At 43.9% G+C, this 71,796-nt stretch overlaps 1 protein-coding gene across 8 annotated transcripts; it reads right to left on the bottom strand.

Annotated features, from left to right (window-relative positions):
• Window positions 1-21,168: 21,168 nt before the first annotated feature.
• On the bottom strand, window positions 21,169-58,745 carry TTC12 (tetratricopeptide repeat domain 12). 8 transcript variants are annotated; one of them, XM_053366873.1, is made up of 22 exons: window positions 58,645-58,745; window positions 57,047-57,131; window positions 51,861-52,012; window positions 50,526-50,559; window positions 49,543-49,620; window positions 48,096-48,217; window positions 44,308-44,367; window positions 40,964-41,035; window positions 40,336-40,396; window positions 39,907-40,095; window positions 39,595-39,664; window positions 38,260-38,348; window positions 37,079-37,247; window positions 33,923-34,015; window positions 33,150-33,213; window positions 32,101-32,235; window positions 30,338-30,442; window positions 29,389-29,457; window positions 28,488-28,589; window positions 26,264-26,363; window positions 23,781-24,006; window positions 21,169-21,343 (listed from the first exon to the last, which is right to left on the bottom strand). In XM_053366873.1, the coding sequence occupies exons 2-22, from the start codon at window positions 57,105-57,107 to the stop codon at window positions 21,268-21,270; spliced, it is 2,127 nt and encodes a 708-aa protein (XP_053222848.1). In that variant the 5' UTR covers window positions 57,108-57,131; window positions 58,645-58,745; the 3' UTR covers window positions 21,169-21,267. The 8 variants fall into 8 exon arrangements, 7 of the variants coding, with proteins under 7 accessions (XP_053222848.1, XP_053222847.1, XP_053222853.1 ...); XM_053366872.1 differs by having other exon boundaries at window positions 58,634-58,740; XM_053366878.1 differs by having other exon boundaries at window positions 57,051-57,131; window positions 58,634-58,651.
• Window positions 58,746-71,796: the final 13,051 nt, after the last annotated feature.

Raw genomic sequence — 71,796 nt, 5'->3', positions numbered from 1 at the left:
CACAGTGTGGCTCACCATCTGAAAAAGTTGGATGGTGAAGTTGGCTGTTTGGGATTTGCTGTTCTGGAGCACTTGAATATGTGCGCATTCCCTCAGTGTTCTAGTAGAGAGAGAGAGAGAGAGAGAGAGAGAGAGAGAGAGAGAGAGAGAGAGAGAGAGAGTGTCACCTGCATAGTGGCTCAATATGTACCAAATCAGCAGATTGGTAATTCACAAAATGTTGAGAATCCTTAACTGAATAAGGAATTCAAACTCTGGACATGCTGTGATGGGCACAGATGCTCCTGAATTTAAAGGTGGTGGTGGGAGAATGAGATATATTTTCAGATGACAAACCTCTCAATATCTGTTATTAGCTGAGGAATGAAAACCCCATATTTGCGGGTGGCACTGTGGGTTAAACCACAGAGCCTAGGACTTGCCGATCAGAAGGCCAGCGGTTTGAATCCCCACAACGGAGTGAGCTCCCGTTGCTCGGTCCCAGCTCCTGCCAACCTAGCAGTTCGAAAGCACGTCAAAGTGCAAGTAGATAAATAGGTACCGCTCCGGCGGAAAGGTAAACGGCGTTTCCGTGCGCTGCTCTGGTTCGCCAGAAGCGGCTTAGTCATGCTGGCCACATGACCCGGAAGCTGTACGCCGGCTCCCTCGGCCAATAAAGCGAGCAACCCCAGAGTCAGCCACGACTGGACCTAATGGTCAGGGGTCCCTTTACCTTTACCATACCTTTGACAGCTGTCTGGATTACATAGATGGTTGGTTCTGAGTTCGTAACTTGTGATATTCCTACGATTTGCTGATGTGGCACCTGGCTGGATCTGAACAGCCATGCTCTTTCAGCAGTCAATGGGGTCACTGCCAATGGGGTCTTATTGCATTATGGAATACAGTGTTTGCCCAGGGCTGGAGAAATCCCTCCTTTAAAAAAAAAAGTCAAGGTGATTTTGCTAAGCAGACTCAGCCAGATGTTGTGTGGGTTGTCTATGATTCCCTTGATCCTCTTTCGGCTGACAACATGGCAGAAGTGATCCTTCCTGCTGGCGAGCCACCCCTAAGCCTTCACGTACGGATAATGACAGTGAAGGAAAGTCACCATGAATTAATGAATTTGTCCTCATGTAGTCGAGGCCAAGGGCAAATGGATTTGCATCTGGCACAAAGATACAGGCGAACAGCCAAAATGACCATTTGCCACCTATGGATTGTGGAGGGGGGGGAGGTTCTTGCTAACAGTTGGCACAGGTTCTGAATAAGCTGTTAGGGTTGCAGCAGACAAATCAGCTGTTGGAAGAGGCTGGGAATTTCATGGCTGTTGCAACGAAGGATGTAGATAACAGCCTAATGTTGCAAGCCCAACACCTCTTACCTGGGAGTAAGACCCACTAAATTCAATAGGACTTACTTCTAGGTTGCACGGTCGATCCATTCTGCAACTTTTGACCCTGCCCCCAATTTTCCCACTCTTGCTGTTCACCATAATATCCCCGGACCAGATTCAACTACAGTAACAAGTCATCCTGGCGGAAACCTATGCAAGGACTTCCATTAGCGTAATAGGGCGTCCCCAGCGTGTCCTGTGTGTCCCCTGAATTGGCTAGGGATATGTGTGCCAGGGGAACCTTCAGAACAGCGCAGGGAGACAGGGGAGTCCTTTTGTTTTTTGTTTTAGAAAAGCAACTAATAAGTGCAACCAATAATCATGATGATGTTTCATTCATTTATTTAATCTTGTACAACTCTCACGGGATTTACAGAGGTATCTCGGGTTAAGTATTTAATTCATTCCGGAGGTCCGTACTTAACCTGAAACTGTTCTTAACCTGAAGCACCACTTTAGCTAGTGGGGCCTCCTGCTGCTGCCGCACCGCCAGAGCACAATTTCTGTTCTCATCCTGAAGCAAAGTTCTTAACCTGAAGCACTATTTCTGGGTTAGCGGAGTCTGTAACCTGAAGCGTATGTAACCTGAAGCGTATGTAACCCGAGGTACCACTGTAATTTTATACAGCGTCTCATAAACGTAATAAATAAATAAATGAAAGTCCATCTTGTTCCCTTTTCCCAGAAGCATCTGTCTGGCCACTGTCAGAAACATGAAACTGGGTTTAAGGAGTCTTTTTATTTTCTTTCTGATCCTGCAGAGCTTTTCTAATGTGTTTGTGGTGGTGTTGGTGCAACAATCAGGCCAGGCCAAGCATAAATGAGGAAAAGCGAAAACTCCTCTCCCCGCCAGGCCTCTAACCAATTTGACATGGAAGCAATACCTTCCTGAACTCAGATATGGCTGTCCAGGTAAAAGTAAAAGGCCCCTGGATGGTTAAGTCCAGTCAAAGGCAACTATGGGGTTGCAGTGCTCATCTTACTTTCAGGCAAAGGGAGCCAGCGTTTGTCCACAGACAGCTTTCCGGGTCATGTGGCCAGCATGACTAAACCGCTTCTGGCACAACGGAACACCGTGACAGAAACCAGAGCACATGGAAACATTGTTTACCTTCCCACCACAGCAGTACACCTATTTATCTACTTGCACTGGCGTGCTTTCAAACTGCTAGGTTGGCAGAAGCTGGGACAGAGCTCACCCGTCACGGGGATTCGAACCTCTGACTTTCTGACCAGCAAGCCCAAGAGGCTCAGTGGTTTAGACCACAGCGCCACCCGCATCCCTATACGGCTGTCAATTACATCCTGAATATCTAAGGCCAAATCCATGCACTCCCCACCACCACCAAGACGACAGACAGCATCCCTTTCTATAGTCCCTGATGCCCCAGACAAAGGTAGGTTCTGGAGCATCCATTTCCCGCCTCACACCAAGCATCCTTCAGCCTCAAGTTGCTTCCCCACCTGACCTGGGGAAAAGACAGCAGGCAGCCTCTGGACCCACAGGCCTGGAGGTGGGCGTAACGCAGCACGACTTGACACTCAGAGTCGGGTGGCTTCTGTTGTCCTGCAGAACGATCTGGGCCAGGAAATTGTTAGGGAGAGATGGAGTCTTGCCCATGGCTACAGTCTGTAGGCTCATCTCCGCAGTGTAGTTGCCAGAGCCACAGGCATCGTCAGACACAACCGCATAGCTGAGTGAAGAGAAAGAGAGTGAGTGCGAGTGGGGAAGGAGGTGGGGATTATCCCCCCAAATGGAGGCTAAACTACAAATATCCCTTCCAAAGCCCAATTGTTTTCCTTTAACATCTCACTATATAATACATATATGCCTCCAAAGTAACAATAATCCTTCCTGTATCTGATAAAGGGGATGTTAGTCCATGAAAGTTGATGGAACAATAAATCTGCTTGTCTTTCCACGAAAGATGCCCTAATTTATTATGAGCAACCACAGATATTCAATCTCCCTGCTGAATTTCAAAAGGACAAAAAAAAAAAAACACCAAAAAGAATTGCAAAAGTGAATATGCCTCCACAGCCCAACTGCATCAACACTCTGCTTTTGTAAACTGAAAACGGCGGCAGAACATTGTTAGTTACCACTCTTTGGTTAGGCTGTTAATAATAATAAAAAATGGTTATTTGCATATGAAGGGGGAGGAGGAAATATCTGGGGAAAGAGTGTAGCTCAGTATTAGAACATCTGCTTGGCAAAATGAATGAATAAATAAATAAAAAGAGCAAAAACAATAATCTTAAACAAAAAATAATCTAAGGAAGCATGGCGGTTGGGTGGGGGCTAATGAGAAGCGAATGTGCTCAATAGCTGAGGAATGCTGGACATGGAAAAGAAAATAGAAAATCAAGTGAGCATGGAATGAAATAACCCTGAGGACATGGCTGTCTGGCACTGTGAACAGAGGCATTCTGTTAATGGATGAGGAGGACACACTGCCACATTTTGTTGCAGTTGCCACTTGTAAAATTCTGCTATTACGGCCATTTGGGGTGTAAGAAAGTCACAGGAATGAAACAGAAAAGCCATCAATATATTGTGAAAATGAAATAAACTGATGGCTCAGAAATGGAAGCAAGAGGAGCTGCCTGCACTACACGAATGGAGAATGAAGATGATGGACTATGCAGAACTTGATAGACTGACTGGAAGGATCCGAGATTGACGAGATCAGAGATTTATAGAAGATTGGGAAAACTTTACAGAATATATGCATAAATTAAGTGATAATCAAATAACGCTTGTAAGCTTTAATGAAGCTCTGTAAGAAGAAATGTTAGAATTGGAGTAAAATAAGACTTTAGTTACAAAAACAATTGAAGTAAGACTTTAGAAATGTGTATGAAATTAAGAGGGGAAGGAGTATCAGGCAGGATGAGGGAAGTCAAAAAGAGAGTGGATATAAAAAAAAGATGTATGATTTGTATACATTCTGTATTGGAAAAATTGAATAAAAATGATTTATTAAAAAAAGAAAAGAAAATGAAATAAACTGCAGTCCTGGCAGTTGAAGATCCACCATTTGAACAGTTATAAAAAGTAAGGTAAAAAAGGTAAACGACCCCTGGATGGTTACATCCAGTCAAAGGCGACTTTGGGGTGGTGACGCTCATCTCGCTTTCAGGCCGAGGGAGCCAGCATTTGTTCACAGACAGCTTTCTGGGACACGTGGCCAGCATGACTAAACCGCTTCTGGCTCAATGGAACACCGTGACGGAAACCAGAGCGCACGGAAATGCTGTTTACCTTCCCGCCACAGCGGTGCCTATTTATCTACTTGCACTGGTGTGCTTTTGAACTGCTAGGTTGGCAGGAGCTGGGACACAGCAACGGGAGCTCACTCTGTCGCAGGGATTCAAACAACTGATCTTCTGATTGGCAAGCCCAAGAGGCTCAGTTGTTTAGACCACAGCGCCACCCGTATCCCTGTGTAGAATGGTTTTAAACCCTGACTGGAGCAGCAGGGAGTTCTTTGCAGTTCATGATATCTGAAGGGAGCTTGTAGATGCCTCTCACCCTTGTCCAGAGGCAGTATTCGCTAAGCAAGGCTCCCTGCCCAGTCACCACTCGCCTTGCTTCCACAAGTGAGGCCACCCAAAGCATGGCCTCAGTTCCTGATCTTAAGCACCGAAAGCTCATTTAACAGAAAGCTATCCTGATTCATAAATAATCTTAATTTTGCATGTCCTACATTGATCTCAGCATTGAAATGACTGCCTCTCGCTTGAGGCTATCCTTACCCAACTTGGTGCCCTCTAAATGTTCTAGACTGCAAGTCCCACGGACTACTAAATGTTCTGGACTACAATGGCTGCAGTCCATAAATATTTAGAGGGCACCAGGTTGGGGAACGCTTCCAATAGCCCCAGCTTCAAATAGTTACCCATCCAGGAAAGCATCATCTGAGCGCATCACTCTCTGGTGGTGTGCTCTCCAATCTGACAGAGTCGAATTGGGGTCCCATGGTGGCAAATCAGCTACTGAGTCTTCTCTTCCTCCTCCTCCAGTAGAGTCACTTGTGATGGGAGCTTGCTCTTCAGAGGTGTATGAATTAAATCCTCTACTGGTGCTGGTAGCATCTGTAGAGAAGTCTCCACCAGCCTTCATACCAGGTGTATCTGAAAGGCTCCCCAGGGTCAGTTGGACTTGAGCTTCAGGACTTAGGAATATCTCAGAGATGCCCGGTGGAAGACTTTGCAAATGGGATGCCTGGTTTAGAAGACTACCAACAAGTCCATCAGCAGCAATGCTGGGAAATAACGTGGTCATTAGAAATGCTGGTGCATTAAGAGCTGTAGAAAACACTGAGGAGATTGGCAAGGAAGAAGCAGCCTCCTCCTCCTGTCCCTGTTCATCACCTGCCAACCTGGGCCTTTCAGGGTGGTCAGCTTCTAAACTTGCTGGCTGAGGTTGCAAGTGAGATGCAACCAGGAACTGATCTCCAGTCCCAGCATTCTTGTTTCTCCTGTGTTTAAGAAACCTGCCCTTGCTTGCTGATGGTGAGGAAGCTACCATTTCAGTTGTTCCACCTACACTAGGCTGTAGCCTGTAGGAGTCAGTCTGCAGTGTTTCCAAAATCAGTGCTTCTTCACCCACAAGTGACGGAGTCACATCTTTAAGAGTAGAATTTGGTGCAAATGAATGGACAGGGTGCAGAGGTGACTTATGAACCTCCTTTTGATGATCTGTAGATCCTGCAGCATAGTATGATGATGATGATGCTGGGGAGGAGGAGGTTAATCTGAAATCTGTGGCAACCAGTGAAGCAGATGAATGCCCAGAATCTGTGCCAGGCATGGTTGACATCAAGCTAGTTGCTTTGGTTTGCTTGTAAGTTTCAATATCTGTCAAAGTCTTGGTTTCTACAGCACTCAGCATTGGTTCCAGCTGTTCTGCTGCACTTGCAAGAGAGGCCCTTCCCCTGAGCGTTACAGTGGTTGGATTGTATTCCGTAACCAATTTGGCAGAATAGGAATGAGCTGTTACCTGGGAAGGAACATCGGCAGATGGTCTAGAATGTGTCTGATGATTCAGGATGTCCTCAGGATGTTTTCCAGGCAGAGTCATTTGCATCAGAGCATCTGCTGAGAACAGAGAAGACAAAGATGGTGTCTCCAGGCTCTCATCTGTCCTGGGGGCCTTGGATGGGATGTGATGGGAATCAGAAGGCTTGGGGAAGGTAGTGTTCGTATGATAGGAAGATGTTTCATTTGCCACGAGAAATGCTTCTGCATAGGGGTTATTTAAGGCTGCAGCTTCTTTGTGCTCTTTTCCAGTTGAGGACGTTGGAAAAGTTGACACCGCGTTGGGTACATAATGAACTTCAGAAGGAGCCTTTCCAAAGTGTTCATTGATTAAGGAGCCGCGTGATGCTGAGCTTGAAGGTGCAAGATGTTGTCCCACTTCTAATGGCAGTTTCGTGTTCCTAGCTGAAGATGCACTCAAGGACTCTTCAGAGTTCTTACTGATGTGGGTAATGGGGCTCACTGAACCATATGGATGCTCTTCAGCGTGAAGCATTACTGTTGAGCTCAGCAGTGGGGGGTTACTTGCAGCCTGAAGGGAGCTTGTTGGCATCTGAGAGGCAGAGGGTTCTGTCAAGGAGGACCGAGAGGAAGCCTTGTCAAGGGTGCTCAACAGTTCAGTTGTGAGTGATAATGCTTTGGGTTGTTGCTGGATTGGCACCATTACTGGTGGAGCAGCTGAGATATGGTTCTTCACAAGCACTCCAGCAGATAACGAAACTGGATTGTCCTCTTCCAGCCTTCCAGCAGACAACTGAAAGTCTTCATTGTGGTCTGTGGTCAGCCCATGCTTTGTCCTAGTGCTACGATCCCTCAACCCATAGAGGAATGGATTGGCTGTTGAAGTGTTGGATCTCTCCAGACTGACTCCTGTATGCTTTGGGGAAGCACTGGAGGCTGGCCCAGAAATGACTAGATGATCCAACAAATTAGGAGAACGAGTGTTTGCCCTTGAGGAGTGTCTAAGGGTGGACACAAGAGGACCAATTCCCACCAATCGCTCCTGGATACTACCAGGAGTAACCAAAGCTAGTGCAGCCTTGCTGGTGAATGAAAGACTAGCATCATGGCCCACTTCTTCCTCAGTAGGAAGTGACACATGACCTTTAGGTGCCTCTGGTGGTAAGAAGACAAACACAGGTTTAACCAGAATGACACTGGATGGACTCATTTGTATCAGACTCGAAACCCCTGGATGGGAGAAGCCAAGGGCAGAAGTCAGAACCAGCATTTCCTGCCCACTAGCAATTGGTTCTCCCAAAGTTGGGGTGGTGTTTCGCATAGGCTGTAGGCACACCATGTTTTCAGCATTCTGGACCAAGTGGGACAAATACTGAAGGGAGGGAGACATTCCCAGGATGCCACTAGAGGCAAAAGAGTCGAGACTTCCAATATCTGGCCGACTGAGGTGTTGAAAGAACCCCAAGGAGCTTTGCATGAGATCTTGAGCACCAGCCACCACCAGCATTGGTGTTGTCCTCAGGCTGGTGATGTTTTCCTCCACCTTGTGAGCCAGTGCAAGGGGAATGGTTATTTTGGTTTGGTGGCTGATAGGGGAGGCTGGACCATCTGAACTAGGAGGACTTCTTGAGGAGACAGGGATAGAAACATCCTGCACAGTTGTCCCTCGAGTGTCAGACTGAGGTGTTGGAAGGCTGGTTTGTGGAGAGTGTTTTCCTTCACTCACTTTCTCAGCAGTGTGAGGAGTCGTGGGAAGACCAGGTGCAGCTTGAAGTTGCAAATCAGGATGGACAAATGTGAGTCTACTTGGCATCTGGGTTTCAGCACCTGTAGAGGTTGGTGCTTCTGGTAACAGGGATGAAGCATGGACAAAGGCAGAGGCATTGGATAGTCTTGACTTGAGATAGCCAAGGAAGGGCATTTCAAGTGAAGGGTGCTGGGCTGGGGTAGAGGAATGTGTTTTTGGTGGGTAACTCTCATTTTGGGGTAGGCCCCGCAATTTCCCCAAGGCATCCAAGAACCCATGTTCTATGGGGGCACGGGCAGACACCACTAGCAATTGCGACTCGGTGGGAGAAGAGGCAGAAGACTCTGCTATCTGTGGTTTGGCATCAACAGAGATCGGCAATCCTTGTTCCAAGGATGCCTCATTTGTCACTAGCTCAACACGGGCAGATGTGACCGAAAGATGGGACTCATCAATAAAAGAGGCAGGCATTTGCGGCTTGGCATGTGATGGCACATTCGTGCCTGAGATACCCATTTGCAGCTCACCACTAGCATGAGGATGGATGCTCCGTGGTTGCAATGATTGGGCGGGCAGGGAGGGTGCCTTAGTGTAAAAAGAGACAGACATGTCTGGTGACAGTTTTTGAGAGCTATGGCCAAGGAAAGTGGTGTCTGGGACATTCGGGCCAGCAGCAGATGTACCTGACACATTTGGTTCAACACGAAAAGGAACAAGTGACCCTGAGGCTGTTGTTCTAGTATGAGTAGAAGCAAAGTTGCCTAGCAGTCGCTGCTGAGCTTGGAATGGCACAGATGTGCCTGACGCTGTTCTCTGTGATTCACTGGGTACAAGAGTTGGCAACACTGACTGCCTGGGCTCAGATTGGGAAGAATCTGCCACAGCTGATGTGCTAAATCCAGCATGTGGAAAGGCAGAAGCCGAAGCCACAGCTGATGGTTCTGACTCATGTTCAGCAGAAGAAGGAGAAACAAGTGAAACAGGTCTCTTTTGCCCATCATGGGTGCCATGAGTCTCTGGCTTGGTGAGCGCAGATGTATCCAATGATTCTGACTCACTAAGAGATGGAACAAGAGCACTGGGAGATGGTTGCTCTCCATGGACTGTCGAAAACGTGTTGGGCAGTTGACATTTGGATGTGCCTTGCATAATGTAACCAACAGGGGCAGACGCAGTGTCTGATGGCGATGCAACAGTGGAAGAGATACCCATGCTTGACATTGTAGGTCCAGAATGAGCTGATGTTGGGTGGGCTAGCTGAGGCATGCCATGCACGCTTACCTGTGGCTTGTCATCAACCAGGAAAGGAATGTCCGGTGGTTGTGCAGTGGAGTGGAGTGGGAGAGATAACTTTGGCCAGCTCTCAAGAGTGGTTTCTTGCAGACTAGGGGCAGCCTGTGTTCTTCTTGGCTCACCAACAGTTTGAGAAAGCCTGACATGGGAAGTCTGGGTGGCTGTCTGATTATCAGTCTCGTGGTGCAAAATTAAGCCGTCTTGAAGATGCTCCTCTGATTCATCAGATGTCCCTGATTTACTGAATAAGGAAAACTGGGGCACAAAGAGAAGTTTGGGCAGAACACTTTGGCTGGTGTCCCTTGGCCTGGCAGAGTGTGGTGGGGATTCTGAAGAGAGTGTGTTTGGAGTCAACAACAATGAGGAAGAGAAGGTGTTACTTTGAGAAGCAGTTAGACGTGCAGGATTTTCGGCCGTTCTAAACTCACTGGTTTCATCTTCCAACACCATCTCTCTATATGGAGAGGAAGCCGAGGAGGAAGGCTGCGTCAACTCTGCCCTGGGAATGATTGTCATTTTCTCTTCTGAAAAAGGCTGATGGAAGAGAACTGTGGAGCTCTCCTTAAGGGATTGACTCTGTGTCTGCTCCAGGAGACCCGGAGTGCTGCCAACAACTGAAGCTCTCATATCCAACTGGGTTTGTTGACGCTCAGCTTGGGTCCATTGGTGGCTAGCTTTGGGGATCAATGTTAACAATTTATCCATCCCTTTCTTGGCAGGGGTCTGCATGGTTTCTGCAGGGTATCCTTCAGTGTCTGTTCTGTTCTCAGTGAAAGCAAAGGTAGTGGCTGCCACTATAGAAGGGTTGATAGACAACTCTACCCTCTGCCCGGCACTTCCTGAGGGCTCTGAATCAGGCAGCACAGTTGCAATCACACCCATCACTACTACCTTGCTGGGGGTGGAGGCAGGCTGCTTCAGAGTCATGCTGAGCTCCTGAGATGTTGCCTCCACTTTTCCTTCTTCCCTAGAAAGGGGTGTTACCAGCCGTTCCAGCAGGGGACTGAAGGATGTTGCTTTTGACTTTGGCATGTCTGTGGTAAACAAGGACTGGCTGGTGACAGGAGCTTTGCTTTGGGGATCCAAAACGGCTCCATCCAAGAACTGTTTGGGGCTTGCAGGCTTTCTAGCAAGAACAGGAAGTGTCTGGCCTCCAGCTTCTGAGGTTGCTTCTACCTCCGTTCCACTGACTTCATGAAAATGAGAAACATCCTGAGTAGCCAGGTCTGATGTCAAACTGTTAAACTGAAGTGTCACCTTTTCTGTGTCATCTTCAGTCCTTGAAATCTTGGCTGTCACCAGGCCATCACCAAGAAAGCTTCTGTCTGCAGAGGGACTGGACCAAAGTTCACTCTTGGAGGCACCTAAAAATCATACCAAAAGAAGAAGAAAAAGGTAGTGTGTTAAAGCAGTTTGTTGCATTTGTTTATTATAATCAGTTGGGGGCAAAGAAAAAAACAGTTTTTAAACCTCTATCCTCTGTAGGGATGACTCTGCTGCACTTCTTCTTCAAAACAGATTAAACTGGTGGGATTGCAGCTTGACCTTCTCCTGGAGTTTCTTTGAAATGTAAAGGCAACTAGGGAGGGCTGAAATTTCAGGATGATTTAGTTGCCTTTAGCACAGTGCAGTTTTAGTATTGAATATTTATATTCTACTTTTTTTAGAAAAATAATTGCTGGTGTGTAGATCAGAGTATCCATACACATGGTGGATGCAAACGGACAGTGGATTTTAGCTGTGTTTTCCCCCCAATTCTGCTTGGATAACTTTTTGACCAAGCTGTTTATACATGTTCTAAACAAACCAACAAACAAACACAGTCTCTGACTTCCAGGCTGAATTTACACTTCTTGTAAGGCACCCAAAGGAGCATCAGGGCCAATGCCATCTGTGGTTGTGCTCCCGTGACACCACTGCTTTGTTCCTTCTCTGCAAACCAGGAAACACCAAACCCTGTGCTTGGAGAGTGCCATCTAGGCTGCAGCATCAGCCTGCCTGGGCATCCGATCACCCGACTCTTGAGGGCCAATCCCAGGCCACCAGGCTCAGACTTGCTCCTGAGTCCAAGCAACTTATCTCCAGCCCTCCCTAGTTGCCTTTACATTTCAAAGAAACTCCAGGAGAAGGTGCGAGCTGCAATCCCACCAACTAAATTTGTTTAAAAGAAGAAGCGCAGTGTGCTAAAGCAGTTTGTTGCATTTGTTTGCTATAATCAGTCGGGGGCAAAGAAAAAGCAGTTTTTAAACCTCTATCATCTGTAATAATGGCTCTGCTCCCCTGCCCTCTTTCGGATCACCCAACTGCTCCTGTCCCACTTGGACAGACCATCAGCACCCTCCACTCTTCCCTCCAGGACCCAGAACCTGATCAATTGGATAACAAATGGCAACCCACAATGACTTTAATGTTCATGCACATTCCTGTGCATGAGAGAAGATGCATCCATCATTGTCTTTGTCGTTATCCATTTTGTCTCATTTTCTTACGCACATAACATATGTATATCACAATAGGTGCATTATTTTTATTCTTCGCATGATTGGACCAATGGAATATACAACTGATATTTATATGAATCGAGTGACTTCATTGTATTGTATTGTATTGTATTGTATTGTATTGTATTGTATTGTATTGTATTGTATTGTATTGTTGGATTATGCAGTATTATAAATTAAAGCTGAAATACTTTAAATAAATAAAAATGATGTATCCAGTTGTCACTCCCTCTAAGGTTAAATGTTTAGAGATCCTGGTGTGTAAGTGTGTGTGGCAGGTTATGTTCCAACCTCTGAAGACTGCCAAACCTAGTAAATGTAGCTCACATTTTTAACAAGGCATCCCCTAAAGGAAAAACTGGGGCGAAAACTCAGGCTGTGGCTCACCAGAGGCAGGGACCAGAAAACATAGATTGCGGGTAAACAGAGGCAGCTGGAATGAATGGCTATGTTAAAACAGCCATTGATGAACCTACCCACACCCAATGAATCTAACATATTCTTATGTAAGCAACTGGTGCCAAACTGAGTCTTGTTAATAAAACTCTCCAATTGGCAGGGCCCTAAACGATCATCACAACAATCCCAGTAGTATTTTCCCAGTAGTAGCTCACAACTGAATGACAGGTTCCTTCACCCAAAATTGATCTTGATAAAAACTACCCCAGTAAATCCTCATAAATGTCAATGCTCCTGTTGAAGAGATTTCTCTGCACAATGTCAGAGGCCCAAAGTGGCTATAAGTCTGGTTTAAGTGGGAACATAAAGTTGGCTTACAGCTGCTTTGTTTCATCAGCCAAGTCCGAAACAAACCACACATAAAGTGATACCTATCCCCCTGAGATCTCCAAATCAAAATCAAGCATTATTTTAAATTTCTGGACCATCTTTTTAACCACCTCTCTTTTCCCCCCGTATCACACATCTGCTACTGTAGCAGCTGTTGACATCCCCAAGGTCTTCATTGAGCCTCATGATTAGGAGGTTAAACTCTGCCGCGCGAAAAAGCGCATCAGTGCATTTTGCCAAGGCTTCACATTTGTGCTCCCAGAAATCCAGGTGTGTGCCATTAGCAGGGACAAGTGGAATATGTGCACTTTGCAAAAAATGTAAACAGTGTTCAAGCGGTGACTTCTGAGATCAGCAAATCTGCTAGCTGTCTCACCCTGTGGGACACAGAGAACATGCTACAGTGAAGATCAAGATCAAGAGTCAAGAGGGCAGAAAACTGTTGGAGAAAATTAGCACTGCATCTGCTAATAGCAAACACATAAGGCAAATGAACGCTCCACAGATGGCTGAATGGATGAATATCATATTGTATATAATAATAGCAAATTCAAGCGCTGAGTTGTGACAGTTATGTAGCTGAAATAAGCCTACAGAGAAAGAAGAAGTGAGGCATGGACAAGTATGTTCATTTCAGTTTCTCTGTTTCTTTTTTCCAATGTTGAGTGCAGTTCTCCCCATTTCTGCACCAGTTTGTAACTTTTAACAAGAAAACTGCATTAAAATCTGCACGTGTTTTTCTGCAAGTCCACTAACATGCACATTTCAGTATGTATTTTTCCCTAGTATACGCATTTGCAAGCAATGTTTCCCCTAATGAGAAACATTTTTGTAATTTCTTCTAATGTATACCATTTCGCTAACCTACACATTTCCGTATGCATTCCTTGGTTGCAGAAGTGCATTGGCAAATTTGGAGATGTTGCAAATTTTGAAGGTTCATATTAAAACACATTTCTCCACCACTCTTACTCACCAGCCAGTCTCAGTAGCCCTGCCACCACCAGCAAGGAAGTGGGGAAGCTGGTGTCCATCTTTCTGCTTCAAACTGAACACAGGAGCCCTTGAAGCACTGGAAGGGACCTTTCTCACACCATGGGCAGAAGATGCTGCGGCACATTTGCAATGAAGCATTTGCAAACCCCGCTTTACAGGTGAGCAGTCTTGAATTACATACTTTATAAAAAAGTCTTTAGGCCAGACAGCAGCCAATTGCAAAAGGGCGAGGGAGAGAAGAGAAGTCCAGCCAATTGGAAGGTACTGATTAAGAAAAGAGGTGGAAGCGATGACACAAACCAAGGCTGTGTGTGCTCGATTTATTCCTCTCTGCTTTGAGATTTCGGTTGGCTTAGATGACAGAGAGAGAGTTGGCTAAGAAGACGGCTTTATGAAATGTAGTTCTCTTTGGCAAAGCCTGGTTTACAAACAGGGGCATTGTTAGGGGGTGGGTCAGCGTGCCTGAGTGCCAGGTCTCCTGCCCCTCCCTCCCTTAATAAACTTTTTTAAAAAAATGACCTTGCTTATAGGGTGGTTGGGTGCTCTCCAAAGCACAATGTCAGTGCGGCAACTCCCACCCACAATGTACAGTGGTACCTCGCAAGACGAATGCCTCGTAAGACGAAAAACTCGCAAGACGAAAGAGTTTTTCGTTTTTTGAGTTGCTTCGCAAGACGAATTTCCCTATGGGCTTGCTTCGCAAGATAAAAATGTCTTGCGAGTTTGTTTCCTTTTTCTTAAAACCGTTAATACCCAGGGAATCCGTGCTTCGCAAGACGAAAAATTCACAAGACAAAAAAACTCGCAGAACGAATTAATTTCGTCTTGCGAGGTACCACTGTAATTGACTTTCCAGTCTGAGCAAATATTATGTTGATCTGTGGTTGGTGGCTAGGCCTAATTCTTCTGTTACTACATGGAATGTAGTCAAGTGACATGAGTGGTCAAATCACACATTTTAATAATAATAATAATAATAATAATAATAATAATAATAATAATAATATTGCAGCATGTTTTTCAGTACTTGTGAATTCTGAAATTATTTTCCCCCCAGTTTTTTATTGGCAGATTTAGATCTCTTAGTTGGATGGATAGCTTGAAATGAAGTGATTACATTGCTATTTTGTTTTCATTGCTCTAACTGGTTTTTATTATATATTATTATTATATTTTGTGTGCTACTTTGGCAAGGACACATTTTGAAAGGGTTGTTGTTGTTGTTGTTTAGTCGTTTCGTCATGTCCGACTCTTCATGAACCCATCTGGTTCAGCTCTGGCTTGGGCGATCTGGGCTCCAAAAAAACCTTAATGACTTTTCGTGTCCGGATTTTTACCTCTTGAACTATGGCAACCCTACTTTGCAACATTTTGAAGCCAGGCTATCAGATTGTTTGTGCTGCATCAGAAAACTGGTTCTCCACACAGGGCAAAGAAAGTGTAACTTTTCGATCTTCATGAGAAGGCCTTGCCTTACACCAGGCAGGTGTAAAATTGATTAAGTTGAAATATTTTCTTTTTTTAACCTTTCTAGTAAAAAGCCATAAAGCAGCAACAAATACAAAATGCATACCATGCCCCACCCACTTCAGTGCAAACCAAAAAATCCCAGGGACAGTTCATGAAATATAGACCAGTGAAAAATGAGCTGAAACTTTCAGGTCTTTGAGACACAATTAAATATGGGCAGGAAGGACTCTGGAACTTAAAAGGCAGAGATTTGTAACCAACAGCAGTCTGGCCCTAAAACAGCACAGGTCTGTCAGTTTTCCTTGGTCTGGGCAAGATTCAGGTCCTTTGTTGTGAATTCATACCAGGATAGCATTTTTGGTGCCTGTCCTGGTCCCTACAAGCAATTTCTTGGAAGAAACATTTCTTCGATGTTTTGTTACTCATAAGCAGGCAGTGGCAAGGCTGTCTCCAGTTCCCTGAGCAGTTTAAGACTCGATTAGAAGCATTACAGTTAACCTTGGCTGTGAACCGCACACATAATTTTAAAAGATCTATGGCTAAGCCAGCTGTGCCTGCCTTTGTTATAAAGACATGAAACAGATCTTGTTGAATGAAGTCATCATAACCTCATTGCCACCAAAGACAAGGGTGGATGGAAACAAATGCATTTAGCCCTGCGACCTACAGCTTCTGTATTATGTAGAAAAGCCTATTCAAATCCCATACCGGGTGGAAAGGAAGAAGCATCATTTAAAAGGATGCGTCAGTATTTATTACCAAGCAGGACAGCCTACATGGAGTTGGTACATGGACGCGGGTGGCACTGTGGTCTAAACCACTGAGCCTCTTGGGCTTGCTGATCAGAAGGTCGGCGGTTCGAATCCCAGTGAAGGGGTGAGCTCCCGTTGCTCTGTCCCAGCTCCTGCCAACCTAGCAGTTCAAAAGCACACCAGTGCAAGTAGATAAATAGGTACCACTGCAATGGGAAAATAAACAGCATTTCCATGCACTCTGGCTTCCGTCATGGTGTTCTGTGGCTCCAAAAGCGGTTTAGTCTTGCTGGCCACATGACCCAGAAAAGCTGTCTGTGGACAAATGCTGGATTCCTCGGCCTGAAAGCGAGATGAGCACCGCAACCCCATAGTTGCCTTTGACTGGACTTAACCGTCCAGGGGCCCTTTACCTTTTACATGGAGTTGACACTTTAGGTTAGGACCCTTCCAAATTTGCTGGACTGCCACTCCCATCAGCATGGCGAATGGGCAGGGGGATTATGGGATTTGTAGTGCGGCAACATTTGGAGGGCCACAGGAATAGCTACCCCATGTAAGAGCTGCCATAGCATTTTCTTCACAAGCTGGTCTCTGTCACAAGGAGCTCAACTGTGGTTATATTTCTGTAAATATTAGACAGGTCATTTGGAGTGGAACCACTGCAGTTAAAAAATCCCAAGTGCCCATCCAGTTAAAACACTAAATTGTATGGACTGTCTGAGACAGGCTACATTCAACGAGTGTACAATCTGCGTACACTCATGGGTGATCTGTACACTTGTAGTTACACACATGTAATGTGCAACAGGTGTACACTCTGTGTAGATGAGCTTACAAATTAACACGTGTACACTCATACACACAAACACTTGTGCATGTGTAGACAGCTTGTACCTGCATTCACTGTAATGTGTGAACAAGTCAAAGAAGAGGTGTGCAGGGCAGAAAGAGAGTCAAGTGTAGGTTGTGTAGAAATTAAATGTTAGGACCTCAGAATTACCTTGATGGACCAGAACCAGCTCAGTCCAGGCAATATTCTGTTTCTAAAAACAGTCAACAAACAAGACTCTGGTTCAACGTGGAAAAAGTGGGGAATGGGATACTCTAGTAGGAACTGTAAATACAGTGTTAGGAGAGCATGCAACTGTAGTTGTTTTGTTATTTATTTTTATTCTTACAGGATGGACCCCCCTTTGATGGTTTTCAGAAAGGCAGTATGAAAATATTTGAGAAAAAATGTGCTTAAAATAACTTTTATAAAGAAACCAGAAGCTTTCTTATTAGGAATTGTAGGTACCAAGATCCCAAAGAAGCAGAAAAGACTTTTCATGTATGCTACAACTGCTGCACGGATGCTACTAGCCCAGAGATGTAAAGAAGATAAAGTCCTTACCAGAGAAGAATGGCAAATTAAGCTGTTGGAGTACGTCAAAATGGCAAAACTGACAGGAAGGCTCAGGAACCAAGAAGACAAAAACTTCAAGAAAGAATTGGAAAGATTTATAATTTATTTAGGAGACCTCTGTAAGCAAATGAAAACATTAGCAGGATTCTAATAATACTTGTAATGTAACAAATACTATGGACAATATGTAGAGATATAAAATATGGATGAAATAATATGCAGTTGAAAATGTCGACAATAGGATGTGAGGGGTGGGAAGTCTGGAGTCTCTAAATATGAATATGTATTCAGTATTTTACACTTGTAAAATCTAATAAAAATTATTTCAAAAATAAAATAAAGGCAACAAGATAACGAGGCGGGGGGGGGGTGTTTTAGAAAAAAACAAAGCTCTGCCACTGTGCGAGAGACAGAGCTTCTCTCTCTTTTCCTGTGTCTATATCATAACAGCAAAATCAGATATATTAACAGATGTTATTTGCCCTCACAATGAAAGAACTGTCCTTGCGAACAGCAAGGTGCTGCTGATGGTGCCAAACTAGGCTATCACGTAGCTCCTGGATCTGCTCTCCTGAAAGATGGTGCCCCCCCCCAGTTCAGCAGAAGTTTTTGTAGCTTTGGGAAGGTGCCATCAACAGCTCCCAGCGCCTGGAACTTTCAGACCCAGCAGCTGTTGAAAGTACTGGGGAGACTGCAGGCATTTATAAAAAGTCTTCTCCCCTGGGATCTTGTTATTGCTGGCGGGGCTGGTGGTGGTGGTGCTCTTCAGAATCCTTTTTCTAGTCCCACAGATCTCCCTGCTACCATTACTGTTGCTTTTGCTTTCTGGAGTAAATAGTATCTATGGGATGAACAATGAGCCCAAGGACTACTTCTTAACCTGTAAATTATTATTATTATTATTATTATTATTATTATTATTATTATTATTACTACTACTACTACTACTGTTATTATTTAGTAAGTTCTTATAGGCAGGTTGTGTGAGGCTACAAAGTAACAAGACTATTTTGGAAAGCGTTTTCTTCATACCAGCCATGGTTAACTCAGGCAACAGAAAAATAGTCTCTGTTCTTACTATTTATCACAAGCTTTAAGCCTGAATCCTAGCGCTGAAAAAATCAGCTTCTGCACTAAATTCAAAGGAGGCTGGCTCCAAACTTAGCCTCATTAAAGACTTTTGCATGATTCCAAAAGGAGGCTGTGAATGCTTAGCACCTTCTTGATTAAGCAGCTCCGCATTTAGAATCCGCAACTGCCCAGTAAAAAGTTGGAAAGCGATTTTACATCTTTTCCATTTAAGTCGTGCTGGATTTCTTTAATTCTAGGAAGCCAATCCCAGGGGGTTAGTGTCAAGCTTAGACCTCAGCACTCACAGTAACACCAATGCACACTTCTGATTTAGTACATCTAAACATAATCCTAACAGCACAATGGATGTCAGCCATCTGCTGTGATCAGCAACTGCAATGGATATTGTCCAAGCAACTCTTGAAATAGTTTGCATATGTGTCTTAGCGGAAGAATTTAATGAGTAACCAGTTTGCCATCTAGTGGTTACAGAAGAGCCTGTTCACAATCAAAGGGGCAGAAAAAAGAACAGGAGAACTCTGGAGCCATCACTTGACATGGGTGCAGAAGGATCCAGTATGGAGCTTTGCAAACATGAAATAATACCTGTATTGTATAAAGAATGTGTCAAAGCTCCAGAATCAATGTTGTAATCTTCTACAGGAGAAGGTAAAATGTGACTTTGAGGGGGAAAGGGCCAACTCTGCTGCCCAAGAGGGCCAAGGCATAGTCTGAAACAGCAGCTCTGCTGAAGCAAAGAAGACCTGGGGGTCTGGCCAATGCCTGGAAGGGGGAAAAGGGAATCAAAGAAGACCTCAAAGATGTACTGAAGATAACATGTTATGAGGCTCCTTCTTCAGAAGCTCCTGACACTCTTCAATGGATTAACTATAACAGTGGTGGCCAACTCCTTGGGGAGGGGGGGTTCAGCTCAAAGTCATTGAGCTTTTTTTAAGGAGGAGAAAAGCATCGTTTTTGGAGGGTTATGCTTTTTTGGGGGGTTAAAGGCAAGGGGCGAAGGCGTGCAGTCACTCACAAAAAGATCACTATGGATCAAAACAGCAGCACAGAGAAAGCTCCATCTTCCCTTCCAGAGATCATACAACAATGGAGGGCGGGGCGAGGGGGTGTGACAGGAGTCCGTTTTAGCCACACTAAGGAAAGGGAGCCAGAGATCTAACAAAACCTCGCGGGGATCTACCAGTGGATCGCGATCGACCTGTTGGACACCCCTGAACTAAAACAAAGCCATCCTGTGACACTATAAAAACATATAAGCATGTTTTAGCTATCCCTTGAAGAGACTGAGTCAATGGAGAGAAGAGTCTTCTGATTTGTATGTGGTTCGGGTTGCTATATTTCAAACAGTGAAAATTCAGACAGAAAAGTTGTTGCATTTTTTTTTAGCAGAAGTGTTTAACTTTGGGGTGGGGAGCAAATTTTTTTTTTAGTTTAGAATGGCACTGCCGGCATGGGCCACCTATATGGGGTGGGTTTGCCCACATCGGCAGGACCAGAGATGTTTGTGTGCATTTTTTAATCAAAATAATGACACTAATAATAACAATAATAATCATCCAGTCTTGTGATACATTAAAGATAAAAAACTTTGTTTTGGCTTATAGTTTCATGGACTAGAGTCTGCTCCATCAGATGCATGAAGGGTTATCTTCAAAAGAAAGGTTTCGATATACATGAGCATACAGGAAAATGTTGTAAAGAATAGCAACAGAATGCAAAAGTACAACCTGAGACCTATTCAATTAAAATGTGCAGAATAGAGTGACCACCCAGTGAAGGTGATTAAACCAGTATCCACCAGGGCCCACAACCCAAAGAGACCAACACCGTTGTGCTGGTGTTCAGTGTCAAATGAGCAGCAGCCCCTTCCAGCCAGCCATCATATCTGGCTTGGAAGAAAGCCCAACTCACTCCAAACAGCACCTTCCTCTGAAGTGGGGAAGATTAATACACTCATCAGCGGCTCCCAAGAGGACATAATGATATCTAATTTTACATCTGCTGCTTTTGGCATAATAGCCATCTAAAAGTGTCAAGGAGGGAGAAGAGAAGAGCCAATCTGAAATCAAATAAGATTGCCCTTTACTTTTCTGTTTCTTTTCTCCTCTTCATAGGCTGGCTGCCCATTTTGATTATATTACTGCAACCTGATTAAGCAGCAAAAAAGTACTGAAGCTAAATACACCAGTCTGGGGGCCAGGTCCACATCTGACCTTGCAATAGATTTTTGTGTGCATTCAGTGTGTTGCTTGGTCTTTCACAAACAGGAGGTATGTGCTAAGCTGCTGCTGCTGCAAAGGGTTCAATTTACCCTCCACACAGCTCCGCCTCAAATGTCCTCTTTGATTCTTTAAGACTGACAACTGCCCATTTTTGTTAATAACCACCTATTGTCAATGTCTGTCTAGGACATTTACATTACCCTCACCTTAAAAAGGAACACATTTACTCATTTTCTTTTTCATGCTCTCTACCTATCTGGGCATGAAAATCGACACCTAAGATAGCTGATTAACACTTGACAAGTGGCTTCTGCAAAAAGGAAACCAGTGGCTATTTCAGAGCCCTCTTGAAACGGTGCAACTTCTATCATACCAAGAAATTTGCTCATGGAAAGGTTACCTCTTTTTGGAAAGGAGGAAAAAGCCTCTTCCATCCAGGCATGGCCTCAGGCTTTGTATTAACTCAGTTATCCTTCCAATACTTTTATCTCCCCCTCCATGAATCACCAAACAGTAGCCTTGTTCCAATTAATCCTCTTTATTACAAAAACAAAGTGCAGCCCTGACCAGAGCTATGGCAGACTTTGTAAACATGCTCTGGAACATTTACAGAAGCCTTTAAAATCCCTGCATGTGCTTCAAAGAGGTGTTGAGGACCGCCATTCCGTTCAGCTCCCGTAGCCGACTAGTGTGCCTAGAAGTTGCAAAGCAAAAGAGGAAGATTAAGTCAAATGCAATTGTCAGGGCAAAAGATGAAGTTATGTGTCTCTCACTTATCAGAGTCGTAGACAGCAGCTCTCTCTCTCTCTAATTTTTATTAAATTTTCTGTTTTACAATTTAGAGTATTCATTTTAACAACCTTAAAATATCAATGACTTCCTCTCTTTCCTTTCCATGGTTCATTTTGTGTAACATAAATCCCTGCATATTTTACATAAACTAAACCATTCAGCATTCCATTATTAGATCCATCAAAACTTATTTACACTGTTGAATTTATCTCCATGCTGCCAATGTTTTCAAGTGGGTAGAAAGCAACTTGAAAGGGAACCTGCATGCCTTCTTCAATAGATTTCCCAGCATATAAAAAAGCTTATTACTTGTAAATTCCTGCTCCTCCTGACACAACAGAGTTTAGTTGTTGTTGGCATACTGGGGAGCAGGGGAGCTGGATTGGCTGGCACCAGATCTCTTTCACACAACGCCCTAATACCTTAAGAAGAGTCTGCTGGATCAGGCCAAAGAGGACCCATCTAATCCAGCATCCTGTTCTCACAGTAGCCACCCAGATGCCTATGGAAAACATGCAAGCGGGACCCAAGCACAAGAGCAATCTCCCCTCCTGTGGTATCCGGCAATTGCAATTCCCAAGGATTTTGCCTCTGACCATGGAGGCAGAGCACAGAAATTTGGGTAGGAACCATGAATTTGTCTAATCCTCTTTTAAAGTCACCCAAGTAATTAGCCATCACTGCCTCCTGTGGGAAGGAGCAAGTTCCATTCCACTGAGTGAAGAAGTACTTTAATGTGTTCTAAATCAAAGCACTCCACACTCTTGAGAACTATTGCACAAGGGTGTGTTCACATTGCAGCACATTCCCGCTTTCACCGCAGATCGTTGCTTTCCTCTTGCACAAACTGTATGCATGAGACACATACACACAAACATCCCATCTGCAAGTGGCAAAACCTGTCCTGCTTCAAAAAGGTGCAATTAGGCTCGAGGGCTGTATGCCAATACCTTGCCCATTCAGTCTCCGGCCTGGGGAAAGGGAGAGCCAATATCAGAACAAATTCAGGCTGACCTCACCACATCGAGAATGACCAGGCTTAAAGCACAGGCACTGAAAGAGCTTATGCAGCATATGGAGGCTTTTTGATTATTTTCATGGTCGGTTTTGAGAAATGCTCAAATTCTCTTTGGGTAGGGCAGGTTCTCTTGTGCAAAACCCTTCACTGGCAGGGGCAGGCTCCAGGGGCTCCGACAACTGGGAAAGAAGAAGCCCCTCTGGCTGTGAATGGGTTTCTCTTATAGGAATAGAAGGATAATCCAGCAGTTCCCTTCATTTCCAGTCCCACAAGCCAGTTTGATCACAGCCAAAGAGGCTTGCAGCCCCAATCAAATTAACCTTTATTTAGATGCAAGTCTCGCTGGGCTCAAGTATGTGTGCATAGGACTGCAGCCTTAGACATTCTGCCCAATGCTGTTGGCCTGGGGATAACCCTGGTGTCTTTCCAGCTGGGAATATCAAGTCTGATAAGATCCAGCCACTCAAGCTTCCCAAGACTGCTAAAATGTGTTATGTAGACAGAAATCTGTTTTGCAAGCCCATGGATGCTTTTTTTTTAACATGTTGATGTAATGTTGGTGAAGCTATTCTGAAGGCAACATCTCCTGCAAATGCTCCCTGCACAGTAAAGCCACATGATGTGCACTCAGAACTCAGCACTTCCTGGCCCACTCCACATGTCATAAGGGATTCCAGAAGGTAACAAAAGATGATATTATAATGGACACTGTTTAAAAAATGATAAAAACCTGACTGACTGGAAAACCCTGATCTCACTACTTGGCTGTGATGTGTCAGAACAGTCAAGCAATCATCTCTCTCACACAAAAATCACTCACCACTTGATGCCTTGACCACTACAGCTGTTTGTATAAAGCCCACCAAAGTGGCTGGATGTGTACTGATTTACAATATTTGTTCATAATCTGCCAAATAACATCAGTTCCAAGGGTAGCTGCCAATAAATATTAGCACAAACAAATGCAAAACAAGACCAGAAAGCCATAAAAAATGAGCTTCTCAGAGGTCTAGCCTTTATTCCTCCAGCATGCCTTGCATCTGTCTCCAGAGCCAGCGATTGTGGGAGGCAATGAGGGAGGGAAGGAGAGACTTACCTGTCAGGGGCTTGGCAGCTATTTCTGGGGCAAGGGAAACCTAATATTCACCTTTTGTGATTACAGGCATACATTTAGCATATTTCTGTATTTTAAATATATTGGAAGCTGCCTTGAGAACTTCACTTAGTAGTTCAGCAGGACATAAATATGCCAAATAAACAAATAAATAAAACCAACAGAACAAGGACAATCCTCAGTGAGCCCACATCTGTGGATACTTGCCTGGCATCAGCTGTGCAGAGCTTTCCTAAAGCAATGGCTGCGTTCTCTTGCGCAGACGTCCTCTGAGCATCCCTGCCAGCGACTTTCAATAAAATCCGCACAATATCCACGTCGAGCAAATTAGCGGCTGCTCCGGGCACCTCAAAGCATCTCCCAAGGCAGAAAGCAGCATTTCCTGCCAACACCTCATTCTCTGAGCGCAGAAACTTCAGCAGGATCTTACATTCTGCAAGGTTGTGTGGAGCCAAAGAGAAACGGTGTCAGACATCAGCAAAAGAGTAAGGGATGTAACCAAAGACTCTGTCCCCTCAATGCCAAACACCTTCATGGTTTTTTGGAAAGGAAGAACTAGCAGCAACACGGCTGCTCTGTGGACAAGGAGTGGGGAGAAGAAAATGCAGATTAAACTCATGTCAAATCTTTTAATAAATTGAAAAGAGTCAACCTGCTACTTGCTGCTCCACCCACATCCCAGGGGAGCCATTTTGCAAGCTGACCTACAGGGCCTGGACGGAAAGCAATTTAGTGTCAGGGTGCCAGAGAGGTGGGCTGAAAAGGTTTTGAAGCAGCAAAGGGCGGTTCTGTGCCGAGAGGGGTCTGGTGTGACTTTCCACAAGCTAGGAGGGTGGGAGAGCTTCCTTCAAGGTGCCTGCTTATGGGTGGGGAAAGAACCAGATAGATCCAAGGATTTCACACTTCTTTGAGAGACATCTTCATCCATATTCCACAGTTCCCATTGTAACAGAGACACTGCTCTCCTCTTTCAAGAAACACCACGCATGTGGAAGCTGGCTTGCAGGAGTTACATGCTAATGATCTAAAAGTCAACCTGTTCTAAGGCAGGGTCCCAATATTACCTTGCAATTAGGTGGAGATTATTACGCAGACTTCTAATGACTGTCTGAGCAGTCAGCTGTAGGCATCGGTGCTTTCCCAGAGCAGGCTTCCAAGGTATGCAACAACTTGATTTGGGGGTGGGGAAGAGAACTGAAATGAGCTCTAAGATCAAAAGCTCAAAGTTGTTGCTCAGGAATAATCTCAGAACTGTGCTTTCAGAAGTGGTCCTAAGAAAGGGTGTCCTGCACTAAGGTGTTGTTGTTGTTGTTTAGTTGTTTAGTTGTGTCTGACTCTTCATGACCCCATGGACCAGAGCACGCCACTCACTCCTGTCTTCCACTGCTTCCCGCAGTTTGGTCAAACTCATGCTGGTAGCTTCGAGAACACTATCCAACCATCTCGTCCTCTGGCGTCCCCTTCTCCTTGTGCCCTCCATCTTTCCCAACATCAGGGTCTTTTCCAGGCAGTCTTCTCTTCTCATGAGGTGGCCAAAGTATTGGAGCCTCAGCTTCAGGATCTGTCCTTCCAGTGAGCACTCAGGGCTGATTTCCTTCAGAATGCATAGGTTTTATCTTCTTGCAGTCCATGGGACTCTCAAGAGTCTCCTCCGGCACCAAAATTCAAAAGCATCAATTCTTCGGCGATCAGCCTTCTTTATGGATCAGCTCTCACTTCCATACATCACTACTGGGAAAACCATAGCTATACAGACCTTTGTTGGCAAGGTGATGTCTCTGTATCTGCATCAAACTGTCACTCGTCTATTGTTTAAAAAATCTCCAAAACTCAGCTTCTCATTAGAGGCCCAAATGCATTACAGGCCCTAGGCAGGCTACAACTGGGGAGGTGGGAGGGTTCCTCTCCTTGACCGTATCGGGGTCAATAAAATCCTCCTAAGGGCAGAACTAGTTACTTTATTTGCTATGTGTCCCCTCAGCAAAGTGTTTGCAGCAACTCACATTTGCCAAGGCGATGAAAAGGGAGCACCCAAAGAAGAGAAAGGAGGAGGTTGCATAACTCTTCCAAAGTCGCGCGTTTTCCAAAGCGATCTCCCCTGTTCTGAGCCATTTCTCTCCCCACCCTTCTTCCCCAGCTCAATTGCTTCCAGCTTTTGGTGGTGGTGGTGGGGAACTATGTCAAAATTGATGCGGGAGGAAGGGAGATTTTTTAAGGGAGAATCTGACGGGGAACAGTTAATCTCTACTCTACAAACGTGCCCCCCCCCCAGCTGGTCCCCACATTCGGATTAAGAGTGAGGCTCACAATGAAGCTTGAGCTTGCCTTGTAATATAGATTTCCCCTCCTCCCCCCAAAACCAACAACTCTGCTTACAGTATAGAGTCCCTCTTTTCTGCTCCTTAAACTGCTCCCTTTAAACGAGTGCAAGATACTGTTTCCTCTTCCGAGATGGTGGTTTACCGTTTTGCGCACAAACCTATTTTCTCTATAGAAAACAGGCACAACAGGCTGCACTTTAAGAATGACTGGAGGCCGTATAATGCAGCAGTGAAGGCTACCCTGTTTGTTAAATGTATTTGGATTCTGCAGGGCCTAAGATAGGATTAACGGTCCTGCTTCATCCTGTAGACAGCAGAGATCCGTCTGTGGTCCTTGCCCCAGATCAACTCTTAGCAGCCAGCACTTACTTTTATCAAGCTTCACAATCTCTTCCTGTGCCTCTTGGCTACTTTTGGCACAAACAGCCAGGATTTTCATTGCATAGCCATGTGTGATCTGCCCATCTGCCTGGATTGGAGTAAAAAAAGAGGCATCCATTAAACGTCTAGTTATGCACTCTGGGGCTCGGAAATATACGACAAGTCCCGCAGTTCCAGAAAGTTTATGAGTGCTTTATGACAAGGCAGCAAATCATGGGGTATTTAGGCATTCTGAGAGTAATAATTTTCTTCCATCTTTAAATATATTAGCTCCTAATTATGCCCAGACAATGCCTCATAATCAGATTCAAGCTCTAACACTACAACAGTCTGCGACCTCTAACAGGAATATGGGCACTCCCAAGAATATGCAGTTCTAATGATGCTTCTTATGGTTCATTTCCATACATGAATTGCTGATAAGGGAATAAATCCATCCAAGGCATGGCTTCACTGCACATTAAAGAGAACGTATAAAAGGTCTCTTCTTTCAGCTTTCATAGGTACCCGGACCATTTTCTCTGGGCCGAAACATTATTTAGAGGTGAAGAGCTAAGGCCACGGAGTCATCTAACACTCTGTAAATTATTTTCCTTCCTCTCTGCTCCTGCTAAATTTTGCTTTTCATCATCTTAAACTTATTCATTATATTCTATTCATTATATTATGCATGCAGTAGCCTGCATGGGTGAAGATGGAATGGTGGCAAAAGTGGGCACTGACCTCATTGCTGCCATGCTAAGATGCCAAAGGAATGCCTAGAATTCTTCAAATGGTTGCAGACTGGATATGCTGGGAGTGAGGCACAGCAATGCTATGAATCTCATGCAGTTTCCAAGCATCTGCTGTGACTCCATCCAGACATAATAGTTACATTAAGAGGTGAGGTATCTCAACCTCCTCACTAAACTACAACTTCTGGGATTACTGGGGGAGGAAGCGGAAAGCAGTGAGAGTACCATTGTAGGTGGGTGCACTGCTGCCTCTCCCCTGGTTTTAAAGGGCTAAGATGTATTCAGGGCACTTTCCTTCTATTAACTCCTTCTTTTAGATCGTAAGGCTGAGGACAGGAGCTATCTTATGTTCTTCTTTTTCAGCAGAAGAGGGTGGCAAAAATACTATAAAAATTACTGGAAAGAACACTGCAGTGCAGGTAGTTGGGCAATCCCATAAATTATTTCTAAGGTGTATATATACTAAGGAAAGGTTGGGCCTATAGCTCAGTGGTAGAGCACATGCTTTGCAGGCCACAGGTTCAGTCCCTGGCATCTCATGCAGCAGGTAGCAAGATAGAATTTGGGAAAACACTACCAATTCAGAACTGGCAAATGCTGGGCTAATCTGCTCCGTTACAGGAAAAACAACAATGAGTACCAGGCTAGATGCATCAATGTTCTGATTCCATATAGCTTAAAGTGTGAACATTTTCAGGAAAGAAAGAAGAGAAATGCCTATAATAAGCAACCCTAGTTTCTGTATAACCAGAGGGTCCATTTTGCACCCAGTGCTTTTTGCTTCGGATTCAGTACAGTGGTACCTCGGGTTAAGAACTTAATTCGTTTTGGAGGTCCGTTCTTAACCTGAAACTGTTCTTAACCTGAAGCACCACTTTAGCTAATGAGGCCTCCCGCTGCTGCTGCACCACTGCCGTGCGATTTCTGTTCTCATCCTGAAGCAAAGTTCTTAACCGGACGTATTATTTCTGGATTAGCAGAGTCTGTAACCTGAAGCGTCTAACCTAACGCGTCTGTAACCCGAGGTACCACTGTATAAGGCAGGGGAAGGGCTGCAACTCCTTTGCAAGCAGAAGGTCCCAGGCAGAGCCGTAACTGGGGGGGGGGGGAGCTAGCCAGGTTTTATGCCCTGGGTGAAGGCTCCAGGGGGTGCCATTGAGGCTCCCAGCCTCAATGTGTGTGTGTCTACAAATACACATGGGGGAGTGCCAAACTGGGTCTGACCCAGGTGAAATAAAGCCTAGTTTTACCCCTGCTCCTAGGTTCAATCCCCAGCATCTCTAGGCAGGGATGGGTGAGCGCTCTGGCTAAAATCCTGGGCAGCCACTGTCAGTCAGTGTAGATATCATATGACTCTGTATAAAGGCAGCCTCCTATCCTCCTATATCCCAGGATCACCTATACCTTCATTGTACAGGGCACTGTCATGAAAACATTGACTTTCTAGATGTTATAGAAACCTGAAACTGGCGAATTACCTTGAGAAATCTGATCATTTTCCTCACCACGCCATCTTTTATCGCCTCTTCCCGTGCCTCTGGACTTATTGGCAGGATGTGACTTAAAAGCCCAACTGCTCGCTTAAGGAGAAGAAATTTGAAGGTGGCGGTAAGAGAGAGAAGTTGATTTGTCTTCTTTCAAAAAAACAAGCTATCATATTTGTTCATGTCATGGTCCTTTGCTAGAGCTGACTGGACCTTTTACTTTTATATATTGCTGCATAGATACCGTCAAGGCAGAAAATAAAACAGCAAGCCAATACTAAACATTTCTTATCTGGAAAGGAAGCTCATCATGCCTGACAAACTGTGGCTCTTCGTTTTGGTATTAATCTGAGACAAAGCATAGCTCAGGCTATAGGAGGACAACTCCTATGTTTATTTGTGCTTCAGTTCCCAAGCTAAAATCCTTAGTTAAAGCCAGAGTGGAATGGCAAAGGCATTGGGAGCAAAGAGAAGTGGGAGCAAAGAGAAGTGACTTCCAAGAAGGAGGAGGATTCACCAGTTACATACTGCTACTTCATTTCTGAGCCATAATCCTTTGCAGGCAGCCTGTGGGCATTCCAAGCTAGCCCCTAGCTTCTTTCCTTCCCACTGCCTTTGCCCCCAAACCTTTTTCTACTTCTGGCAACATCCCAGTCCCAATCTGCATGCTTCCTCAAGAGACGATAAGAATAGACATAAGAGCATTATGTAGGCAATTTATAGCCCTCTCTTTGTTAAAACCAAAGCCAGTACAACATTATATAATACATAATATACATATATATAATTAAACCTCAATAAGAAAACAAATTTACATCACAGCACTGTGAGAGCAACAAAACACATTCATTTAATATTAATTCTACCACTTTCCTTCAACTCAAGTACCACTTACTGTCACAATTCTTCCCTCTTTACAGTCAAAGAGGGACATGCATTTCCCAGAAATCTCTATGGCAAGATCCTGAAAAGAACCAATAAGGTGAGAATGTCAGCTGAGAACAGAAGCTTAATTACTGCTCCTAATTACTGGATTAGCAGGAAGGCCCCTCTGAGGTATGACATATAACAGTGCTCTAAGTCACAGGGCAGTAAATTTATATGTGGACTGGACAGTTTTTGATTCAGATCCCTTCTCAGTGACAAAGCTTGTCACTACGGACTGCATCCAACATTCTCCGTCAGCTAAGTGCAAGGACTTACGTACTAGCAGACCAGTGAGTTTTAATGTAACACAACAGAAGAATGCAACAGCTGCACCGGAGGAAATTCATTGAACAGCATAATATGCCACCTATTGTGTAACCAAATTACCAGCAACCTGCTCATATATTCTCTTGGCAACAGCATTCCACTGGCCCAAAACATTGAACAGTGAAACAAGCAAACAGCTCAGTGACTTTTAACTCCGTACTATACTACTTTAGATACAACCCTATGTCTCATCCCAACTTATGCTGCCCTCTCCTTTTTTCTCAAGTGTCATGTACATGGATGATGTAGTTGTATAATTTTAAATAACAATTACAGTGGACTCACGTGCAATTGCAAGAGCCAAAAGCCTGATTTTGGCAAGTTATAGAGGTGCAGCCTCTCCAGAATTTAGATGAAGTTCCTGGGTGTATCCGTGACCAAAAAAAAAGAGGTCACTGGCTGGTGCACCTGTCCTTAGGAATTGGGGGTGGGTGAGTATAGGGGCACATTCTGGGAAAGTAAAAGACTACACACAGCTTCACAGCTACAGTAGTAGAGGTGGGAAGGCTCACAAAAGGTATTAAATTCAATTCCACTTTGGGAAACCAACAAATCAACTAAAGGATAGGTGAGAGAGCCCAACACTTTACCTGAAGGAGCAAATTGGGTTCCAAAGAGAGGTTCATCATCAGGCCAAGTAGTGCATAGAGACACTCTGGGTATCTGGTGGCCTTGCCTTTGTTCCAGCACTCATCCTTCACAGGGAGAAGACAAAATAAGCACACTAGGATTTCACAAAAACTGTTGAGGTATGTGGAAATCTCAGTGTCTGGTGCTCATAGCTTCCTCATATTTCCTGCTCCAGGGACTATGCACTCCCCTTTTGGTCACTCATTGAATCTGACCACTCCTTGGGGCAGGCAAAGCACATGTTTTTACTTAAGAGGTCCTGGGTTCAGTTCCTGGCATCTCCAGATGAAAGGATGAAAAGGAGAGCCCTTGCCAATTACTACACAAGCATTAATGGACTATTTGCATCAATGGTCTGGACTCAGTATGAGGCAACTTCAGGTAGTTAGTTACATGAGACCATAACACCGTCGTAGATCCAGATAAGACAGTATGATGCTATTAAAACAGTGACAGGTTGTTAAAGGAGGTCATCTTTCCATTGCAACAGGAAAGGAAGATTTCTGGTTGGGCTTCCTTTCTAAGTTGACTCTCTCCCCACCCCATTCCAAAGGTGAGATTCCAAACTTCTACTTGTGAGGAATGAAGTTTATTTTCTGAAATGGTTAATGCTTTGGGAGAGTATGGCTAAAGCAAAAGTGACTTAAGTTAATGCTCTATAGCAAGGGTCAGCAAACTAAGGCCTGGGGGCCAGATGCGGCCCCCCTGGCTCGTAAATCTGGCCTGCGGACCCTGCCACCCACTCGGTCAGTCCCCCGCGTGCTGCGGACGCCTTGCCATGTGGGGACTGAGTTCCGTGATGCTGGCACGGCTTCTGGGCAGGCAGCGATGCTGGCGCGGCTTCGGATTGGCCGCAGGAAGTTCCTACAGCCAATCCAAAGCCTCGTTGTCCGTGCACTGAAGTAAACCCAGCACGGCCATGGACGGAGAGGCCAGCAGGCTGGCAGCGGGACTGGGCTGTGCCATGGGCATCATGATGGGTGCATCACGGGGCTTCAGGCAGAGCTTGGCGCACCTGCTGGCCCCACGCCTGACACCCGGCTTGGCACTGCTGCTGGTGGCACGCTCGGCGGCCGTGTTGGAGCAGCTGGTGGGTGAGCTGCACACCCCCTGCCTGGTGCTCCGCATGCGCGGCCTGCCTGCTGACCTGGCCTCAGATGATGGGCCGCAGCGTGTGGTGTACACCGCCTGGGAGCTCCGCGGGGACGGGCCAATGGAGTGGCTGCTACTCATCAACAACGCCTGTGAGCGGGTGCCGCCTAGACGCGCTCCTGAGCGTGTGCAGAGTGCATTCCTCCTCCAGGTCCGGAGGCAGCTGCGGGACCGGCTTGCAGGGTATTTATATTTTTCAAAATATAGTCCGGCCCCCCACAAGGTCTGAGGGACAGTGGACTAGCCCCCTGATGAAAATTTTTGCTCTATAGGGTCATTTCAAAAAGCCACATTTAAAAAAATGACTCTGAAGCTTTGTAACTGTGATTGCATCAACATTTGGGTTTGATTATTATTGGGTGGGATATGTCTTAGCAGCTCAATTTTGTATTCAGTATTAACTTTTGTGTTTTATTTAAGAAGCAAGAATTAAATATTGAAAATAGGGCAGCACAATAGGAGAAGCAAAGGTAGGAATAGGAGAAGGAAGCAACCCCAGCCCATACAAGATGGGAGGGGGCAAACCCAGCCAATGCAATGGAGAGCATGCTGCCAGGTCACACCTACTCACCAGAAAGCTCAAACAGGCCTGCCAGCAATCTGGGCTTTCAGTCATCTGCATTCGGATGACCACGTCTGAGCACATGTCTCCCATGATGGCAATGCAATGGGCGAGGCCCAGTTCGTTCAGTGTCTCAGCAGAACTCTTTTGAAACGAGTGAAAACAGGTTGGGACAATGTGAATTTTCTTGTATATCCACCCATAATACTCCACAACCAGACTAGAAATTTTAGAAGATTCCCTCTCTACTGAAAAATAATCCTTCATTCTATCATTACAGTATTTGGAAATGAACATTCCTGAGGAAATGCCAAATCTCTATGGGGGCAGTCCTGAGATCAGCAGAAAACAATCCAACAGTGTAATTTTCTTTTTAATGGAAATGGCTTCATCAAGCTGTTATGAGGACCTCATGCCATGTCCTTGTCGCTCAACTCCAGAAGCAATGGAGGGATTTCCAGGGCTGCTGCTTAAAACAGCTGAATCCCAGTGTGCAACACTAGCCATGAACAAACTCGTTCCCCATTGCTGAGGACAAAAATGGATGAAGCACTGATGAGGGACAGAAGCACCTTGGGAACCTAAAGTTCTATCTGAATTGTCTTACCATGATTTAGTATTTGTAAAAGTACTTAAAAACAGATTCAGGATCCCTTTTCATGGATCCAGAGAGTCAGACTCCATGGTAATTCCTGTCTCAGTGCACCAGAGTTAGGCACAAGGGTATGGCAAAAGAAAAGCAACTGCCTAGCTTACTCAAGACCCAAACTCATCATGCCCACCTGCCACCTTCACAATCCCTCTGACAAATCTGGAAATTCAAAAAGGGCTTCAGGAAACATCCAAGCTACCCATTTGTTTTTTTCTTTTTCCTTATTCAGCCTCTAATTATTTCTAACTTTTCATCCTGCCTATCATCTTCCAGATCTATGTTAAGCATTTCAGCTTTAGCTGTAAATAATCCCTGCAGAAATTTGAAATGAAACAAAGCTGCAGCATACAAAATGGACAAAAACAATGCTTTGTAGCAAAATTCAGCAAGAGAGAGGTTTTCTTACCAGTAATTCTATGAATAGTGGCAAAGCCTCTGTGGAGAGTTTGATACGGCACTGAATTTTGAACCTGGTAACAAAGTGAGACTGATCTTTAGACCTTAAGAACACAAAAGCCTGCTGGATCAGGCCAATGGCTCATCTAGTCTGGCATCCTGTTCTTACAGTGGCCAACCAGATGCCGGGGCTCTTGTTCTTCCACAGATGACTGGAGGGACATATTAAGCCTGCCAAGCCTTTCCAAACAGATGCCCAAACCTCTGACTCAGTGTCATAATTCACTAAGACAAGATATGGTGATGAACACTAACTGAGATGGCCTTGAAAGAGAAACAGACAAACTCATGGAGAAGAAGGCCTTCAATGGATGCTACTCATGATGGCCCTATGGAATCTCCATTGTCAGAGACAGCATACCAGTGCCAGACCCAGGTGGGCTCGTGTATTCCAACATTCTGCTTCTCCCAACAACCAGCCAGATACCTCCAGGAAGGCCACAAGCAGGGCTTAAAGTCCAGGGCCTTCCCTCATTGTTGCTCCCCAACAATTGGCAGGCAGCAATACATTGCCTCTGAACAAGCAAACCTCCATAAAACTATTCCAGTCAAGATGACTCTTTAGAGATTTGCATCTTAGTGGTTGCCACCTACGTCTTCTCAGACATAGGGTGCAAGCCCTGCCTTGTTAAAGCAGTCTACAGTTTAGTCATGAATGTCAGGATTCAGTAAACTCCCAAAGCTAGTTCTGGATGAGGAAGGAATCTAAGAAGGGCAGCTTACTTCTCCTCTGGGACTAAGCTGGTCAGCAATTTCAAGGCACATCTAGCTCTGCTGTCAAAAACCTTGATGAAGGACATAAAGATGTGTAGCCACCTGAAAAACAAAGCCAAACATGTCTTGGGTCAGCGAGATAGCAGAGGTAAGCAAGCAGGGTAGAATCCCGATTGGGCTGCTTAAACTTTGGATTTGCATTCCAAGTCACCTTGAATTTTTATTTGTACTAGGCACCTAACAAGAGAGGGAGAGGGAGAGAGAGAGAGAGAGAGAGAGAGAGAGAGAGAGAGACAGAGAGGTGAGGAGGGAAGGAGGGAGAACAGGACTAAGTTTTAGTGAGTTCTTATCACTGAAAGGAAACAAACCCAAGCTATACTCAAAGCAATCACTCTCCCAATGAAAACTATCAATCCAAGTATCTCTGATGCACCTTCTTTCACGCTAAGAAAATCACATGAAATAGCTAGAGTGGGTGGGTGAGACAAACAATTCATTGGCGTAGACAGGCAAATTATGTCATCTGGAACAGTAAGCGGTCAGTGAAGTGTTGGGTCTTTTCTACAGAAGTGGACAAAGGAGTCTGACTCACCAAAATATAGCTGCATTATGAATAGAAATTCTATTTTTTAAAAAATGTATTTGCCTCAGTGTTGGAACTTCATGTTATAAAATGTTGGTACAAGTGTTAGAAATGTCTTTTGTTCCTCTGTGATTTCAAAATGATGTATTTAAACTTATGTCATTCTTCAACTGGGGGGATTGTCCAAGTTAAAAACAGCAAATCGAAGCGGATTATCCCTTTTGCACACATTTTTAATGCTGCACAGTGGCACTATAATCCTAGAAGTTATTGATTCCAATTTCCAAATCGACTAACACAAACTTAAAACTAAAAAAATATTGATGCAAGGTCCAAATGAAAAACAAGAGGAATGCAAGTGGATCTTTTTCTCCAAGATCAAGTCAATAACTAAAATCTGTCCTGATTGCAGTTGGAAACACATGCTTATATAAGCAATTGTAGTGATATGTCTGGTATCTTAACTGCAAAAATGTGCTTCAATATGAGGTTTGCCACATTTTGCAAAAGTAAGAATTTTATGTCCCTTGCGCTTGACTATCTGAGTAGCATCAGATAAGTAGCATCGGGTTAAAAAAAGTGTTTTCCTTCACTCCTAGCATTTCATGCACTGGCTTAACAATCAGGTTGTTAGCACAAAATGTCATCTCTGTCCTGTGTATTATAGTCCTAATGAGAGCAATGCTCTCAGACACACTGGATAGACTTTTAAATCTCTTGAAGAAGCAGCAAGAGAGAAAGCAGCTGCAGCTCATTCTCTCCCTGGTCCTGACATCTGCCATAGCTGCAACGTCGCACACCCAGAGAATACAGCAGCTATGGTAGAGCTGGGAGAGAATAGATAGGAATTCAGTCTGATGCTGTCTTGGTGGCTCCATCACCCTCAACCCCAGAAGAATAGCTTTGAGTCCTGAACGGCTGCAAATACATCTACACCTCACCTTCTGCTAACCTTTGCAAATTGCTGCTCCATCTGCCATGTAGGGCTATGGAAAAGCTAGACAAGCTTAAACCACACTTTCCAAGCAGGCAAGAGCACAGCCTTTTACCATGATACCAGGTGGGACTTCTTCAACACACTGAGCTGCCTTTTAATTCCTGGCTAGGCTTACAAACAATGCAAAACAGTGAAGTATTTTGCTTTTAATTACACCACTAAGATGTCGTTTACCCCAGAGACTGTGTTTTTCTTGGAGGGAATTTTCTTTATTACCAGCAAACTTATTACTGTGGGTGGGGGGACCCAGGGAGATTGACGTGCGTTTCCCCAAAGAAATTAAGGAGCAGCCATTTTGCTTCAGCTTGTCTATAAGTGCTTTGCCACTTCTGAGCTCTGGTGCCCAGCAGGAAGGAGCTACTGCTGAAGGAGGAGGAAGAAGAATCTCCCTACCCCCATTCCTTTTCCTGCTTTCCACCCAAAGGGACAGCCTTGGTGTGTAGGATTGGATGAGCACAGGGGTGGGGAGCCTCATGCCCAGGGGCCAAATCCAGCTCTCTGGGCTGCTCTGTTTGGCCCTTGGAACTCCTACAGAATATGTCCCCCTCTTCAAGTGCTTAACTGTGACTATGTCTCTTGCTTGCCTGGATGGAGAGAGGGGTGAGAGAGATACAAGGAGGCAGGCAGGCAATTCTGGTGCTTGTGTGGCTAGAACGTACCCTTCTGTCGCACCTATTATTCTGCCCACTTTTGCCTCAAGCACCCCTAACATGTGGCCCCTGAAGGCTGCCCATGAGGGAATGTAGCCCTCAATCTGAAAATTGTTCCCCACCCCTCAGTAACTGGCTGCTTGACAAAACACTGGAAAGTGAAGTGCAAGCCCCAAGGCCAAATGCAAGATTCTTCAGAAACTGGAAAAAAGGAAGTCAAGTCAGACTCAATGAAGACAAGCCCAATTCCCAGTCCAAAGGCAAAAGATGCTGAAGGAATGCTCCTCGAACTTTAAAAACCAAGGTCCCATTCCAAGCAGTCTGAGAAGCTAACACTTGGACTGAAAATACGTAGGATGCTTATTGTCAGGGAACTGCCATAGGAGCTAGAGGCGGAGGGAAGGCTCCAGAGGGATGCCAGAGAGGGTCCCAGTAGGGAGAGAGGCAGCCCATCTGCTGGGGAAGGAAATCAGCATAACACCAGTGGAGAAGGGGGGCAGATGGGGGAATCGGAGAGGAGGCTCCAAGGCTCCTCGCCGGAGACCAGCGGAGAGAGTACGGGTACTCCGCTGCCCACACCCTCCCTGCGCAGAAGACTTCCGCGCAGGGAGAGTAGGAGGAGACTTGGCGTCAAAGAACTTCTTTGCTGGAAGAAGTTCAAGAAACGCCCACTGACGGATTCTGCCAGCGATTGAGACAGCCACGGAGCTAGAGGCTGTCCAGACAGAAAGGGTTCAACCAGGTAACCTAGCCAGGAGTGGCGGCAACTTACGCACGAGCAAACCCTAGAACCATTACACTTATATTGCTCGTGATCTCTGCTTCAGAGACTGAGCCCCAACATGACTGTTTCAGCCCCGACAATTTTTCCTGCTCTTCCTTGTTTCTGCAGAAGGACTGGGACTGCTTAAGCAAGCCAGGTTAAAATGCAATACCTAGTTGTGTCCAGGTGTCGGACCAACAGGATCCTCCCATTCTCTGTTTCTGCATAGAGAGAAAGCAGGGCTAAGCACTCTTCTTGGATTTCGGGCACCTCAGAGAGCAACAGAGAAGGAAGTTGCAGGTTGACATCAGGATGAGTGAGAAGCAGGCGCTGGTTCTCCTCTGGAAAAGAAAACAAGAAAGAAAAACAAGAAAATTTCAGCTTGCTCCACCAGGTGCTCTGAAAGTCTTTTGTCAGCAATTTTGTCTCTGTTCCAAAATCACTCAGCTATGTGAGCACTGCTCTGTCATCTGCTTGAGGGATATGTCTGTAGGAGTAATGTAAAAGGAAGAGTGTTCTGTCTGCACTCTCCATTACTCCCTTTCCCTCCCTCTCTCCTCCCTCGTGCCATTTCTAAAGGGCAAATTATATATCTCATTCATACATGAGAAGCAATTCACATGTCTCTTTTAGTCCTACCTTTCAAGCATCACTGGAGGACACAAGAAGTGCAGCTTAAGGCTTAATTTGAACAACTTCATGCTCCAGAAACTTGCCTAGCTTATTTCTCTCCACCATCTTTTTGAAAGTCCATTCCCTAAAGAAAGAAACCTCTGGTCCCTCTGGCTGTATCCTACAACCATCTCATTTCTGAGAACATGCCTTCAGAGAAAGCTTGACGCTAGCCGGACTCCTTTGTCTAACACAAATGTGAGACTGAGCCATGTCTAACCATTTCAATCTGGCACTGACACATAACTTAAGTCAAGGATTTTCAGAGCCACATGGACACAAAAGACAATAAGATGATGCAAAACCTCTCCCCTGGGGTAATCTTGCTACACCACTGCCATTATTAACTGCAAAGGACTATTAGTTATTAATAGCTAAGAAAGTGCTCCTGAGGTCCAAGCACAAGCAAAGTGGAGGCCAAGGTGGGAGTTCCCAGAAGTAGGTTGAATATAAAAAGTTTAATGGGCAGAAGCTTTGTGAAGTGCCTCAGGGAGTTGTTAGTGGGAAGTCCAGAGGCTCACTGCTAATGCTGTACTTGCCGCAATTACGTTTGACCTGCAAATCTTTGTTGCAGGACCTTGGAAAGATGAGCACTCGCAGGAGTGAATCACTGAAAACAATGCTTCCAAGCAGAGTCAAAGCCGTATTCATAATACATTAACAATAATTGATGTTGCTTACCATTGTCTTTGCAGGCTGCTTGCCACAGAAGGAGAATGGAAATAAACAGCTCCACTTCATCAGGGGATTTTGTCTTGGTGTGGAAAACCCTGGAAGATAAACAGGTTCATTAAACATCAAGGAGAGGGGCAGGTCCTAGGAGATGTGTTGGTCCCACAGAATAAGGAAACATGAAGCAAGTGAGGCACAGCCTTTTGTTTGGACAAACTGGGGTTTAAAACATTGGTGCAGGCTTTTGAATCACAAAAGGTGCTTTCTCAGGCTGGATGTTGCCCAGCCAGGCCATGTATTTTTTTACACAGCAATGTTCTGCTGGCAAAAAAAATTGTTCCCCCCCAAAATGCGACTCAGGGCCACACTAGCAGAGAGTGCAGGATTTTATCTGTCTACTTAGAAAGCAAAAACTGATGGTCTGTCTCAATATAAGGCAGCTCCTATGTTCTTATACCTCAGTTCTAAGCTTTAACATTTCTCCAGGTGCCTTACAAGAGGCCTCCTGTTTTCTCCCAGAAGGCCATTAAAAGATTCTTCCCACCCTAATGGATTGAATCACTGCGGACTTCAAGATACCATTCAAGTTACTATTACATTTTGCACAGACGGCTTTTGCTCGCATTCACTCATCCCACTTACAGCTCCCCTGGATCTCTCTTTGTTCTGTTTTCCGAAAGAATTAAAAAGAAATCAGCAGTGAACAAATGTCTTTGATCTCCTCCAGGCATCAGATTTAGGCAGCTGAGAGTAGCACTTAAAGTCACCAGAGTTATTGCTTTTCAAGAAGTACAACTTAGCACATTGCAAAAATGAAACAATATGAAGCAAGGAGCTCATAAATCCTGCAGGAAGATCCTCTGCTTTGATTCTAAAAACATTAAAGAGATACTGAGAAAAAGTTCCAGCAGTTAGAGCAAAGGGGGCCTGAACTCCCTTCCTGGTGAAAATCAGCAAAGTGTACACTGCCTTTGGCTGAAACTAGTGGAGGTCTTCCGCCTTGGGTGAATGTGGTGCTTTAGAACTCCTAGATCTGATACCCTTTTATGTTATGCTTTCCTAACCTACACTTACCCTCAGGCTTGACAAATTAAAAAGACTAAGCCTTTGGAAGGCGCATGGAGGATGCACCAAAGTCATTTTTCCTTTACACATCCAAAAGAGCAGATTTTTTGTGTGTGCAAAGGGTCACCTAGAAGTCAGTAAAACTTTGCAACTGGCTGCCACATTATCGGCTGATCAGCCCATCTGAATTTCATACGGGCGATTGTGTTTCTTGGAAATAGACTTGCTATTGCTCTGGCCTGTAACACCCTTCTGTTCTCTTCACCTGAGAGACCTTACCGTTGTACGACTGCGTTGTCATTGATGATACTGAAGCCATTGTTTGTCCTAAATAAGGCTTGCTCAGTGCCTGTAACAAATTCAAAGATCATCATGTCAGAGAAGTATCATGACATGCTCACCCAATCCCCAGATATAAGAAACAAGATCACTAAAGTCAGGGCTGACAGAGGGAGCAGCAAGCAGGATAGCACACACCACTCAAAACAGTGTTCTTTGAGGCTTTCAGTAAGCAGCATTTCAGGTCACAAGTGCTGAGCACCTCTCAAACATGAGGCCTGCTACTTATATGCACATCCTGGGGGTACTCACAGTCTTGCATCAACGCAGTCAGAAGCCTAATCCCATCCGCATAGTACAGAATGTTCTCATCAGGGATGCGGAGCTTCTGGAGCAACTCCTTCACTGACACAGCTGTGTGTTTTCCAGATTCAAGCTCCTCCATGGCCCTCTCCTCCTCATGCTGTCTTTTCTCCTCCAAGTCTACTTGGTGTATGTAGTCTGAAAGTCCAAAGGGGGTGGGGGGTAGACCTAAACAGGACACATAACCTATAGCAAAAACTAATGGAACGGAAGTCAGTGAACGTAAAGCACAGTGTTCCAATTAAGTGTCGGGTCCTGGTGCTTAAGTAGCAGCAAGCCAGAAGTACAAACATCGTGTTTCAAAATACAGGAAGCTAGTTTAAAGTCGACAGCAGGATGGCAGCAGCAGGAAAGTGAAAGGCTCTTTATACTCCTTACCTTTGCACAGCTTCTCTTTTCCAGGATCAATGTCTAAAATCTTCAGGTAGCATTCTCTGGACTGAAAGAAAAAGGGCAAGATTTTACAGGAGGGACAATTACAGGAGATCCATCAATGGGGGATTTCCTCCCAATGCAAATACTGACTTCAGAGGAAATAGGTTAAATTTAAAGAAGGGCAAGAAAGGGTTACATTTCATCCTCCCTGCCTGCTCTGAATCTATTCATTATCAAAGATTCCTGTAGACAGGCACTAGAAAGGAAATTCTACTTTTTCTCCTGGGTATCTCCAACCCAGACATGGATCAACTCCTTTGCTTTTCCTCCCTTAGAATAGAGGCAGCCAGTGATTTAAAATAAAACCCATAAAAAAGCTTTGCAACATTTTCGTCAGCAAGTTAACTGCAAAAGCAGCAAACCTACACATTCTGAACATGATTTCATCAGGACCAGGCTGCTTAGCATACCTTCTTTTTGGCGCTCGCCTTTCTTTCTAAAAACATATAAGCATGTAAGAACAAGCAGAAGTCAGCAGTGTGAAAACCGAGAGAATTCTGGATAACTGTCTAAATGAATGTTTAAACTGGCATAGAACAGATATGAATGCCTAAAAGTCAACAGGTCTTACCTTACTGTACTGCTTCTGGGCCAAATATGCTTTCCCCATGTGGAAGAGAGCTTTGATGCATTTTTCATCACACTGTATTGAACAGAATTATTCAGTCAAGCCTTCAGCTATTGGTGTCCACTATTGACCTGGCACTACACAATAACAGCAACAGTCAGTTACTACAAACTGACAGTTGTTCCGTACCTTTAGAGTACTATCTTATAACAAAGTCTCCCACCGAGCCAGGACAAAGTCCAGGTACACAGGAAGCTGCCTTATACCATGTCAGACTATTGGCCCACCCAGACACACTGACCGGTAGGGTTTCAGGCAAGGGACATTCTTAGCCCTACCTTGTGATGCTGTTGGGGATTGAACCTGGGACCTCATCTATGCAAGGTATGTGCTCTGCCCTTGAGTTCTGGCTTTTCCCAGACTCATAGGGAAATGCCATGCTAACCAACTGCCTACCACCCTTAGATGGAATGCCACTGCAGGATGCCAAGGAGCCTGGACTTTGGCCATGATTCAAAACACAAGGCAGCCAACAAAGTTTTTAAGAAACCACATTCTAGCCACTTGAAAATGTCTCCAGATTGACTGAAACAGGGTTTCCCAAACGTGGGTCTCCAACAGTTTTTGAACTACAATTCCCATCATCTCTGACCACTGGTCCTGCTAACTAGGGATGATGGGAGTTGTAGTCCAAAAAGAGGAGGAGACCCAAGTTTGGGAAACCATGGACTGGCAGTTGAAGAGCTGGTAATGGTCTGTTGTTGTGTTTCTTTTTCAAGCCCTGAGCACAGAACAGTGAACCCGTGCAGCAGGTATGTTGCAATTAGAAGGCAGTGATGCTTCTCTTGGGGCCCAAGAAGTGAAATCAAATAGATTGATCTAATTCTTAAAGGTGTCTGCTATCAGGACATCTAAAATGCTGTTCAGCCACCCTGGCAGGAAATTATACTGAAATGTGGTCATCGCTTATACTGACAGATACTCACCAGACTTTTGGGGAAAGCAGCTGTTTTGCTGCACCTTTGCTGGCCTGCTGTCTAGTGCTTCCACCCTCACCCTGCTAAATCAACATCACTTATGATATTACAAGTGGCAGGAAAAAGAATCTTTCAGAAAGCTTTCAAGGCTTCAAATCCTAAGTGGACATTAGTCTTTCTTCTCATCTTAAAGGCAAATGACTGGGACAGCAACACCAACATTGGAAGACAAAGGAGCTTTTGGCTGCAGGTACTTACAGGATCACAGCCAAGGACAACATTCACTCAACATCCACCGACAGGCAGGGCTGCAAGAAGTGGCGTTAATGTGCCTTCTGGCTTTGGGGAGTGAACAGCCCCAAACACAGAATGTCAAAAGCCAGTAAAGACTGGCGGGAGATAAAAAATCCTAGTCAGATCAGGATATAGGGCTATACCCTTGGAACCCTGACAAAATAAAGAGAAATTATTCATCGAGAAAGGACAAAGAGAAAGGAACTGAGTTGGGGAAATGCACAACCAGATTAACCCTACGGTTGTGAAACTGCAGATTCTCAGCCAAAAACAGCAACATCGCTCCCACACACATACAACATAGAGGACCTCTTGGAAGAGCACTTTAATCTGCAACTAATAAGCAAGCTGACTACGTGGGAAGTAGCAGCTGGAGTGCATTTCCCAGGCAATCCAGGAAAGAGTCACCCTGGCATAACTCTTCTTCCAGCTCTGTGGAGGGACAAGCTGTAAGACATTCTATGGAACCCTAGCATAGGGATCCTCCAGGCAAAACACAGGGTGCCACCTTGGCAGGCCAAGGAGCACAAATGCCTGAGGAATCACTCCAGGTGGTCATACAGGAGCCTATGGCTGAGTGAATCTCACAGGGTGACTGCATAAATACTGATGAGAGTGGAAACAGGCCCTTGCTGATTGGAGGAAAGAGCCCCAGCTCACGGAACAGCATCTGTTTTGCATGCAGAAGGTCTGCGGTTCCATCTCTAGGGAGGGCTGGGAACACCCGCTGCCTGAAACCCCGAAAGCAAATGACAGTGTAGACAATACTGAGCTAGCTGGAACAGTATTCTGACTTCCTGTACTCCTGTGTAAGTTTTGTGGGCTTTTTAAAGAACAAACCAAGAAGATCAGATTTCAAATGGCAGCGGATCAACTGGTCTCTTCTGCCTTAAGTGAATGCCACAAACTCATGAATATCTTAATATATCTGAGGCGACACAATTGAGCTTTGTCAGCAGTGCACTGCTTAATGGAAATCAGGATTTTAAAAAAATCACTTAAAATGGATCATCGTTCAGCTCTTCCTTGTTCCAGGTGTCAAGTGAATATGTCAATGTCACATATGCTTGGGGAACTGAACAAGAATATTAATCTTCAAGTTTTACATGTATCTTAGAAAGTGTCACAAGATAATTAATTTATCATGAATTACATCAGTCTTTAATTAAATATTTGAATTTAAACAAATGAGAAATTGGGAGATTTGTTCCATAAAGGAGAGATATAAATGTTAAAACTTCTCTGCTCTGAGACATCTAGCATCTCATTTAGGTTTTTAATGAAAAGTCAGAAACTGTGTCCAGGAAGACAACTCACTGTCTCTTAAGGAAGCATAGGACTTAATTTTAATCCAGTAATCATAACCAATGCAACACCTTTCTTTAATTGCAAATAATTTTGGAATCTTTAACACATTTTGACCTCCTGAGATTTCCATTATATGGAACAGGCTTGTGAACATAAGAACTCTACTGGACTAGATGGTGCACCTAGTCTAGAATCCTGTTCTCAGAGGTCATCCAAATACCTCTGGGAAGCCCACCAGTAAGATATGAGAGTAATGGCACTCTCCCCATTTGTGATAGCCAGCAACCAGTAAGGGAGGTAATATATTCAAGACTAGTAGCCTAGTCATGATAGCCATTTTACCACCAGAAATATGGTTTGAGAGAGTGATTGGGTTGCCTAACAGCAAGGACCCCTTGATCCAAGTGAGGATCTTCATCTACCTGGCCTGACTATCATCTGCAAGTGCCATCACAAAGCAAGAGAGAGGTTCATGGCAACAAAGGGTCATGAAGCATAGAGGTTTGGAAAAGCATGACAGTTTTCTCATGATGCTCTAGAATAGCTACTACCTCCCTGTGCCATGAAAAGTGGCTCATCTGGCTGCCTAAACTTTCCTTGGGGTACTTTTTTCTTTTAATGGTTGGTTTGTATTTAATAGCTTGGAAGATGGATCTACCCAGTCCCTCCATCACCTGTATTGTCTCATTCACACACCACTAGGTTGAATGTACCCAACACTTTCCCTCTTCAGCACTGGCCGGCTGAGAAATGTAGGGGGTCTCTTACCCTTAAAGCCCAGTCACAGTCACTGATAGCTTTTTCATAGTCTTGCAACTTGATGTAGGCCTGAAACAAAATGGATCGACAGAGGACTATAAGTTGAAGTACAGTTGCTAACTAAAAGACAGGTCATTTCTGTGAGTCTTTCCTTGTTCAAAGTATTCAACTGATCTCAGCTAATTAATTAAACTCAATTAAAGTGATAAAACCTGCACACACTCTGGAAAGGCTACAAAAAGTAACCCTTGAGAGATGCTCCTTACTCTCCCAGGCACACCTTCACAGAGTCTTCAATTAAATTAAACCAGAGAAAAGAGGGAGAGGTCAAAAAGCATTGAACCCATGATCAGAAAGGGTCCTCTAGGCGTCTGGGTTTAAGGCAATGAATTCCAGCCCTGTTTCAATTATTGTCAAAAGCACCATTAATTAGAACAGAAGCTGTTCCTCCTACAAAGGCATTTAAGAGTTAAGGTCCTAAATCAGAGGAATCTGACTCTTCAAAAAGCTGCAGGTCAAAACTACAATATTACAGATATGTTTTGCATCAGTTGGCTGTCCTGTGAGAGATGAATCTAAGAGTTCGTGACTGACCACATGATGTAATAGCCTCTTAAAATGCTTGACAAAATGACAGTACAGATCTGGAGAGTTCCACTCATGATGTGAAGTGCATAGAGTTCTTTATGAAGGATGAGCAGCGGCACTTTGCGAGCTTTCAAATAATGTGTCCTGGAGTTTTTATGCTGCCAGTTAGGCACTGTAGTGGACAACCTGGTGACCAAGATATACCCCAAGGGAAGGGAAGCAACTTGCCCCGACACACCCCATGCTTTCCAGTGTGTAAAGCCTGTCAGCTCCCCAACCCTATGACATGTTGGGACCAGGAAAGCTTGGTTCACCTGCTAATGGATACTCCGGAACACACACACACACACACACACACACAAATATCTAAGGACTCTGATATTTTAAGAGCCCCCAAGGAGCCACAGATGCACACTGTCTTACACCACTTTTGTACCAGAGAATTTGGCTTCATTTTTTAGCATCTTTCAGGATGTCAGCAGTAGCCATGTAGCATGCCTGAGTTGCATCCCCTTTAATAGAGCAGAATGCAGGATAAGTGGAATTGAATGAGCTTTGTCAAAGAGCAGAGTCTGCAATATTCTGCCAGTAACTTTCGACCGTATTTTCTCCTAGATATCCTATTAATATTCATTGTTGAGAACATGGCAAGAAATGAAGCACATCAAATCCTATTATAAGGAATGTGAAAGGTGACGCAAGAATTGCACAGAGCTGCTTGTAGCTCATTTTGAACATGCTTAGACGCTAGAAAGGCCCACAAAGACTATGCCTATGTTCTCATTAGAAGGTGCTGAAGGTCTGGCTACATTTCAAAGGAGCAACTGTAATGCACATTTAGCTGAATTATTTGTGCCTCCAAAGGGGTATTGGTTGGAAATAGGGCAAACACTTTGAGTTTTACCTTTGGTCTCCATCCTGCACTCAGCTATCACCTGTGGCACCTAGAAGCTGTCAGCATATAACAGAGGCCACACCCTGGGATACGACTTCGACTGGTCAACCAGGTGAGGGTAGCTGATGGGTCTCAAACCCTTGGTTAGTTAGGGGCTTCCCCTGCATGCGAAGACAGACTCTGGCAGATTGAGCAGATGAAACTAATAGTAGGTCAAACTGTTAAAAAGGCAGCTACTGCCTATTGTGTGCAGAGGGAAGAAAGGGGCAGATGGGGCTCATTAACCTGGGAAGGTAGGAGAAGGAAACACTGATCCTAAACCACCGCTATGCTACGGGAGATCTTTGGGAGAAGAAAAGGCTAAGAAGTAAACTCTACACAAATCTAGAGTGGAATCTCCCAAGACAGATGCATGGTGCCTTGTACGCCTCCTTCTGTCAACTCCTGCAGTCAAGCTGGTGCCAAACGTATTGCTCTTTTTCAGCGAGGCCAAGATGAGGGCCTTGTCATCTGGGTAGACCAGGACCTCCATACACACAACTGGCCTCCACAGTCACTCTCGGACTCATTGTTAAAATCGTGTTTATGGAAGACAATCTTACTCAACTACGAGTGATCGCAGAAGTAGAAGAAGAAGAAGAAGAAGAAGAAGAAGAAGAAGAAGAAGAAGAAGGAGGAGGAGGAGGAGGAGGAGGAGGAGGAGGAGGAGGAGGAGGAAGAAGAAGAAGAAGACACACTGCCTAGGCTTGCACTCCAGGGAGGTCATGTTGGTGTTGCTAACACAGTGATTTGACTTCACCCCCAGAGGTGCGCTCCATTATCTCTCGAGACAGACTAATGTAAACAACAGTGTATTCAAAACTTAGCTGAATACCACCCCTTTCTAAAACCCACTGTGCTATACTACCGGTAATCCCACCAATCTATACTTTTCTTTTGAACCTGTCATGCCTCTTATATATGCATCCTTCTTATGTATCCATAAGAACTAGCACAATTTATTGATTTCTTTACTTAACATATGAATATCCCACCTTTTAAGAACAGATTTGCTGAATGACAATTTACAATTAAAATAATAAAAGCAACAAAACCTCACAATTAATAAAGCAGCACAGCATAAAAAGAAAGTAACCATTAACAAACAAACATATAAAAAAAACATTTAGGGACAATGATGTTTTTAAAGTCCATGTAAAAATAGACAAAGAGGTGGCTTGTTGGATATCCCTGGGGAGGGAATTCCAAAATCTTAGTGCCAGGATGGAGAAGGCCCTATCTCTGGCACAAGCCCAGAGAGTCTGATTTCTTTTTTGCAGGGCATGGGGCGGGGGACCTGAAATGGCAGCCTTGGATGATATTATTATTATTATTATTATTATTATTATTATTATTATTATTATTATCATCATCATCATCATCATCATCATTAATTTACTGAATTTATATACTGCCCTATACCCACAGGTCTCAGGTCATTTCCCAGAATAAAATCAGAATATAAAACCACAAAATACATAATCAAAATAAAAACAACCAATAAGCCCCCAACACATTTTTAAAGGGCACTGGGATGGTTTCACATAAGCAGAGGAAACCCTTCGAATATCCAGGTCCCAGATTGTATAAGAAGATGCTTCCGACTACTGCACATGATTGGACGTCATTTGAAATCGCAAATACAATATTTGGCAAGCCTGAAAGTTTAGTGGTTAGCACTGTTTTCTAAATAAAGATGCTAATTTAGAATAACTCTGTGGGGCACCAGAAAATGTTGTGATGGAAATGGAAAATGTCCCTATGCCAATTCCCAAAGTCAAAATTTGCCTGAAAACGTGCATCACTGATACTCAGCTGTGCAATTCTCATGAGAGAAGCAGGCAATGCGTTGGCGGATAGGTGGGTACTAGGAGGGCAATACTAAGCCAAGGCCATACAGTCTGGGAATCATGCAATGCATTAAGAAAATGAATGCATTTCTAATGCAGGATATCTGGAAGGAGTTGGTGACCCAATGTTACAAATGACTAGAATAACATTGCCATGTTTTCCTTCCAAGTTCATATCTTCCAATGTGAAAATATTATTTTCCAGATAAAGCATTGTTTACCAATAAACTGTTGTTGCTTAGTCGTCTCCGACTCTTCGTGACCCCATGGACTAGAGCACTCCAGGTGGTCTGTTTCAATTGCAACCATGAATCTATGGCTTTATCTTTAGACTGGTTATATTCAGACTGAGATTAGATCACCAAATCAACCACCTGTTGTAGGGATAAAGTGGTCATCATTTGTTGTTCTTGCCCCACACTGACCTGTGCTCTATTGGTGTACAGAACCTGCATATCCTTTTGCTTCTTGAGGCCTTCAGTGTACTTCTGAATAGCCAGTGCATAGTCCCCTTTGCTGAAAGCATCGTTCCCTTTTTCTTTCAGTGCTGTGGAAATGATAACCAGATGCATAAAAAGCCTTTGTTAGGTAAAACCCAGAATGCTGGTTGGAAAGTGGGTGCGGTGGGGGGTATGAACCAACATCCTGATTCACAATAAACAACTAGGACTTGAGTTGCAAGATTCTCATATCCGGTTAAAACTTTCATCAAGTCCCGTTGATGTTGCTGAGCTGTAATAACCTGATGTTATTAAATATTTGACCACCGTAAACTATACTTGAAGATACATGAGCAGTCAAATGATCAATTATTCTTTGACTATGCCTTATCAGTGCTGTTCACAGAATCTGTGGCGGCAGGGCCCTCCTTCTGTAGCCTGAGGTGTGACCCAGACATTTTATGAAATCTTATGTGTACAACTGTAGCACTGGTTTTTATTATCTTTTCTATTTTATCTCATGGTATGCTACTTCAATAGCTTTGTGCAACCCGTACAGCACATAGGCGACAATTATTCACAAAATTAATATTCTTGTTCAAAAACAGTTTTTCACCATTTATCAGATTTGTGAGAATAAGACAACTACTTATAAAATGCCATGAAAACTTATAAGCTATCTAAAATAAAGTGAACTTGCAGTATCAGATTTTACTAAGTTCTTACAACTTCTTGACTCAATTTTTGTTTTTTAGGTAAGTTCAAGAAAAAGGTAGGTAAGTTCACCTATGTTCCCGGTAGCTGTGAAGTGCAGATGAAAGACAGGGTGCCAGCGTTCTATCCCCGTTTCGCCCTAGCAATCCATAAAGTTGAAGAGCTGCTATTTCGTCCTCAGTAGTTTTGAGCCATTAATGTGTCTATTAGTGCTAAATGTAGTTATAGAAACAATTTCTTGGCTTAAGCATAAAGAACTGAATAGCTTAAGACTACTGAGGAAGCCCAGAAAACTGTGCTCAGGGAGTGGACTATCAGCCAACCCCAATTGGCCCTGTCATTTACCTACCTTCTTCTTGAACTTACCTAAGAAGCAAGAAAAAATAAAAATTGAGTCAAGAAGTTGTAAGAACTTAGTAAAATCTGATACTGCAAGTTCACTTTATTTTACATAGGGGATTTTGTAAGTAGTTGTCTTATTCTCACAAATCTGATAAATGGTGAACAAGAATATTAATTGTGTGAATAATTGTCGCCTATGTGCTGTACGGGTTGCACAATCTTCAGCAGCACTTCAATAGCTTTGGCACAGTGGTTTATAAATCTGTAAAATAAATAATAAATAAAACAGAACAGCTTCATCACTTGGGTTAAAACCAAGGTTTCTTTCTAGACAGTTCCAAGCCCTTCCCCTGACATGTCAAAACCAAACTGTTACCGTTTGCTAAGGCTTCATTGTGCTTCCTTTTCCTTGCTCGCTCTTTGGCATCCTTTTCTAAAACGGCCATGAAACTCTCTAAAAGCCAAGAAAGTGGAGATGCAAGTTCAATCAAACAAAAAGAGCTTGATCGCTTTGGAAAGGGGAAAGATGAAGGTAAAATTGAAGAGCAAAGCCATATCTGAGATGTGAAATGGAAATTGAAAAGGGCTGTTTCATTAATGTGACATCAAATCAGAACAGGGGTAATAAGCTTCCATTTAAACAGGGACCCATAGCGCTGATAGTGATTTTAATCCCTACATTTGAAAAAACCCACATTTCTAGGCGACAGGGTCTTTCTGGTTTCTGGATAATGAAGTGATTAAAAGATACTGAAAAGCACTTCTTCACACACTGAAGATGCAAGCCATCTGGGCTTGTTATGTAGATGAATGAAACCAGTTCTGACTTGGGAATTTAAAAGAAAAAGTGGCTTTAATGGTATAAGATGTCTCAGGATTAGTAGAGATAACTGCCATTCCAGTCCCTCAACTAGATACAGGGAACAAGGAGCCAATCAAGGCAAAGGGGAAAGAGTCTGAGGACATGTCAACACTGCCCACCCCTTAACTCATGTGCAATTAATCGTAGGGCTCTGACAAAGAACATCAGAATTGCTACTACCATGACACTCCGTCCTCACAGAGGTGTATGTATCTGATGGGGTAGCCGGTCTATAGGTTGACAATAGACGGGCAGCCAATCTGTGAAACAGGATCTGTTCCTTTTCATTCCATGCGTCCCCACAAATGAAAACAGCAGAGGAGTCTCTTGGGATATGGCTTTCTTTCAAGACCCACCCATACATGGGCAAATGTAGAACCTGGGCTAGAGTTTGCTTACAATACATGTATGCATCCTTTGTTTAACCTGCATATCACAGAGATTCCTGTAGTACTCCCAGTTTAAAATACACTGGAGCAATGTATTGAGCCGCTTACCTGGATTCATTGTTTCCTGCTGATCTGGCAAATCCTAAAAGAGGTGCATCAAAGCAAAAAGTTAGTTGCAAGTTCGGAGGGAAAAAGAGCATGCTGCAACATACTGCTTGGCTGTGGGGGGGTTTTAATGGTACCTGCTGCATGAAAAGAAAATGAGGCTCATTTTTCAAAGCCACTTAAAAAATAATAATAACCTATAATAACCTCAAAAAGAAGAACATTTTCAACAGCTGTCAAAATTAATTCCGTCAGGAGCATTAAAAGCCACGGGAAGGAAACAAAACAAACTCCCTCCCACCCAGTAATTCGGGGCTTAGGAAACTAAAATCAATTTGGAGAAGGATTTTGCAGACACTTCAATAGGGTAAATTGCCATTGTGGACTGACACTTTAAAACAGCAATAATGGCATGCTGTTGTACATTTCATAATTAACGTCCCAGTACGTACCAGTTTGAGGAAAACTCCTGCTTTCAGTGATTTATTTATTTTTTGCGGGGGGGGGGGGGTTGTCAAGCTTCTACTAGCCCGGAATAAAAAAGTATGTGAGTTTCATAATTGGAGCCAGTTTAATTTTGCTACAGCTGATTGAGGAAGTTAGTCCGTCTGTATCTAAACATGCAGAACAATGGGGTGGAATGAGATGACAGATTCCCATAGTAATAGAATGGTCAGACTGTCTTTAGATTGCAAAATAGGGTGAGATTACAGGGTCCCAAAAATGGCAGAATGGTCTGTTGCACTGCAGGCTACAAATTAGGGAATGCCATTAAAAAAAAAACCCTTAGAAAATTAGCACAAGAAGAAGAAGGCTGGGCTAGAATGCTATTTTCAACTTGCAGGGTTTTTTTAAGGTAAAAAATGGCAGCCCTCAATTGCAGTCAGAAGTGGCATAGGCCAATCTACTAACATCTAACTGTGTTGCCAACGTGGATGCAGGCCTCAGTCAGCTACACCCAAGTACAGTCTGAACTGTCAATGAGAATGGGCAAACACAATATTCAGAGACAAACAATCAAAGCAAGGAAACAGCAGGAAAGGGCTATAAAAGGGATATTATTTCTCCTAATATTGACACACACTGTTCTCAAATAACAGTGGCATTTTGTTTTAATATTATGTGCATTTAAGCAACGTTGGGAAATGATACAGCAATTAGCAGCATACAGAGAAACCTTAAATAGTTCTTCCAAGAAAAGAAACTCGACAAAAGGCAAAAGTGGCATCCTGTAAACAGAAGTCTCCCCTGGTTTGCTATATAATAGCTTAAAAGTACAATATGTAATTGTTCAAAGTCCCGTGTACCATCAGGGTACGGGGATTAGCGTAGCTTTACCGGGGCTCGTGTATTGATGCATGTTCTGTCCACTGTGGGCTTCTGCTTATCCTCACATTTGACAGCAGTGGAGTTTAATCTTTTCTCTGTGTCTGCAATGGCTTTCTCCTGGATAGAAGGGTCTGTGGAATTCAGGCCTTGAATCAGGTTGGCTGGAAACGGGAAGAAAAACGAAACAATTAAGCGTGGAATAGAAAAGTTGTCAGACAAATAAGGAGTTCACTCCTGCCCTGAGTAATAGGCTTCAGAAATTTAGATCCCACTGCTTCTGCACACAGCTTCCAGGGCAACAAGCAAGTAAAGGACAAATAAGAAGGACAACAAACAAATCAATAAAAGCCACAGGGTAATACAAAGTATAAGAGCATAACAAACCACACCAACCAGAGAAAAGCTAAGCCAAATAGAAATTTGCCTGCCCTCAGCAGCAGCCTCCTCTGCTGCCATCAAGGTGTGGCAGAAGCTGGAGCACCTGCTGGTGGATGGGCCACCACACAGCAAGAGCATCATGAGCATGCAGGCACTGCTGGACCTCTTGGTCGGCTTCCACACCAAGGGCAGCCACAACTCAGTACTCTAGAGGGACAGGCTTGTCTCTGAATTCCTCAAGGCGGAAGGGACCTCCTGATTATCAAGAGCAACATATAGAATCATAGAGCCATAGAGCTGGAAGGGACCACGTGGGTCATCGTGTCCAACCCTCTGCAATGTAGGAATCTTGTGCTCAAATGGTGCTCAAGCCCACAACCCTGAGATTAATAATAACTAAGCTTAAAACTTCCTCATCAAAGGGGCCACGGGGCAGGCTACCCAGAGTTAGCATCCACCTTACCATTAGTGGTAGGCCCAAGAACCCCATCATCTCCACCACGGCCCACTACCCAAGGACCCCAGCCAGTATCTGGCTGAGCTGGCTTAACAGTGGGCATTATGTGTATCTTATGTGTATTTTAATAAACAAAGACCATAGTCTTTGAGGACATGGAGAACGTGTGGATGAACTTAACAGTACTTAGCTTTTAGTTGCTATTTTGTTAGTGTTGTTAATATCATTTTATAGATTATAAATTCCACGCTGATTTGTTAATCATATAATATGATTTTTGTTGTAAATGTGATGTTCTAGCTAGAATCCTACAAATCTGATATTTGTAGGAAAACAAATCTTCTATCCCTTGTGGTTGCACAGATGTGTTTTAAATTGGAATGGCAAAAGGAAAACTGTAATATTGTTTTTGGTTTGTTTGTTTTAAAAAGACCCTTATAAATACTTATTTCTCTGTCATTTATTTTTAACTTTCAAGAACTTAGAATTCAAGTGATACTCACCCATCACTTGCATAGAGTGGTAGTCAACATGCTCAAGAAAGGAATATTTTATGTTAACTTCCTACAACTCAAATATGCAAACAATGTTTTTTTTAAAAAATAAATAAACACTGTAAATATGCAAACCAGGTGCTGCCCTCTGGCAAAGTAACATTTTGATGTAGACTCAATGCTGAACAAATTGCTCAGCTCAGATTTAATTTGGGGGCTTTCTCAGAAGCTGGCATGATGTACACCACTTTCAAAACATTGAGAAAGATATAAAAAAAGAAATGTTTTTGCAAAGCAGTGCAACTAGGCCATGATTTAATTCTGAAGTCAGCATTTTATCTCTGCAGAACAGATTGGCTGTTCTGGACGCCTGCTCTCCTTGAAGTTCTGGCTTTGTTGCACTCGTGTTTATATGAAAATGGATGACCCAAGCAATAATTGAGATTTCTCCATGTCATGAATAGGAAAGCCAGTTCTAATTCACGAGGTGGTAGAGGCGAGATGAGTTGGGGATACTGCAGAAAGCAAAACCAAAACAAAGAACATCCATCATCTTCCCGTCTTCTCAGATGACCTGTACAACCCCTGTCTGTACCTTGCAAGTAAAGCAGATAGCAGAGGAAATTAAAAGATGCCGCACTACGGCTGCAGAGGACCACAAACAAAGAAATTCAGGAAAGAAATTCAAGAAGCAATAAATTCTAAACTCTATGCTGATACTAAGGCAGTCTTCCTCAGCCTGCTGCCTTTCAGATGTTTTAGACTACAGTTCCCATCAGCCCTCGCCCAGCATTACCTTATGATGCTGGGGCTGATGGGAGTTGTCATTCAAAACATCTGAAGGACACCTGGTTGGAAAAGGCTTCCCTAAAGTTTTCTTTCCAGCACAGGCTGTGCAAACATTACTGGCTTAAAATGCAGCAAGGCTATTTATTCCCTGCTGTGTAAATCACATTTACACATCAGTACAATGTGTACATGTGATTCCATGTCATCTGCTGTCTGTCCACAGTGGGCAGAGAGGGGGTAAGGATGTCTTCACGTGGCTTATGTTTCAAACTGAAACACTGAAGTTGATTTGGGGAGAAAAGAATGAAAATGCATAGTGTCTCAAAAAAGTACAAGATAGATGTGGACTGGGGCTAACATGGTGTGTACACAGCTTTACAAATCAGCCATGGGAGTGCACAGGATGCAGTCATACAGTAAAGGACAGATGACAAAGGATAAGGCAACTCTCCTCTTTTATATGATTGTGACAACTAGAATTGTTTCTCCAAAACACTGGGAAATAAACCAAATACCTAGGACTTATAGAGAATTGTACAGCAAGTTATGGGACTGGCAATTTTGAACAATTTAGCTTATGCTGCATGAAACAGCAAAGAAACATTCAGACAAAATTTGAAGCTGATTAGATACTGGACAGACAATATTAGAACAATAAATACATCACAATGACTGACAATTCCTTTCTGCTTTTACAAGGGGATTTCTTAAAATAATACGTATTTGAATCTTAACAAAGTCACCCAGTGAACCATCCATGTGAAGTAGTTTATGAAATTGTAAATATATTTCAGTCTGATGTTTGGAGTGGAGAGTTATGTGAGAATCACTATATACTAGTGTTCTACATAAATGATGAATATAGGTTTTTTTATTTCCATATTATATCCTTGAACAGCTTTCAGTAATCTTTTCATAACAAAATGGTGGCATAATCACTGTATTTGTACCTTTATCTTCTCCCTCATTTTGTTTAAAAGTGTGTGGGAAGAAGCTGGAGCAGAAAATTAATTAGATTACAGATATGTCATTCTGATAAAGCTTCAGATTTTTCTATACTGATGCCACCATGGGGAAAATCTGGGGAGAAAAACACTTCTTTTGGAAATATAAAACCTGTATTAAGTAGTAGTTCCCTTAGGACAAGACAAGGAGAAGAGGAAGAAAAAAAGAAGCAGAATAGGGCAGTTTTAATATCACAGAGCTAGAGATTTTATGTGATAGTGTGCTAGGTACAATAAACCAAAGGCTAGCCAAAGTGAACAGCATTTCAGCATCTGAGACAGGATATAAATAACATTCAAAGAATCTCATTTTTATAATACTGATACACAGTTTTTCAAATGAGGGTAGGAGTGTTTTGCATTAGTCATCCTTCCCCTTCCATGCGGGAAGGTCTGTGCGGGAAGGTGGGTTATTTATTGTCGTACCGCATTGCTTGTCACCAAATACTATTTGCTATGCATATTTCTATAAAGCTCTGTGCTCTTTTTCCAAATCTCAGGGTTCATATTATCTAACTCAAAAAGATTTTGAAACTGTGTAAATAAAATAATGTTTACAAAGAGTTACCAAAATTATTGTATGGAATGACCTGTCAAGCTCATAGTCTCATAAGCATTAAAAAAAAAAAGCCAAACTAGGAGGCTTTTAAATTATTGATTGTCATGAGAGCAGTTGCTAGCATAAATTTTTAAGGCAATTTTTGCAACACAGAGAACAAGTAAATCAAAGGATTACCGACAGCAGAACTTGTCAGATATAGCTGTAATGCTGTGTAGTCTGGTGATCAAATCTTTGCATCTCTGAACACTATTACTAGAAAGAGTTGTTCTAATAAATCATCCGCTTCTTTCACTATCTTGGTGCTTTCAAGATGTCTTTCCTATGCTTCTTAATTCTTTTAGGAAGGTGTTCAGGGTAAGTGGCAACATACTACCTGAATGGTCAGATAATGGCTGGAAAAGTGTTGTCTAAATAAAGTGTTTTACAACTCTTGATTTTAAAATCCATGTAAGCTGATGGTTCTGGTGCTGTCCAGTGGTCAAGAGGAGCTGCAGCTTCATCACAGGTGACTAATTTCAAAGGGACCAACAATGTTAGCCCGTTAAGTGACACAGAATTTTCATTTCCTGACAGATGTTATTCTAAAAGGTGGTACTGGATTCATTACTCAGGGCATGATCTGAAAGCACATGTAGCAGCAACCTCATCAAAGTTAAGCAATTCTGGGGCTGGTCAGTCCCAGCATAGAGACCCACTGAGAACTCTGTGTGCTGTACCACAGATGAAAGGTGTGGTATAAACGCTTCATTTCATTGTAGGTGTAATTCAGCAAATCAGTCAGTACAGCAAAGAGGATAAAATACTGAGTTTAAGAAAGGATCACAGCAGAATGCTAGAGAACACGTATTGCCTGCACAATGACCCAGGCTCAATCTCTGGCAACTCCGATCTAAATAATCAGTTAGTTAATGGGAATTCTTTCTTTCTGAGGCATTGGAGAGTCAGAGTAGAGAATGTTGGACTTAGATGGGCAGTCAGACCTGATACAAGGCAGCTTCCTGTATTCCTCTTATAAAATCCAGGTTGAAATCCCTGTGTAGTGAAAGTCATTTCTTCTTGCCATCAGCTGCCTCAGGTGTAGAACACTAATGGGCCATTTATTATTGTTTCACAGAAAGAAAGGTAAAGCAACCACATGCACAGGGCCAATTGTCAAGAAAATCAAACACAATCACATTTGATTTCAAAAGAGGCAACTTCCCCAAAATGAGGGGATTGGTAAAAAGGAAGCTGAAAGGCAAAGTTAAGAGGGTCAAACCACTCTCAAACACTTGGGGGTTGTTTAAAAAGGCAGTGTAAGTATGTTTACTGTGGAACTCAAGAAAAATTGGCTCAGCAGTAATTTCAATTTCTCCTGCTTTAGCTGAGCGGGGTACTTCTCTAGGAAAGAAGGAGAACCTCCCTATAATTGCACCAAAGGATGCTGTAGTGAAAAATCAGGTGCTGCTGACTGGCTGGGATATGCTCAGCTCATGCAAGGTACTGTTCAAACAAATTTATGGTTGACTTACTAACTTCATCCACATCTCTAAGGAATTTCTGCAAATCCTGTTCTTCCTGCTCTTTAGACATCTTGACCCCAAATACTGAAACAATCTGTATGAAAAGAAGAAGAGGAAAAATTATAAAACATCTCAAACTATTTCATAATGTATAAAGCTTGCCACCTTGTGGTTGTTTCATGGGTTCATTAGAAATGGCTAACAGTAATTTACGTTATGCTAATTTTGAGTTCTGCCCATGCTGCAGACATGCAAAGCAGATTTACTACCATGGCTTTTACTTGGCACACTTATGAGGCAGGGCTAGAGCTCACTAATCCTCAGTATTACTATCTAACAAAACTATATATGTCCCAATTGTGTAAAACCTTCTACTAAAGGCCCTTGTAGAAGAAACACTTTTAGCATTGCAAAAAAGGGTGGATGGGGAAGTCTAATTTCTGGTGTTCCAAAGCCAATCCAGGGCAAAGCTGGAACTGTGAGAATAGCTGGAGGGAAGAAGACAAAGAAGATGCTGAGAGCATCCAAGATGGGTGTAGTTTCAAGGACGAGGGAAGGACGAGATGCTATTTACAGGGCAGTGCCAAGGATGAGAAAGAAGAAGTCACTTTCTAGGGTCTTGCCTTTCCCATTGCTGCAGAAAAACTGGGGGGTGGGAGAAATCTAAAAGGGGGGGCACTATTTTTTCTTAAAGGGGTTAGCATGGTTATTCCTTCTACCTAATACTAATACACAGATTTGCTATCACTAAATAAACTGATCCTTGTGGGGGCAGAACAGGTGGGACCCCCCTCTCTCTGTTGTTGGCATCTGTTGCTTTTACAGATTGCATGGCAAGCAGAAGAGCAACAGGGGAAGTTATATATATATATATCCATACTTCCACTAGGGTGGTGGGAGCTTAAGCTGCACCAGTTGGATTCTGGCTACACACTCCATAGTGTATAAATTACAATACACAGTGCTTTTTTCCTTTAAAAATGTTTAGGGGTACTCTCATTTTGACTCAAGAAAATCACCATTTTATAGTTTAAATAGGGGAAAATAAATACAGTAAATGGACAAAAGTACAAAGATTCACAAAATGTTTAGGGGGTATGCGTACCCCTGCGCCCCCCCCAGAAAAAAAGCAATGACTACACACACACACAGTGTATAAATTGCGTATAAATCTTGAAACTGAGGTTCTGCCCCCCCCAACAAAAGCCTGCCCCTCAAACAGATGACTGACCACTGGGTTTATTTTTATTTTTCTTTACATTTAAAAGAAAATGTTCGTGATCTGGGATCTCCCAATAAATTCAACAATTCAACTTTTGGTGCGATCTCCCCCTACCCACGCACAAAAAAAGCTCAACAACCTTTTGCCCCCCCCCCCAGTCAAAAATCCTGTACACAGATCTGAGGACAGGCTCCGACATCTCCCCTTAGAGCTGCCTTGAAATCCTGGAGAGCCGCTGCCAGTCAGTGCGGACCATACTGAGCTAGATGGACCGAAGTCAAGTCCCTATTTCCCCAGAATACCTGGGGAGGACTCGGGAATTACTATTTTCGGTTAGGAAAAGTGATGAAAGTCTTGAAATTAGGAGCAAATACCAGGGACGGACTTGAGTCGGGCTTTGGGTTCCTTCACAGGCCGCGCCGCGTCCCGGCGGTCTCCATGGTAACCGCGCTGCCCCCGCCGAGGAGTCCAAGATGGCGGCCCAGCGCGCAGCCCCGAGAGCGGAGGGGCGTGGCTATGCAAAAGAGCCCAAGGGGAAAGGAGAAATCATTGGCTCCTCAGAAGAGTCGATGGAAGAGCTGCGCGCCTGTGGGCGGAGACAAGTCTCTCCCGCCTGTTTGTACCTCAGCGCTGTGATGTCTAAACACGGGTTGCTCGAAAGGGATTCTCACGTTCTCCTCCTAAGGCTCACGCTCTTGCAGCTGAGACTGCTAGTAAAAGCACAACGTCGGACGGCATTTCACTTATAGAAGTTTATAGCCAAGCAAGGAGGTTTTAAACTTCCGTGTAGTCCCTGTAATAGGAAACACTGACATAGAAAGACTGGAAAACGTTTATTGAATATATGGGAAATAATTATGTACAGCTGAAAACGCTGGCAGCATTAAGATAAGGTCAACAGTGTAAATAAGTTTTGCTGCATAGCTGTCAACTTTTCCCTTTTCTTGCGAGGAATCCTATTCGGAATAAGGGAATTTCCCTTAAAAAAAGGAAACGTTAACAGATATGTTTTGCTGGATGCAATAATGGAATACTGAATGGTATTTTTTTTGTAAAATATGCCAGGATTTATTATAAGTAAAATGAACCATGGAAAAAGAAGAAGGGAAGTCATTGATATCTTAAGGGTGTAAAATGAGTATTTTAAATTGTAAAACAGAAAATTTTTAAAAATATATATACAAAAAAACAACAACAGAAAAAACACTGATCTAGAAACACTCCATTCTCACCAAGTCCTGGTGGATTTAGTGTATCCCCCCAAATGTGTTACATTAGATATGTTTGTTGTTTTAAATATGCTCATCTTAGTAGGTTTTATTTATATATGTGATTTATACCATTCTTCAACAGGACCCGGGGCCAGTGGAATTTTGATGAAACCAAGTAAAACAAAAAACAACAACACCAGAAAGCATTAAAATGCTACCATTTGAGAGCAGACAGCAGAATCACAACCTGCACCGAAACAGCAGGAAAAGTGCAGAGCAGTTGCCTGGTTGCCTTCCCAAGGGAGGCCTCTTTAAAGTTGAGGTGCAGCCACCAAAAAGGCCCCGTCTGCTGTTCCCTATTACACATATTTATCTTGCTTTTCCTTCAAGGAGTTCAGGGTTGTGTTCCCACTTCCCCTCCCCGCCCCCAACTCCTTGCCATTTTACTTCCACAACAATCCTGTGAGGTAGATTTCTGGTATTTTGAAAACTTCTCATGCTGCTGCTCTTCAACAGTTCAGCCAGGAAGGGTCTCTGAGCAATCAGAATTAAAGTATTAAAAACACAATAAAACCAAACAGCAATAGTAATGCAACATAATAAAACAGCAGTCAGCAGAGTGCTCACTAAAGCTGCATTCTTACATACCCTTTTCTTGTGTGAACACACTAGGATTTATTACCAAGAAAGCAAGCATTAAGATGCCACAGCACAGCTGATGAATTAAAAATGTGTAATTAAAATGGCAATGTTGCTGAAAACAAAACCAAGATGGCACCTGTCAAGCCTCCTTGGGCAGAGAGGCCGATTTCTGGATATCACGTGATTCACGTGGGGTTGGGGTTGAGGGGTTAGATTTGGAGAAGGGCTTTAGAGAATGACCATAGGACTTGGGGCAGGAGGATTGTAATTTAAGGCTCAGAGATAGCTTTACATATGAGCAAGGATATGAACCTGGATCTCCCACCTCCAAGCTGGATGCTCTGTGCATCAAACACTAAATGGCACCAACTCTCTGCTGCCCCCAATAACTCGATCTGTGTGCCAACGTTTCAAAATCAACGTCCTCGCCGCTGCACAAAAAGAAGACAATAGAGTTCCACTAGGAAATATGCTTTCTCCCCATTCTAACTACTTTGATAATGGGAGTTTCAATTTGTCCAGTATATAGCCATTTACACAGGTGGGAGATACGATATGTCATCTTACAATTGCATTTATATCCCAGCTTCCCTACAACGAGTTTGACAGTGGCATACACAGTTCTCCCCCTTCCGGTTTTTATCCTCACAACCACCCTGTGAGATAGGTTAGGCAGAAAATGGCTGGCCTAAGGTCATCCAGTGAGCTTCATGGCTAAGTGGGGATTTGAACCCCAGTCTCCCAGGTCCTAGACTTGAGACCCAGTCACTACACCACAGCAGCTCATCACCACCTCTCCCTCCCTTCCTTCTCTGTATAAAACTGATTATAGTGGTACTTTGGGATGCGAACGGGATCCGTTCCAGAGCCCCGTTCGCATCCCGAACAGAACGCAAGACGCGACGGCGCATCTGCGTGTGCGTGGGTCGCATTTCACCGCTTCCGCACATGCGCGTGACGTCATTTTGAGCGTCTGTGCATGCGCGAGCAGCGAAACCCGGAAGTAACGTGCTCCGTTACTTCCGGGTTGCCGCAGAGCACAACTCGAACGCGCTCAACCCCAAGCACATTCAACTCGAGGTATGACTGTATTAGTCACCCATGTAAGCATATTGATTTTCATACAATTGCCACAGATTCCAGAACAGGGGTAGCAAACGTGGTGCCCTACAATAGTTTTGGACTCCAGATCCCATCAGCCCCAGCCAGCATGGCCAATGGTCAGAGATAGTTGTAGTCCAACAACTTTGTTTTTGCCCCTCTTTGGTTATACCTGATCTATAAGGTCCACCTGAGTAGCTCTCAGTGACAATTGCTAAGGTGGGAAGACTCTTCCCTATTATCTGTTCTGCTGTGGTCAACTATTTCCATCCCCTCTTTGTTGTTGTTTAGTCGTTTAGTCGTGTCCGACTCTTCGTGACCCCATGGACCAGAGCACGCCACTCACTCCTGTCTTCCACTGCCTCCCGCAGTTTGGTCAAACTCATGTTCATACTTCGAGAACACTGTCCAACCATCTTGTCTCTGTCGTCCCCTTCTCCTTGTGCCCTCAATCTTTCCCAACACCAGGGTCTTTTCCAGGGAGTCTTCTCTTCTCATGAGGTGGCCAAAGTACTGGAGCCTCAGCTTCAGGATCCGTCCTTCCAATGAGCACTCAGGGCTGATTTCCTTAAGAATGGATAGGTTTGATCTTCTTGCAGTCCATGGGACTTTCAAGACTCTCCTCCAGCACCATAATTCAAAAGCATCAATTCTTTAGCAATCAGCCTTCTTTATGGCCCAGCTTTCACTTCCATACTTCACTACTGGGGAAACCATAGCTTTAACTATACGGACCTTATCCCCTCTTTAGCAGCAAAAAAACCCCACAAAAAAACCCCCAAAGACTGCCTGCAGAATTTTCCTCAATATTTGCAGAACAGTGCATAGTTTTCTTCCCAGATGAGATTAATACATAATGACAGTTATCTGTATCAGCCAATTTCAACCACCAAAGCAATATCATGGCAATGGGCTGCCTCTGGTATTCCGAGAGCCAGTCATTAAATCTCTGCAGTAGATTCTTTCAGGTCATTGTCATCATCGTTAAAATATCGGTCTGTTTCATAAACCTTCAGTAAAATTACTTCATCTCCATTCCCCGTTCACTTATAGAGGGAAAGGCAACAGTTTCTGCCTCTTAAAGAGCCAGGCTTTTTAATGGCATTCTCAAATTGGAAAATATATATGACAAGGGAGATTAGGAAAGAGGCAAAGATCTTCAGCGAAGTTGGGAAACCGTCACCACCGAACAACTAATCAAGAATTTTCAACAGCTACTAGGGCAGAATCTTTGCCCACGAGCATTCAATTGATATTGCAAAGCAAAACCATCATTCTCTGTCAAAAGATAATGATTCACATTTACTTCCAGTTTGCTGTGTATTAAATCTAGAAAATCAAGCAGGCGTATCGGCACTATAGTGCACCCTTTTGTACTTTCTTCGTGCACTGAACTGGAACCTAAACTCAAAATTATATCACATTCAATAATGTAATTCACACATTCGCCCAGAAAACTGGAAGAGAGATTTTTCAGCATCGGTAACTTTTCCTTGCATGAAGAAGCAATAATGAGCTCTGATTCCTCTCCATTTGCCTTTGCTAGAAGCGTATGGGTCACTGCTAATTTTCCAGTTTACTAATTCAACATGGCCTTGGTTTGCCCATCAGCAAAATGGGCATTCCACCAAAGTCCCTTTAGAGAAAAGGTGTTGAAGTGTGAAATGTTGTTGTTAGCAATTAGTTCTTTTGTGCAATTCAGGAATATAAAAGTGGTGCAAAAGAAATGGGGTTTCTATGAACAACAACAACAATTTTATTATTTATATTCCACCCATCTGACTGGGTTGCCGCAGCCACTCTGGGTGTCTTCCAGCATATACAAAAACATAATAAAACATTAAACATTAAAAACTTCCCCATACAGGGCTGCCTTCAAATGTCTTCTGATGGTTGTATAGTTCCTTATTTCCTTGAAATCTGAAAGGAGGGCATTCCACAGGACAGGTGCCACTACTGAGAAGGCCCTCTGCCTGGTTTCCTGTAACTTCACTTCTTGCAATGAGGGAACCACCAGAAGACCCGCGGAGTTGGACCTCAGTGTCCGTGCTGAATGATGGGGGCCAGAGATGCTCCTTCAAGTATACAGGCCAAGGCCATTTAGGGCTTTAAAGGCCAGTGCCAACACTTTGATTTGTGCTTGGAAATGTACTGGGAGCCAATGTAGATCCTTTAGGACTGGTGTTATATGGTCCTGGCGGCCACTCCCAATCACCAGTCTAGCAGCCGCATTCTGGATTAGTTGTAGTTTCTGAGTCATCTTCAAAGGGAGCCCCACATAGAGCGCATTGCAGTAGTCCAAGCGGGAGATAACCAGGGCATGTACCACTCAGGTAAGACAGTGAGGAAGAGCTGGGTACCATCCATTAAAGCCTCTTTGGATAGGTTTAGAAGGGGATTAGACAAATTCAGGGAGAATGGGAGTATCAATAGCTACTACTCATGATGGCTATGTACTGTTTCTGTTAACAGAGGGTGTAAACTGCTGGTTGTATGTTCCTGAGAAACATAATTGGGGGAAATGCTGTTGCTTGCTGGCTAAGAACAGGATGCTGGGCTAGATGGGCCACTGGCCTGATACAGCCAATTTTACTGAAGTGTGGGAGAAAAGCATATTTTAAAAAAGTCCTTCTTTCCAAGTTGACAAATTAGCAATTTTATCACCCTTCCTTCCTTCAGGAAAGATGAATGTGAAATCCTCATCTTCCAGACAGCTCACATTTTAGGTAATGGAACCATCATGCATATTGGCCCCCATGCTGAAATCCACAGAGTCATTCTTATCCATTCACCTAGCTTTATTTCCTGCTGGAGGGAACACTGAGCCAACTGCTATTTCATATGGTGGAATTAAAATGGGCCCCAGAAGACAAGAGGCAGCGTGTTGGAAATCACCCATTGACAGCCAAAGACTGGATAGTTTATTTGTGCCGTATTAAAAAATAAAATAAAAAAATCAGCCAGCCTGCGTTCTCGTTTTCTCATAAACACAGAATGCCTTCTCCCATTTCAGCGCTTATAAAGGCTTCTCTCCAGGGGGTCTGGATGTATAGTCACTTAAATGCACATTTGTGCTTAAAGGTTGGAGGGGCAGCCTGGTAAATTTCCATATTCCGAGGGTCTGTTTTGTTTTGTAGCTCTCTTCTGACTGAAATGCCAACCAGGATCAACATCTCATCCTGCCCACAACATGTCCCAAATGGTCTTCCCTGGCTCATGTTCTTGACGATTATGAGCCGATCATGGGTCTTCCATCTGCCATTCTGCTCCCTGAAGTTCAGGACTGTGCGGCCGCATGGCAAAAAGGGTCTCTCTCACACGGCATCACCCCAAACTACGCATAACTAAAGGTTTGGCTTCCCACCGCGAGCACAGCGATGGCTCAGAGCAGGAAGACACCAATATCATAATGCCATTATACAAATCTATGGTGTCACCATATTTGGGATGCTGTGTGCATGTTCTGGCCAGCTCACCTGAAAAAGGTTTTTTTGGGGGGGGGGTCTGTGTTGTTGTTATGCTATATGGTTTATTTAAACATACAGTGGTATCTCGTGTTAAGTACTTAATTCGTTCCGGAGGTCCGTTCTTAACCTGAAACTGTTCTTAACCTGAAGCACCACTTTAGCTAATGGGGCCTCCTGCTGCCACCACGCCGCCGGAGCACGATTTCTGTTCTCATCCTGAAGCAATGTTCTTAACCTGAAGCACTATTTCTGGGTTAGCAGAGTCTGTAACCTGAAGCGTATGTAACCTGAAGCATCTGTAACCCGAGGTACCACTGTATATACTGTTACGAAAAAGGAGCAATGCAGAAGCAAGCACCAGGTGGCTGGAATGGTAAACAGGATGTGGATGTTATTGGATTGTACCGTGGGAACCAGGAACAGTCTATTCACTGCTCTGAGCGCCGGATGTTAGCTCAGAGTGACACATGACCCTGTACTGGAAGTACATGGGTGGAGTTTATTCTCTCTCTGCATCTGGGAATCAGAGTGTACAGACATGTTTCTCTGTACTGCTGAAAGACAGAAATAAAGACATGTAGATATATTTCTGTCTGTCTCTTTCCCCCCCCCTGGGAGTGGAGGAGGGGGAGGAGAAATGGTGTGTTCTTCTTCACGTTGAGGAGAATCGCCGATTGGAGACCTCCCTTGATCTTGCCGGGAGACGCAGACAGGAGGTCATAAGGATTCAAGCCGGGCACCTGGAGGGTGGCCAAATTCCTCTGGACTAAGAGCTAAGCTGGAGGCTCTGCTCGCTTGAATCACGACATATGGTAGCAGACCGATGGTTATCTGATCTATGAGAATCTGCATGAGAGGTGAGAGGTCGATGAATCGTTGCCATCCTCTGCACCTAAGGAGATAAAGAAAAGCGTCTGCCTGCAGCCAGAAAGCTGAACAGACAGCTGGACACCGGGAGGAGTGTATTCCAAGGCAACGGAGCCTCAAAGGTATGCTGCATTTCGGGCTAGAGAGAATGAACGCAGAAAGGCTTATTTTCTGGTTCACAATAGCTGCGTTTGAAAAACAGCTCTGAAAGAGCAAGCTTGCATACCAGGAATTCCTGTGGTGAGATAAGGAGTTCCGTCCTGAGCAGGTTGCTAGGCAACGTCTGCCGGTTACTGAGTGGCCTAAAAAGAGCCTGGGAAATCGAAAGTGTATCTGCGCAGCTGTGCAAGGGTTTTGAAAAAAACAGCCCAAAGGTTTGCCTGCCAGTGAAGCAGTAAACAAAGACTTTTGGAGTTTACTGGCTTGAAAAGTGAAAGCTGGCTTGAGATTGACTGTAAAGCTGACCCTTGGATTCTGTTCAGTTTCTGTTAATTGGTTCTCATGGGAAACTTACAGATTCTGGCTTCACACAATTAACTCAAGGCAGTGTCAATTTACTCTTGGCAGAAAGCCAAGGTCAGCTTGACCTAGAAACTACTTACTCTGATTGGTTAACGACCAGCACTCAACTCTGTTATCTAGGGATTGCTAGCACAGTGTGGTGTGGTGTGTGTTAGGTGTGTTAGGAGTAGGAGTGGGAGTGCTGTGTATGGTTAAGAGAGAGAGAGAAAGAAAGGATTTATTTTGCTTTGTTTTGTATGCAGAAACTCTGCTGGTTTCATTTTTCCTTTTAATAAATCCTGTAAATAGTTATTCTGAGTCTAGCTGACTAGTCATTTCCACCTCAACTAGCTTCTTCGCTGTGCAGGAAAACTCTGCTACGTTTGGGCTAAAGCCATTAGAGCTATGCCTGACACTTCAAAGTTCCATGAGGTTATGGGCATTGCGCTGCCAGCCTGAGTTGTGGTGGTATCAGCATCAACGGTGTTGGTTCCAGTAGTTCCAGAAGTTGTTGTTCCTGTTGGTGCAGCAGATGGACACTGGCTGGTTCCTGACTGTGGTGAGCTGGTGACGCAGTGGACACAAGGACAACAGCTGCAGCGTGTGAGTGCTGGGTGCTGTGGTTCCTGTTTTCTCTCTCGGTGGTCGTGAGTAGCTGGTTCCGGGTTCCAGGGACATCGCTCTCAAGATGGCCTCACAACCAGTTCAGATGGCTTTTGAGCGTCTGAATGACTCCAATTACTTGCTGTGGTCGGAACGCATGCAGGCAGTGCTGCAGAGGGATCGTCTCTGGCAAGTGGTGAGTAAGTTTCCTGCAAAGCCTGATGATGAAGACCTCGATAAAGACCAAAGAGCAAGGGCCACAATTGTCTTGGGGCTGGAAGATTCCCAGTTGCCGTATGTGAGGGGAATCAAGACAGCTAGAGGTGTGTGGCAAGCACTTAAAGAACTCCATGTGCGTGAGACAGCGGTTTCCAAGCTGTTCATTCGCAAGGCATTGTACAAGGCAATGTTACAGCCTGGGGTTACAATGCAGGAACACCTACACAGTTTACAGTTAAAGTTTGCTGCGCTACAGGAAAGAGACTGTGCGTTAGACCAGCAGGAGAAGGTGGCTATTATTTTGAGTTCTCTCCCGGAAAGCTGGGATAATTTAGTTTTGTCTCTAGAAGGCATACAGGAGCGTGATTTATCAATCAGTTACGTTACTGGGCGTTTGATTGAAGAATGGCAGAAGAGGCAAGAAAGGTCGTTTGCTGCAGAGGCTTCTACAGGCGGGCGGTTTGGAAGGAGTTCTCATGCCGTGCCAGGGGTGAAGCAAGAGCAGCGTGCCGGTGAGGAGTCTGCGTTTGCTGTTAGGCGTTGTTTTCGATGTGGGTCTTCAGCGCATCTAAAACGACAATGTCCTGAGTTGGTCAAGTCTCAGCTGCCGGTGCAGGAGCAGAGACGAGATCAGCAGCAGCAGCAGCAGCAGCGGAAAAAGAAGTTCTTCAAACAAAAACAGTCGGCTCAACTGGTGACCGCCGAGGTCAAGATTGCTGATGAGAAGCAAGTGGTCTGGGTGGTCGATTCGGGAGCGTCTCGACACATCGTAAATTCAGATGAATTGTTTGTTTCCAAGAACTCAGCACAGCGCAGCCAGGTGGCTCTAGCAGACGGAAGTACTTCCGAAGTGATTTCGGGGGGTGCAGTTTTTGTTCCTTGTCTTCGTGAATGCCTGCAAAATGTACTTTGTGTGCCGTCATTAAGGAGCAATCTGATGTCTGTAGATTGTTTGCTAAAAGCTGGGTTTAAAGTGTATTTTGAAGGAGACAGTTGCATTATTAAGAAGGCTGGTGAGATTTTAGGCACTGCTAAGTCAGAGGGAGGCTTGTTTTGGCTTAAAGCAGGATCTCAAGTTGCAGCAGTAGTCAGTAAATCTCAGCCTGCAGTGAATAACAAAGCTATACATGACAACTGTGTGCACTTATTGCATAGGAAAATGGGGCATGCTGACTGGAAAAGTGTACTAAAAATGTCTGAATTGGCTGATGGGGGTAATTTAAAGAGTTGTAACAAGTACCTTGATTGTAATGTTTGTAAAAAGGTTAAAACCCACAGAGTCTCTTACCCCAGAAGTGACAGAATTAGTGAGTCACCGCTACAGCTGGTTCACATGGACGTAATTGGTCCATTTGCTGTAAGCAGGGGTGGATCGCGTTTTTCATTAACAATTGTGGATGACGCCACGCGTTATTCTTGGGTTTTTCCCATGAAGAATAAGGGTGACGTGTTCACTAAGTTTAAAGGCTGGGTGGCATCTGTGGAAAGATTTCTGTCCATTAAACTCAAAAGGATTCAGACGGACAGAGGTGGCGAATTTGTGTCAAATGCTTTTAGAGATTGGTTACAAAAACGTGGCATTGGGCATAGAAAAACGAACGCTTTTTCCCCAGAGGAGAATGGTGTTGCAGAGCGAAAAAACAGATCTTTACAAGACATGATGTTTGCCATGCTTGATGATGCTGATTTGCCCATGTCTTATTGGGGGGAGAGCATGCTCACCGCGTGTTATCTCCAAAATAGGCTCTTTCATCAAACAATAGGTACAACCCCGTACTTTAAATTGTTTCAGAAAAAACCCAAAATTGACCATTTGCATGTGTTTGGATCAAAAGCCTGGGTATTAATTCCAAAACAAATGAGAAAAAAGGGAGATCCTAAGACCAAACAGTTAGTGTTTGTGGGTTACCAGGAGCTGGGAAAAGGTTTCCGCTTTGCTGAAGGGACAAATGGCATTGTGATCTCCAGGAATGCCACTTTTTGTGAACATAGTGGCTGGGAGAGACTACATGCCAATACTGAGGTTTGGTTTGAACCTTCCCAGGAGCTTCATGACTCTGAAGGTAAACATAGAGAATCAGAGTCTGAGGGGGAGGAAAGTTCAGATAAGAGTTCTCAAGAAAGTGGAGTTGCCCAAAGACCAGTTGTTAAGCAACAAAAGAGAGGTCATAGTTCTGAGGAGGAAAGTGGGTCAGAAGAAAAATTTTCTCCCAGAAGATCTAAAAGACAAAACAAAGGAGTGCCTCCGGTGCGTTTTTCTCCAGATAGTGCAAATGTGTTTAGTGTGATTGCAGAACCCAAGAGTTTTCAGGAGGTGTTAAAGTTACCAAAAGAGGAGGCAGAGCTCTGGAAGCAGGCAATGGAGGAAGAGATGTCCTCTCTGAATGAGCACAAGGTTTTTACACCAGTAGCAGCGCCTGAGGGGGCAAAGATTGTAGGCTGCAGGTGGGTGTACAAACTTAAACCTCTGGTGACAGGAGAGTACAAATACAAAGCTCGTTTAGTGGCTCAAGGATACTCTCAGAGGCCTGGAAAAGATTATGACGAGACTTTTTCCCCTACTGCTAAGGGGGACAGTGTAAGGCTGATTTTAACGCTTGGAGCAAAGAGAAAACTCCTGTTAAACCATTTTGATATCCAGACTGCATATTTACATGCATCAATATCAGAAGACCTGTATCTAGCCGAACCGCCTGGTTATGAGACAGGTTCCAATAGAGTGTTGAAATTAAATAAAGCTCTATATGGTCTTAAACAGGCTGCAAGATCTTGGAACAAATGTTTCCATGAGGCCTTAGTGTCATTTGGTTTCAAGCAGAGTACAGCTGACAATTGTGTTTATGTACGTGGTACAGGCAGTGATCAAGAGTTTTGTCTGATTTATGTAGATGATGTATTGTATGCTTGCAAAACAGATAAACAAACTAAAAGGTTTGCCAAGCAATTGTCCAGTAAGTTCAAAGTGAAAGACTTAGGCCCGGTTAGGACATATCTAGGGTTGGAAGTGTGCTGGGCCCAAGATGGCAGCTGCCTAATTAGTCAGCAGAACAAAGTTAAACAACTACTGACTACATACAGGATGCAGGATTGCAAAGGGGCAGTGGTGCCTATGGATCCAGGTTTCATAAAAACACTTCATACAGACGAGAGTCCTGAATTTGAACATCCTGATGTATATCATTCTGTAATTGGAAGTTTATTGTATCTAGCACAATGGTCCAGACCTGATATTAGCTATGCAGTAGGCATATTAAGTAGATTGGTCTCAAAACCCACACTAAATGCCTGGAAAGGGGTAAAACAAGTTCTGAGATACCTCAAACAGACAATTGGCTATATGTTACAATTAAATTCTTCAGAGGATGAAATGTTGAGTTGCTACTGTGATAGTGACTGGGGAAATTTGCCGGATAGAAAATCTGTCACAGGACTGGTCATAATGGTCGGTGGAGCTTTAATCAGCTGGCGGTCACGCAAGCAAGACGTTGTAAGTGTGTCATCAACGGAATCAGAGTACGCCGCGTTGAGTGAATTGTGCAACGAGGTGATTTATTTCAAGCATTTGTTAACAGATTTAAATGTAAATTGTGGAGAACCAGTACAAGTTTACACTGATAATCAAGCTTGTATAACCTTAAGTAAAACAGAGGGTTTCAAATCGCGTTCCAAACATATCTCTGTAAAATACCAAAATGTGCGTTGCTGTGTACAAGAAAATGTAATCACCTGTACTTATGTATCAAGTGAAGAAAATGTAGCAGATGTGTTAACTAAACCATTGGCAAAGGTAAAGAACAAGCGAATGTGCAAGGGTTTAGGTTTGCTGGAAAAATAATCTCCTACATAGGTGTATTTGATGTTAATTGTCCAGCAGAATCTGTGAGGGGGTGTTCAGTTTCTGTTAATTGGTTCTCATGGGAAACTTACAGATTCTGGCTTCACACAATTAACTCAAGGCAGTGTCAATTTACTCTTGGCAGAAAGCCAAGGTCAGCTTGACCTAGAAACTACTTACTCTGATTGGTTAACGACCAGCACTCAACTCTGTTATCTAGGGATTGCTAGCACAGTGTGGTGTGGTGTGTGTTAGGTGTGTTAGGAGTAGGAGTGGGAGTGCTGTGTATGGTTAAGAGAGAGAGAGAAAGAAAGGATTTATTTTGCTTTGTTTTGTATGCAGAAACTCTGCTGGTTTCATTTTTCCTTTTAATAAATCCTGTAAATAGTTATTCTGAGTCTAGCTGACTAGTCATTTCCACCTCAACTAGCTTCTTCGCTGTGCAGGAAAACTCTGCTACGTTTGGGCTAAAGCCATTAGAGCTATGCCTGACACTTCAAAGTTCCATGAGATTCAGCATGGATGCCAAGAAGGGGGGAGTGCCCCTGAGTGCCGTGGTTCAGGATGAACACAGCCGGCATGCTGCACTGCAAGTAAAGGACAGGGGGAGGGAGGAACGGAGTTCTAATTCCCCCACCGATGAGGCTACTGGAAAGGATGCTGTAGCTTTGAATGTTGTCCAGTGTTACAATTGTGGACAGGCTGGGCATCTTCAGCGGAACTGTAAGAAGCCACGTCAGCCTAAAGGAGCGAAGGGCCGCTCAGCAAAGCCTGAGGCGTCAGGCAAAGGTCACACCAAGACTTCGGTGAAACCTGGAAAAGCTTTGATGGCGACAGGAACCACGCCAGACGTTGGGAACTCGTTTGTTATTGACACTGGATGCACGGTTCATATGTCCCCACACAGAGAACTCTTTTCAACGTTTAAGAAGCAAAGCTTCACTGTGACACAGGCCAACGGTCAGGAGCTGGAAGCGGCCGGCGTGGGGACTGTCTATCTTAAGAGTCTGGACTTGACAATAAACAATGTTTACTTGGTTCCTGAATTGAAGTTCAATCTGCTGAGTGTTTCGCAGATTGCAAAGAAAGGA

This window comes from Podarcis raffonei, chromosome 15 (assembly GCF_027172205.1).
Source record: "Podarcis raffonei isolate rPodRaf1 chromosome 15, rPodRaf1.pri, whole genome shotgun sequence".
NCBI classification, from domain to species: Eukaryota; Metazoa; Chordata; class Lepidosauria; order Squamata; family Lacertidae; genus Podarcis; species Podarcis raffonei.
Note: the sequence above shows the minus strand (reverse complement) of the source record. Positions and strands in the feature narration are given on the sequence as shown.

Excerpts from the sequence above, each read along its gene's own strand:
- TTC12 (XM_053366873.1), bottom strand. The coding sequence starts at position 57,107 with ATGTCTAAAGAGCAGGAAGAACAGGATTTGCAGAAATTCCTTAGAGAT. Across the intron at positions 33,214-33,922 it reads AGCTTAGTCCCAGAGGAGAA|GTTCAAAATTCAGTGCCGTA; the intron begins GTAAGCTGCCCT and ends CTTTGTTACCAG. Across the intron at positions 28,590-29,388 it reads AAGAGGGAAGAATTGTGACA|CGAGCAGTTGGGCTTTTAAG; the intron begins GTAAGTGGTACT and ends CTTCTCCTTAAG.